Below are 72,089 nucleotides of genomic sequence, written 5' to 3'. Positions count from 1 at the left end.
TGAGAATCGGGGCCTCGAGCCTTATTATACGGGCCTCGAGGTTGAGCTCGACACTGAACTATGGGCATCCGACGAAGGGTTAACAATATTGAGAGCTTTAATGAAAGCTCTTTATGGTCAATAATGAGCAATAAATGATGAACAATAAATAGAACACAACAAATGTAAGCAATAAATAGTGAAATCAAGAGAATATGTTTAAGTTAGAGAGCAGAGAGAATATTTTTGCATTGAATATTGTAAGTGATATGTGTTACAAAATGACAAGTATCCCCTTTATATTTCAGGGGAAATCCCAACATAGTACAAGTGTATTTATTACAAAGATATATGGCTAGTACATCCATTTAATGCCACAGTACGGGCTTGGACTAGCCTAATAGACTTGGTCAGCCTTAATCATGTGCCTTGGGAATCTCCTACTTGTTAATCATAGTCATAGATTTACTCTGCCCCGAGGTCGAGCATAAAGGACCCTCGGGTTCGAACCTCGAACTGGACTCGAGCCTTTAAAAAATGGGATGCGGGATATCATAATAATCACAAAATCGGGTTTTTCGATTTTAGCCATATACAATTAATATTGTTTCCTCTGTTAGTTCACCTTCACACTTGTTCAGGTTGTTTAGTCCGGTAGGTGTCTTGACTGTCCCTTATCACTACTCCACGATTAGTCTTGATACTTACTGGGTACCGCTATGGTGTACTCATACTATGCTTCTGCACATTTTTGTGTTGAACCAGGTGCCATAGTTGTTGTTGATTATTAGCTGGCTGGTTGAGCTGTGAAGACTCAAGGTAAACCTGTCGTCGCGTTCATAGGCCTCGGTGTCACCTTTTGATTTCGTATTTGTGCTATTTGATTTCCATTTTGAACAGTTGTACTTATGGATTCTCTTAGCGAATTCAGTAGAGCTTATGACTTGTACTACCGGTTTTGGGAATTGTAATTCGCATAAAATCTTTATCTCATATTTTTCATTTAGTGGTTGAATTATTCTATTCATTTAGTAAGTATTAGGCTTACCTAGTCTTAGAGACTAGGTGCCGTCACGAAATCCTATGGAGAGAAATTGGGGTTGTGATAATTAGTTAGTAACCAATCCCACATTCGCTATTCATAATTTATTCTGCTATGTTTTTGCTAACTTTTCTTAAAGATTTTGAAGCCCAAAGCTTAGCAAAGGACGGTAGCTCCTCTTTCAAAAAGAAAACAAAGACTGTATCGCAAGTTTGATTTTCATAAGGGAAATCAAATCATTTCAAAAAAAATAAAGAGTGTTGTCGCCCAAAGATTTTCAAATGGTTTTTCTTCAAGTCTAAATCAAGGTATATCTTAGTCTTACTCTCATAGAACCTTCATCCCATTAGAACACTACGCATCTCCATGCTTTACGAACACATGTTTTAATTTAGTTTTCCTTTTTACATATTTTTTTTTAAATAAACAACCTATATACTCTTTTGACAACTCTTATCAAGCATACATACACTAACATTATTTTCCTCTATAAATGCATACCCTTTTAAACTACACCCTCCCTTTGTAAGAATTACGTCCTAATATATGGCAAGCTTTAAAACACTTAGGGCATAGTATAAGTAATTGATTCCTAATCTAGTCTAAGTCCTATGGAGCTACCTCAGGTAGATTTTAGGGGGTGCCTAATACCTTTTCCTTAGAAGAATAAGAATCCTTACACATAATCTCACCGGTTAGTAGACTAATAAGGAACATGACTTATTGATCAAATAGGTACCTTAGTATACCTTTAAATATTAGGTGGCGACTCTCTTTCATCAACAACAAAGAAACCAAGAGTTGAATCTTGTTTTAACTAGTGCAAAACAGGATGCAATAGACATGCGTGGTGGCCGATCTTTGATGTTGCATGACGTCCTATGTGTTCCAGAGATTCGACGAAACTTAGTCTCTATGCCCGTTCTTCTAGATTTAGATTTCAATTTGAACTTTAGTCACAATGGTCTTAGAATTACTCTAGACAATATTTTTTTATGGTTTTGGACATCGTTATGATGGCTTTATTGTGTTAGATTGTAATCCTTCTACGTATAACTATTATATTGATCGTTGTGTTCTGTCATGTTATTCTAATAATAATGGTATTGATGTTATTACATGGTATGAAAGATTAGGTCATATAGGGCATCATCGAATAAATAGATTGGCTAAGGAAGGACATTTATGTTCTTTCTCTGAAATTGAAATGTCAACTTGTGAAAATTATCTTGCTTGAAAGATTACGCATAAACCATTTGGAAAGGATAAGAGAGCTGATTTTTCATTACTATTAATCTATTCTAATATCTATGGTCCAATGAATGTGACTGGTGCTTTATATTTCATTACGTTCATTGACGATTTCACGTACTTTGGTTATGTTTATTTGATTTCTAATAAATCTGAAGCACTTGAATGCTTTAAAAAATATTTAAATGAAGTTGAGAATCAATTAGACAAAAGGATTAAGACCTTAAGAACCGATAGAGAACGTAAATATCTATAAAACTTTTTTGAAGAATTGTGTAACGAAAAGGGAATCACAAGACAATTAACTCTTCCTTACACACCTCAACAAAATGGTGTAGCAGAAAGGAGGAATAGAACGCTATTAGACATGATAAGATCCATGATGGCGCAAGCAAATTTATCTATCTCTTTTTGGGGAGATGCCTTATTGACTATGTTGATACCCAATTTTTTTCAACATTTTTATACCTTCAAAATAGCATATATATGCATATATGAGCATGCATAAGGTTTTTATAATTTTTCTATAATTTTAAAGATTTTTAATTGACTTATTTCTTCCCCTTTTATTCACAAAATCCCCAATAATTATCCCTCAAATTATGTTTGGGGTGATTTAGTTATTTAATTTCTATATTTATGCCAAAATATGGTTAAAATATTTTTATGCATTTTTATAATTACATTCTGTATTTTTAAAGCTAAATTGCATATAATTGCAATATTAGCCTTATTAATGTATAATTACGTTTATATGCATAAAATTGACCTTATATATTTTTAAAATATTAAATATATATTTTAAATCATTTTATTATACAAAATTATTTTCCAGAAATTATCTATTATTTATTATAAATTATATAGGGGAAAATTGGCAATTTAAAATATAGCCAGATTTGCATTTCAATTTTAGCCCAAATTAAACCCAGCCCCAGCCCAATTTCATATTAAACTACCCGAGCCAAACTCTAAACCTGCCTACCCGACCCAAGATCAATTGAATCATGGCCGTTGATCTAAGAGATCAACGACCCATATTAGCCCTTACTATTTTTAATTCCAAACGACCCCTAACCCTAGCTCATTATTCAGAGACCGGCGCCTCTGTATTTTCTCATCTCCTCTCCTCTCTCAACCACTCAACCTACCCCTAGCTCCTTTCGTCGCCGACCTTCTTCTCCGGTCTTCTCCGGTGATCTCCCTTCAACTCCTAAGCCTCCAATGACTCCTCTAATGCTATGCTTGCCTTCTCTAAGGTTTTCAAAGGCCCAGGGCCAATCCGACTTGCACCTAGAGTTTGTCATTGGTCTGTTCTTGGCTAATTCAGTATGATTTCGAGCAAAATCATGTTGTACTTGTTACGATCCTTGGGATTCTAGACATGTTCTTTCATCTCTATTTGGGTTTCTTCTGAAATCCTAATTTCTACCTACATCTCCTAGATTTGTACCATTTTAAAATGATTTGAGTTTGCTTCTTTGATGTTTTACACTATCCTTGTAACTCTTTACAAAACCATGTGATTTCAAGAGTTTTCATCTTCTTCTAAAATTAAGGTTTTCGAAACTTCTTTTAAAACTATATTTAAACTGATTTTTTATGTTTAAACTTCTATTTTCTCTCATACTTCGACTGATGCTGTGAGTTCACTATCTCTTCAACTTGCCTATGTTGAAAGCCCTAATTTTTTTAGGTTTCTTTGTTTGATTTTGTGACTAGCCTGTTCTTGTTTGAGTTTCTGTGACTATTTCACTTTGAATGTGTTTCTACTAAGTTTCTTATGCCTAACTTATATCACCTCTGTATGTTTATGTTCATCTTGATTGTTCAGGCTTGCCTCTTTCTATCGATACTGTTTAACCTGCATGTTTTCTATGCCTGGTTATTCTTATCTTATGTGTTTCTACTGAGTTTCTTATGCATAACTTATATCACCTTGTATGTTTGTGTTCATCTTGATTGTTCAGACTTGCATCTTCCTATCGATACTTTTTAACCTGCATGTTTGCGACGATTGGTTATTCTTATCTTACTTTATTTATATGTTGAATACTGAATCATGACTTCCTCTTTGATTGATTCTGGATTCCCTATTTTATGGTTTGATTGAAAGACCTTCCTTTAAACCCTCAATTTCTACCTCTTTTATTCAAATTAAATGATTCACCTACCTTGTCTGCTGTGGTACTTTATTCTTACTGACTATTTCCTTAATTAGAGTTCTCTGAACTTAGCCCTAATTGTTTACCTTATACTTATTGAATTGAATTCTTTTCTTATTTGTCATACACTGATTTCTTTCCTTATATGCTACTTGTTCTTACCGTTTGAATTGATTCCCTTAACTTAAGGGAGTACTTGTCATGATTTTGCTCTAATTGGTTTTGAGTTCCATAATTATTATGCTACTATGATTCTTGCCTTATTTTACTTAATTTTCGAACTACTATATATACACACTCTCTCATTAACACAAACACACGAACACTTTGGTTCAAAAGCTCTCTCTTTCACACTTAAACTTTCTGCTCTCCCTTTTGTGCTAATTGCTATTATTCTAAGTTAGCCGGTTGCAAGCCAAAGCTAACTACTGTGCTCTCCTGCTCCTTCACTTTTGTTTACTGTCTTCTTTACTGGTATGTTCTAATTTCAATTCAAGTTCCAAAAATAATATGGTTCTCTTATTATTTCAGTTCTTCCTATTTCTAGTTTGCTTTTACTTATAGTTTTGTTGTGAAACTTGCAGTTAATTTGATTGCATGATTAGCATGTCATGTGCTCCCCTTCCTTAGGATCAGTATAAACATGTTACCCCCCCTCTATGTAGTCTATCTCCATGTGATTTTGCTCTATCTAGTTTCTGGTATAAGTCTCTTTATGAAGTAGTCTGCACTCCTAAACTTTTACGGTTCTAGGATTGACCTGAAATCATGTGGATCCTATACTAAACCCTCTTAAGCATTGCTGGTTATGTGATTATGTCTGATCAGTTCTGTCCGAGCATGTCTTACCAATTCCTCAGACCTCTGCCTGTTATGTGTTCACAATCATGTGCTCTATGTATCCCCAATCCCTATCACCACTGTGTGTAGTTTGTTCCAACTATTTGGTTCTACGTTCTTTAAGTATTGCTGAGTTGGTTTTGGGATCCATGTTTGATTTGCTGATTAACTTTCTCTTTTTCAAAATTATTTTACTGCATGACTCCCTCTTTTACTCAACAAACTATTTCAAACAAACCTCCTTGTTATACTATTTTCCTACTGAAACCTTTCAAACTATGTCAAGCACTCTCACTCTACTCCTAAGTCAATAGGTTCTGCCCCCTCCAATATGTGTACTGCCTTGGGATCCTCATAAAAACCCTCTGAACTCTAGCATACTGAGACTGGCCCTTCCATACTGCACTTGTTCAATTTTGGTTACCAAGTCTAGGTGTAAGCATTGTCTGGGATACTTGAGATCCTTAGAGAACTTTGATGCACCTAGACTATGACTTTGTCAATGGAATTTGGGCATTTGAGGCTATTGGAGGCTTTGGAAATCTGGGCATATCTGTAGGCTCCCTATAGAATAACTTCTTATTTTCTTATCTACTTATGTAATTCATATGGTCTGTAATAACTTGTAAACGAATATTGGGGTAATTAGTGAAAAGAGTGGGTAGCTACATGTTTGTGGGGTAATACGGGTAGAAACCATGCCTATAGAACTTTACAGTTTGATATGACTACCTTACTAAGTAGAAAACATGCATATAAGACTTTTACATCTTGTCACGTTTGTCCCACCATTTTAGAAATCATGCCTATACGTTTCAAGTGATTCCATAATAGAAATCATGTTTATAAGTCTTAAAATCAGCTTCACAAGTAGGATATAATTCAATCCAAATTCTGTTATAACGAGTGTTCACATGTGTTTTTCATTTGTCATCATGCCTGCAAGTTTCTAAAATCAGTATTAAACAATTAGATATCATGCTTATAGGGAACAACACCAGAAATTCTGCCTATAGATCTCACCTAAGTTTAGTTTTAATAAATCAATTCGGTTAACAATTGGCTCACTTCGAAACTAGTTCAATTAATCATTTATTTTCCTGAAACGAGTTCTTTCAAAACTGCCTTAATCTATCATTAGATAGCATGCCTATAGGGATTAAAGAGTCCATTTTAAAAACCTGCCTTGTTTCACTATAAATGTAGTCATCAGTATTCCGTGTATAGGCAAACGTATAGGACGTTTTCAAATCTTGCAACTCTGAAACTGTTTCTGTGACTTAATGTTGTTCTAGTTTAGCAGGCTTTTAAAATCAGTAGGAAACTTATAGGGTCATCACTTCTGATTTTATAAAATAAACTATCTATCTTCTGTATATTCATTTAGACATCATGGCTTAGGATACAGTTTAACAAAAGGCCCTTATTTGTGCTTGAGTCGTGTTGTTTATGTGTATTGTTTGAGAAGGTAACTTTGAGCCTCTAATTACTCCCTTTTATCTTATGTGCTAAAGTCAAAATTGTTCTTTCCTGTCGCCTTAGTATTTTCACCTTTAAAACCTTAGGGGTCTGTCTAAAACCACCTATAGGTAGAGGTCCTAAATCCCTCCAAGACCATTAAGAAGGGACGGGTAACAACACGCAATAGAGATCGCTGACCAAACACTCGCTTTAAATGACCACTAAGGGGATGAGAAGGGTAGATATGGGATATGATGACTACGCGCTAATGTCACGTGTAGCCCCTTATTGAGGAGTGTTTACCGAACATTGTGTGGGATGATCCTATAGGCTAACCAACCTAGGACTCCCCCTTTTCCCGAAATTCCTTTTTGTTTAAGACTTTGATTTTACAACTTGTCCAAAAACTTCTGTCTTATTATTTTTTGAGTTATACAAACATGCCTTATTTGTAATTATTTGTTTCAAGTATTTATTTGGACTAATTCGTAACTATAAGTTTGGCCGGGACCCACAGTTAGACCAAGAGGGGTGACTAACACCTTCCCCTCGAGGTCATTTTGAGTCCTTACCCTAATCTCTGGTAATGCAAACCAATCCAAGAGTTAATCCTCTAGGTGCCCTAACGCACCATAATCCGTTAGGTGGCGACTCTTCAAATATCCAATTACCAAAAAGGAAAGGAGTTATCACACCCTATGAATGTCGAAACCCGGACCTCTCTCCGCGGAGGGTAAAAAGGGGGAGCGACAGACTGTTGCCTACATATTGAACAAAGTGCCTTCTAAATCAGTTTCTCTCACTCCTTATGAGCTTTGGGCTGGTCATAAACCAAACTTAAATGATTTACGACTTTGGGGTTGTGCTGCTTATGTAAAGGATTCTTATAGCAAGTTTGGTAAATTAGGTTCAAAAGGCAAAAAATATATCTTTATAAGATATTCAGAATACTCTAAAGGGTATGTGTTCAACAGTGAAATAGAGGATGGTAGTGTTACTAAGATTGAATCACGAGATGTCACATTTCTGGAAAATGATTTTCCAAAGAAGGACGAGGTAAAGAATATGGAGCCTCTTTATGAAATGTTGAATTCAGACATAGTTGATAATCAAATCGATCAAGATCTTGTTCTTGATCTAAGCGGAGAGTGAGAACTCTCAATCCCAAAATCCATATGACGAACTTGAATTTCAACTATGAAAGAGTAGCAATGTACCTATGAGTTTGAAGATTACGTTTTTTTGGTATCTCCCACATAAATGGATGAGCCAAAGTCTGTGACTGAGGATTTATCGAGCCTGGAAAAGATGAGCGGATGAAAGCAATGAAAGGTGAATTAGAATCCATGAAAACAAACAAAGTCTAGGATCTAGTTAACCTTTCGCCTGGGCGTAGAGCCATTGGGAAAAAATGGATTCTCAAAGTTAAACACAAAGCGTATGGGTCAACAGAAAGATACAAGACACGATTGGTGGCAAAAGACTTTATTCAAGAAGCTAGCATATATTATGAGGAAATATTTTCACCATTTGTAAAGTTTACCCTAATTCGCTTACTTTTTGCTATTGTTGCACGTTCGGACGTGGAATTACATCAAATGGACTAATTCGTAAATATGAGTTCGGCCGGGACCCACAGTTGTGGACCAAGAGGGGTGCCTAATACCTTCCCCTTGAGGTCATTTAGAGCCCTTACCCTAATCTCTGGTAATGCAAACCAATCCAAGAGTTAATCGCTCTAGGTGCCCTAACTCACCATAATCCGTTAGGTGGCGACTCTTCAAATACCCAATTCCCAAAAAGGAAAGGAGTTATCATACCCCATGAATGTCGAAACCCGGACCTCTCTCCGCAGAGGAAAAAAAGGGGGCGCGACAGCATGGCGACTCTGCTGGGGATATTCTTAGGCTCTTACCATAACGAACTTATATTTTTACTAATTAGTCCAAGCATGCTTTATCCCGTACCCTTCTCCCTTATTTGAATTTAATTGTCCATTTGTTAAGCATTTATGGTTCTTTATCTCTGAAACTGACTTGTCTCTTTGTTCTTTTTTCTGTAACTATCTTTCAATTATTTAAATGCTATATTTATTTTTTCTACGTGAAAATACTTGACTACATATTATTAATTGCTTCTTAAATCATGCTCCACATCATATTCCACTCGTGTGTATCAAATCCTATAGCAACACTTTAATGAGTGTTTGTGTTCTTCCTATTTACTACCCTTAAATTCGGAAAGGCTTATTTACGGTAAAACCAGTCGATCAGTGGTGCAGTCGATGGTTCCGTGCCTTCCCCCTCGAGTCGTCCGCTTGAGGGTACCAGTCTAAAACCCCATATAAGCCTTACTCTGGTTAAAATTTGCATGTATCATGGTCAAACCTAGTCGAATCGGGTTTTCCATAATCCCAACGGACACAACCACGTTTTGTGCATTAATTTGGAGAACTAAATGCCGATATATTGATCATAAATGTATAAATAGTCGAGTTAGGTGGGGGTAAGGTCTAACCCTTTTGTTTTGCAGAAAATGAGGCACGAGGTCCCCAGATTCGGTATGGTTAGCAACATCCCACCATTGCTGCTAGATTGGTGGGAGGACCTTTCCTCAAGTGACAAGAAACAAGTAAGAAAACACCTGGGTAACCTGCCTTCCTTGCTAGATATTGAGCCAAACAACAAACTGATCGAGGCTGTCACTTTATTCTGGGATAGTGAAAGAGCTGTGTTTCGTTTCGGTGGCATAGAAATGACACCGCTTCTAGAGGAAATTGGAGGTCTAGCAAGATTGACTTAGGACAGTCCGGGGTTATTGGTACCAGAAAACTATACGGGCAGGGGATTTTTGAAGATGATGGGGCTGAAGAAGAGTGTCAACCTAGTGTGCTTGAAGGAATCCTACATACCTTTCGAATACCTGTACGAGAGGTATGGCCATAACAAGTCTTTCCGCACTTACCATGATGATATCTCTCTCACTTCTCTGGGTCACATCTGTCGCAGAGTATTTGTATTCATTGTGTGCTTTCTAGACCTGATAGTGTTCCCAATGAAAAAGGGAAGAATCCACACTAGGTTGGCCTTGGCCGCTAAGACTCTAATGGAAGGGATTAATGGACAGATATATATCATAGTGCCCATGATCATAGACGACATCTATAGGGCTCTAGAGTGCTGTCAAAGAGGGGTCAAGCATTTCAAGGATTGTAATTTGTTACTGCAGTTATGGTTGCTGGAGCATTTCCAAAAGGGTCGCTATCGTCAAGAACTTCCGCGAAGGTCTTGGAACGACCATATTGCCTCCCATCACCTTAAGCAGATGACTCACATTCTAGACAGATTGCTCAGCCGGAAAGTGCCAAAGAATGGGTAGAATTCTTCGACAATCTGACCGAGGAACAGGTGCAGTGATGTTTGAATGGTTCCCAACAGACGAATTTATTATCAGATCCAGGGATGCTCCACACTTGGTGCTGATTGGGTTGAGAGGGATATATCCATATGTCCCTATGCGAGTTATAAGGCAAGCAGACAGAAAGAAGGTTATACCAAGGGTTGTCAAGATGAGTCATTTTAGAGCAAACTTTCAAGATGACGACGTCCCTTACAATTGCCAAGCTCCGCACATGTGGCACTACAAAATCATTATGGAGAAAAGCACCGTTGATCCAGACATGTATCATGCAGGGTGCGAGCCTCTCTATTTGGCATGGTTGGAAGATAATCTGAAAGAAATGGTGACGCCAGGGACCGGTCGAGGGAACAAAATCATAGATGAGGAAGCTAAAGCTCAAGTCAAATACAACAGGTTGTGCAAGAGGGTCCACAACTCTAAGAATGAGCATCGGGAAATACATGAGAGGAATGTGAGGTTGATCAAAGAGTGGAAAGAGATGGAAATCACTTCCAACAGGAAACTGAAATATCCGGAGTGAGGACTAGTAGAGGTGGAAGGTAAAGTCATAAAGAGAATTGAAAATTGCCAGAGTGCTGAAAGAGTTGAAGGAGGACATCTGGCCAGAGCGTACTTGCTGCTGGGACTGCGCGAGTTGGGGGATCTATATGATGGAGTTCGGAAGATCGAATCTGGGGAAGGTTCTTCTGGGACCTAATAGGCTAGATTTACTTGTTTTTCCTAAAATGTAATAAGGCCGAGTGCCAAGTAGTGACTTATTTTATTACTATCTTAGTGTCATTTTGGGATTCGTCTATTTTTATATTATGAAATGAAGCATTTATTGGCATTAAAAGTTCTCCAAGTTTATTTATCGCTAGTCCAACCTCGGGCACAACGAGGCTCCCAAATTAAGACACAAATTTACATTTCCGCAATATGTGTTTAGATACTGCAAATGTTTCAGAATCCTCACTAACTTGGTACCTTTTTGTTTTTCTTTATTTTTGATTATTCTCATCCCCTTAGGTTGGTTCACTCATATTAGCCTCATCAGCATATCATACCAGATCTAGAGGCCCTCCACCTCCTCCTCCTTCAAGCAACACAAAAGGCAAATGAAAGATAAAAATGGACGATTTAAGTGGAATCTGAAAGGAGAATAGCATACTAGCGTGGTCCGGATATGAACCCGATAAAGGGTTGGGAAAGAACCTCCAAGATATCACCAAACTAATACAACTGAAAAATCATGGTACCACTTTTGGGCTCGGATACCAATATACATAGCAAAAGTACAATGATTGGTCGCCTCCATGGCGTGGACCATATTACCTTTTTGAGCAACCAGTGCCACGTTTGGAACAAGCTTTTCACCAAGCTGATACGATATGGGGGGACTGCAGAGGAAGAAGCACTAGCTGGGTTAAAGATTTTGTTCTTAGAAGATGAGGACATGGACTGCGGTGCCATAATTGAGGAGGAGGAGGAAGAAGGCCTCACTATTCAGACTGTGGGGAAGGGGGTTGTTCTCGAAAAATGGACCACCACACCATCTCAAGCTCGCCGAATCCCTCGGTAGCTTGGCAGAATTTACTTCTATGTCCATTCTAGGCATTTAAAATTTCCTATAGTTTCATTTTAATCTTTACTTGTTTCAAAATAAATGCTCGATTCATCGAGCCGAGATTTATCTGAATTTTTTTTCAAGTTGTAATCAAATGCATTTGCTTTTTCACTAATACAAAAATTACTTTTAGTGGCCACTATTTAGCGGCGATAAATAATTGCCGATAATTTATCTCCTATGCCAAATTATTACCGACAAATGAGCATTAGCAATAAAAAACACATCTTTATCGGCAATTGAATATAAAGGCCTGTAATAGGTAATAGTAGTAGGTAGCCGATTTATTCTTCCCTCCAAAGCTTTTTATTTTGCCGCCTATAACCTTTGGTCTTTCCCTCCCATTTATTCCCTGAAAATAAGAAAACAGACCCAACTAGGAAAATTTGGAAAGAATAAAATAACCAAAATGACTCTCTTTCTCAAACTGATGATCCATTTGCAAAAAATTTCATCGCCGCCAACCAAGTACTAACTCATGTATTTCTCCATCACGAGCCCCAATTTATCGCGATTTTAACACTGTCGGCCACCATCTCCAGGTAACCCAGCACGTCTCTCTCCACTCTCTATCTCTATTCTGCGATTTTAATTTGTGAGATATGATTCTGATAGAGCATGTGAGGAAACATAGAGAAGGGAACTAAATTGGGTTTAGAGGAATTGAAGGGTGAAGAAATATGTAAAAACTTGTAGATTAATATTTTGTGACCTAATCTTAACATGGGGGGGGGGGATGAAGGTGGTGATGAGGTTGGGTTACTACTGCAGATTTAGTATTTATGCATGTTCTAGGGTTCACGAATTAGAAACCCTTGATAAATTGGAATGTAAACTAAAAAATTCAAAAAATCTTAGCATGGGGAGGGGAGGGGGGATGGAGGCGGTGATGAGGTTGGGTTACTACTGCAAATTTGGTATTTATGCATATTCTAGGGTTCACGAATTAGAAACCCTTGATAAATTGGAATGTAAACTAAAAAATTAAGAATAGATGTGTGGATTACATTTTCTTCCTTTGCAATAACTATACTAGTAAATTACTTACCACTCATCATTTTGGCTTAATTTTGTATCATATGCCCTATCAATAGAATTAGATTCTTAAATATTTTTTAGTAGTAATTACACTATTATTATGAAGAATATATGAAAATAAAATGGTAATTTACTTGTTCTCTCCAAACAATTCTAACTATCCTTTCAAGTAAATGTATTAATCTTTTGCTATTGTCAAGCAGTGGAAGACTAATAATTTACTTATTCAATATGGCACTTTACAAGATTTTGTATAGAGAAATATTGGACCTTAGCTTTTCAAGTGTTTAAAATGACTTGGAAGATATATTTAGTTTTGATAAGTTGGAAAAGGAAAACTAAAGTTTGGAAAGCAGATAAATTTATTTCTTGTTCCATCCAAAAGAAATCTACATGATATTTATATGCTAAAGATTTTCACTCTTTTTCATTATTAATAAAATGAGCATCCTGATTTTCATATAGCTGATATGAGTTGTGGTAATTCATGTCTATGTAATAACATGGTGACATAGTTTTAATACTTAGTCTTCAGATAAGTTAAAATAAAATATTATCTCTCAATTATTTTAGAAGCCTTTTCAATTAATGAGTAACATACTAGCTGATAGCTGGCATCAAGCTTATGTGGTAAGCATGAATCACATGTGACCTTAATATAGCAGGTTGGTACCCTGCCTCCATCTGATCTTCTCAATAACTATGAATTGCTTGAGAAATATCAGAATAATTATTTTCTTTCTAAAACCAATAATATTTTAAATAAATATTTAGCATGAAAGTACCATGGTTATGATAGGTAAGTAGACAATGTTGTGGTTTAGATTTCTCTTTGTTTTTGCTTGGCTTTGTGAGATACAATTATCTTTTTCTTGATGGAGTCAAGAGCAAATCACTCTACTTACATTCTACCATATTCAAGCTGATTATTGGATTGATGGTTGTACTTTAATGGCAAAAATCAATTTTATTTTTTTTACACGATGATACACTTTATGTGCATATATTCTGAAAATTGGATTGGATTGATTGTTGGACCTTAATGAACATGCAAATGATATGAAAATCTTATTATAATGTACCTGCGGCTTTCTGTCTTTGTGGTTTATACCATTTCGAATCTATTTAAAGAATGAGGTTTATAAATATGATGGAAAAATATTTCTTATGGCATAAACTTACAGTTTTAAACTAGTTTTGGGTATTTTATTTTGCTACAGTATGTATACATCATGGACTGTGATCTTACTAAGAAGTACAATATCTTTAGACACATAAGCATATACCATATAAGTATGAAATGTAACTCTACTCAGTTCCATAAAGATCTTATATGGTCTTTTATTTAGCATGTTCTATATATATTAAGTCTCTTATGCCAATAACATCCATAAACAAGCACCACAAGTACCATGGATTACATTTCAGTTACAAAGTATTGTTGAAAATACCCCAACCTCATGATGTTGCACTTGCGTTAAATATGTTAACATAATGCTCTTTTCCTTTTTAACTTATGCTTAATTTGTTATGGAATGGAAAACAGATAACTATAAAACTCAATCTTTTATTTGTGAAATAGTTTCATATAATTCATTCTTCTAAACCATCATGGGGAAGTGTTCCTTCTAACAATAGTTGTTTGCTCTAATATTTTTCACCTATAGACATGATGGACACTTTCTCTTGATTTTAAATGCATGAACAATAGTCTAGCATCCTTTATTGTACATCAAAGTTAGAAGGGATTGGTAGTTTATTAAGTGAAGGAATTATTGGTTTACAAGTTAATAGTTTAAAACATGTGAAGGAATATATGGTTTATGCTTTCATCATAACCTTGTGCTAGCTATTACAACATCTGGGGAGCTTGTAAGCAAATTTTTAAAAGTCCAGGATGCTTATGACTATGAACGACTGAAAGTTCGAAAAGAACAAGAAAATATGTGCCTAGTCGGGTTATTATTTTAGGTAATTACACTATATTGATACAAATTTCCAATATAAAGTATCTTTCAGTTAATTAAGATGCTTCTTTTAATGTCTAAACTTCTAGCTTCCTCTTTTTCTTTAATTTGTGATAATTTTATGTCCTTCCTCATATAATTTTCTTTTTTCCAGGTGGTTAGGCTCTGTGCCAAGTAAAGGGAAGCTATTAATTCTCTTGTCAAGCATTTAACCCTTCAATACCAGGTTAGTTTTTTAATTTCTTATCCTCAAATTTTTTATATCTCGTTCTATTTTTAATGATATCTTGTAAACTTTTCTTTATACAGGTTCACTATATTGACACATGTGAGAAGAGTGAACTGCACAAGTTGAAGGATGAACAAGGTTTGTGTTGCTTTCCTAGATTTTCTTTGGCCTCATATGTATTGGGGGGATCTAGCATTTACATGGTTATACTTTTAGCATAGTGCTCAGGTTTTTTTCTCATTCTCATTATATATCCTTTATTAGAGCATTTTAAATGTGTGCACATGATTCAGAGTCATTTGATTTATGAACTTTCGGGAGAGCTCTCTAGGAGTTATAAGAAGAAATATAAAGCTTTGAAGTGGGAAATAAAGAGGGAAATAGCTCAGAGTGTTGATGTAATTTGCTACACATGTGTTGGTACTAGAGATCCTAGATTGGCTAATTTCAAATTCCGCTAGGTTGGTTTACCTTATTACTAAAGATTTGAGAATTTCCTAACTATTTTAGATCTTCAGTTTCTTATTTTTGTTCTCATGTACTCATTCTGGATTCTTGCTTGTTTTAATATTTCTGTCGTGTTAAACGTCTTGGTAGGTGCTTATGATGAATCCACTCAGGTTACTGAGCCTGAATGTCTTATTCCTTTGGTTCTTGGCACAAAACAGGTCACTATTGCATTTAATGTCATGTTGACATTCATTTATGCAAAAATGTCATACTGAAGTATATTACGATATTGGATCTTACTGTGAGTTTTGTGCTAGGTTATTTTTGTCGGTGATCACTGCCCAGCTTGGACCAGTCATTATGTGCAAGAAAGCGACACAAGCTAGACTTGCTCAATCTCTATTTGTGCGCCTTGTGTTGTTAAGAGTGAAGCCAATTAGGTTACAGGTGATTGCCTATCTGTTGATGTATTCACTTGTCTATCAGAGTTAGTAGTGCCTGAAGTTAAATTTGAGATTCTCTTTTTTCAGTTATTCTCTTGTTTCCCATATAGTTGGCATAGTGATTAGAAGTGTTCTTTAGTCATATGAAGACTTGAGAAGTCTGCTTTGCTGATTTATTTAGGGGGGGAGAGGGGGATTGTGGAGTAAGATGTTCCTGGTATTTTAACTCTTCTTCACTAATCCGCCACTTCCCCATACCTTTTTTTTGTGTGGCGGAGCTGCAAGAAATCATGCTAGTTTTAATGTTTTCTGATTTTTATGTGCTTCATGTAGTATCTATGCTTCTCATTCTAGCTGCTTTTATTTGCTTGCCAAGCAATAATTGTTAATCTCCTCTAGCTCATCTCATTTTTTTTTTGTTTTGTTTCCTTGAACTTAGAGTTGCCTGGTCACTTCCTCTTTTAAAGTATTGTTTATCTTTATTTAGCTATTTTTTAAATCTGTAAAGCATCAAAATTATTGTATTCCATTACTAATGTTGATTATGTTGTCTATTTGTTTGCAATTCCAGGTACAAACCGTATGCATCTTGCATTATCTGAGTTTCCATCAAATAGCTTTTATGAAGTTACATTCCAAACCATCAATGAAAGGCAATCAACATGTATTGATTTCTCGTAGCTTGTGCCCAACCGTCTCATGTTCTTCTATGCTCAGGTATTATCAGATTGTTTTGGCTTACTCTTCTTTGTTATTTGTTTTTGAGTTGTAAAAAATGTATTATTGTTATGGATATACTAAAGATTGTTTCTCCTATATAGTTTGTAGGGATTTTTTCCCGATTTACTTGATATAGTCAAATTTGAATACTTGATAATTCATCTATATATGGGACAAGAGGAGATCAGTGCTAGTGGAAGCTGGAAGTTTATAAAGATATTTTGTTGAAATAGAGGAAGCTAGAAGCTTGAATCACACATGCACTATGTTGATACAAATTTGCTTCTATTAAGAGTCCAAATGAATAGCGAGTGATTTATAAATCAAGCTCCAACTAGCATGGGATTGAGGAATAATAGTTGTTGTATACTTGTACTACAATCATATACTTGTAAAAGCCAATCAGATAGTCCAACTAGTCTGAGTTCTATTTAACTTATAAAATCTATTATTAAGGCACTTATTTTCCTCTAAATCAAACATGTATGCCATGATATATGAACTAAATACTTTTGCTCGATAAACATCCCCGTTAAAGACTATTATATTTCACCTATTGACATAGTTATTATATAATTTCAGGTCATACAGTCTGATGATCGATAATTTAGCGGGCGAAAGATCTCCATATGATGAACCATTCCATAAATTATTTGAAGACTATTATTTGTTAAGATTAGTTATATAATGACACTAGCTATTATCTTCTAACAATATAAGTTTTTTTTAAGTTACTGTGATTTAATCTTTTGGATTAGTACTTCCTTTTTATTTTTTAAGATTTAATGAAATACATTATGTATTTATGAATCGATATTATTATGTTTTATTATTTGGATCATTTTTTGAATGAATGTAGTAGCTATTATTAATGGTGGCTAAACTATTGTTGCTATAGCTTGCGACTTTTAGTTACAATTTAACAAGATATATTGGTTATAAAAATAGAAGATAAAAGGGCTAATTGTAGTGTTTCTACAGGGGATATTGTAGCCATTATAATTGTTGTTTAAGATGACTTTTAGCGGCAATTTAATTGAATTTACTAGCCATTAAAATGGATGCTAAAAGGGCATACCAATACGTTTTAAGAAAGAATATTATAGCCATTCTAATTGCCACAAAACAATTACTGCTAAAGGTGTGGACCTTTAGCGATAATATTTTTTAATTTAGCGACTATAAAAATGGACATAAAAAGAGCATTAGTGTCCATTTTAGACTGGATTTAGCAGCCATCATAATTGCGGCAAACAATTGCCGTTAAAGCAAATGATATTTAGCGGCAATAATCAGACCTTTTGACAGCTTTTGTGAGAAATGCCGCTAAAGGCTTTACCGACCCTGATTTCAGCGACTAAACATCAATGGCCGGTAAATGATATAGCGGCTATTGTTATTGCCGCCAATGCCTTTTTTATTGCCGCTAAAGGCCCTTTTTGTTGTAGTGTTTATTATTTACTACTACCTTTACACTTTTTCTTTCCACAACATTATTATTACTTTTCCTGATAAACCAGTGACTGTGACATGTAATGAGGTAATGCAACATGAGAATAGTGATTCGGAGGAGAAAGATGAGATACCCGAGAAAATTGTCAGGGAGGTTGAAAATATTGAGAATAAACCTAAGTCCAATCTGGTCGAGACCAAGCAGTAAATTTGGGAGACGCCGAGACCGTCGAGGAGACCCATATCAGCATTTACTTGTCATCAACAGAGAAGGAAAAGTACATTCGATTCCTAAAGAATATGAGGACATTTTTGCATGATCATATGATGACATGACCGGTTTGAGCACTTCCATAGTGGCTCACAAGTTGCCTACTAATCCCATATGTCCGCCGGTAAAACAAAAGCTCAGAAAGTTCAAACCTGACATGAGCCTGAAAATCAAGGAGGAAGTTACCAAGCAAATCAAAGCCAAAGTTCTTAGGGTGGTTGAGTACCCAACCTGGTTAGCTAACATTTATGCCAGTTCTAAAGAAGGACGGGAAGGTCCGAGTAAGTGTTAACTATCAGGATTTAAATAGAGCAAGTCCCTAAAATGACTTCCCACTGCCAAATATACACATCCTGATCGATAATTGCGCCAAGCATGAACTCCAATCCTTTGTAGATTGCTTCGCGGGTTATCACCAGATTTGGATGGATGACGAAGATGCAGAGAGACAACTTTCATAACACCATGGGGTGCATATTGTTACAAGATGACACCATTCGATTTGAAGAATGCTGGGGCTATCTACATGAGAGCCATGAAAACAATCTTCCATGATATGATACACAAGGAAATAGAGGTGTATGTGGACGACGTTATTATCAAATCTAAGAGGGTCGCAGATCAAACAACAGACTTGAGGAAGTTCTTCGATAGGATAAGGAAGTACAATTTGAAATTGGCAAAGTGTGCATTCGGGGTTCCTGCAGGAAAATTACTGGGATTCATCGTCAATCATCGAGGGATTGAACTGGATTCGTCCAAAGTCAAAGCTATTCAGGAGTTACCACCACCTAAGAGCAAAAAGGATGTGATGAGCTTCTTAAGACGTCTCAACTATATTAGTCGCTTCATAGCACAGTCCACAGTCATATGTGAACCCATCTTCAAGATGCTAAGAAAGGATGCTGAAACAAGCTGGACCGAGGATTGTCAGAAAGCTTTTGACAAGATCAAGGAATACCTGTCCACACCGCCAGTTCTAGTCCTGCCAGAACCAGGACAACCTTTGCTACTCTATCTATCTATGTTAGATGGAGCCTTTAGATGTGTTTTGGGACAACATGACGATACAGAAATAAAGGAGCAGTCCATATATTACTTGAGCAAGAAGTTCACACATTATGAAGCCGGTATTTGCTGCTTGAACTCACTTGCTGTGCTTTGACCTGGACAACCCAAAAATTAAGGCATTACTTCTGTGCCTACACTACCTACCTCATATCTAGGATGGATCCCCTAAAGTATATATTCCAGAAACCCATGCCGACCGGGAAGTTGGCTAAGTGGCAGATACTACTAAGTGAGTTCGATATCGTCTATGTAACTCAAAAGGCGGTCAAGGGACAAGCATTGGCAGATCACCTTGCTGAAAATCCGATAGGAGGGGAATACGAACCCTTGAAAATATATTTTCCCGATGAAGAAGTATCATTTGTAGGAGAAGATATTACCGAAACATATGATGGTTGGAGTATGTTCTTTGACGGAGCCGCAAATTTCAAAGGAGTGGGCATTGGAGCAGTTTTGGTATCAGAAATGGGCCAACACTATCCGATATCTGCTAAACTCAGATTTCCTTGCACCAACAACATGACGAAATATGAATCCTGCATACTAAGGCTCAACATGGTAGTTGACATGAACGTTCAAGAATTGCTAGTGATCGGTGATTCAGATTTTCTTGTGCACCAGGTACAAGGAGAGGGGGCCACCAAGAATTCCAAGATATTGTCATATCTACACTATGTGTAGGAATTGAGAAAGAGGTTTACAAAGATAGAATTCCGGCATGTACCCAAAATTCAAAATGTGTTTGCTTATGCATTGGCCACTTTGTCATCCATGATACAACATCTAGATAAGAACTACATTGATCCCATTCCGGTGAGGATCCATAATCAGCCGGTATATTGTGCTCATGTCAAGGAAGAAGCAGATGGAAAGCCTTGATTCCATGATATCAAGGAGTATTTGTCAAAAGGAGAATATCCGGAGCATGCAAATCACACTCAGAAACGCACGCTTCGGAGATTGTCAAATCACTTCTTCCACAGCGGAGGAAACTTGTATAGAAGAACTCCTGATCTGGGTTTACTAAGATGTGTCGATGCAAAGGAAGCTTCTATGCTACTTGAGGATGTGCATGCTAGGACCTGTGGTCCGCACATGAATGGTTTCATCTTGGCTAAGAATATACTCAAGGCAAGTTACTTTTGGATGACCATGGAGACAGATTGCATTTAGTATGTCCGCAAATGCTTTCAATGTCAAGTGCATGCCGACATGATAAAAGTGCCGCCAAATAAGCTCAATGCAACAAGCTCACCATGGCTATTAGCCGCCTAGGGAATGGATATTATTGGTCCAATTAAGCCCACTGCTTCAAATGGACACAGGTTTATTCTGGTAGCCATTGATTACTTCACAAAATGGGTAGAAGCTACATCTTACAAAGCTGTAACCAAGAAAGTCATCGTAGATTTTGTCAAGGATCGTATTATCTGCCAATTCGGAGTTCTCGAGTCCAATATTAGGGATAACGCTGCCAATCTCAACAGTGATCTGATCAAAGCTATATGTGAAGCTTTCAAAATCAAGCATAAGAATTCCACAGCCTACAGACCTCAGATGAATGGAGCCATAGAAGCCACCAACAAAAACATTAAGAAGATACTAAGGAAAATGGTAGAGAACCACAAACAATGGAATGGGAAGTTACCCTTTGCTCTGTTAGGGTACCACACCAAGGTTCACACATCGACCGGGGCAACTCCTTACACGTTGGTTTATGTTACCAAGGCTGTCATCCCAGCCGAGGTGGAGATTCCTTCTTTAAGAGTCATACATGAAGCTGAACTCAGCGATGCAGAGTGGATAAGGAGTCGCTATGAACAATTGGCCCTTATCGATGGAAAGAGGATGAACACGGTGTGTCATGGCCAACTTTATCAGAATAGAATGTCTAGAGCTTTCAACAAAAGAGTCAAACCAAGACAGTTCGCACCAGGGCAGCTGATATTGAAGAAAATCTTCCCGCATCAAGATGAAGCCAAAAGGAAATTCTCTCCCAACTGGCAAGGTCCGTACATGGTTCACAAAGTAATAATGGGAGGAGCACTCATACTTGCTATGAGCACGTGATTTTTGATTCATGGAAACTACTCCAAAAGAAATCGAAAATAAAGCAAGTTACCTTCTGGTACAATTTTGAGAATTTGGGTGACATTTTGATAATTGTTCTGTCCATAGATGATCACCTTACTATAGTTGAAAACACAAAAATACACGGGGGCATGCATTTAGGAATTAATGGCACATTTAGGAAATAATTAACCATAATTTGGTTAAAAGAAAATCACAAAAATATGCATGTGTGTTTCTTGTCATTGTGTGATTTTATTTAATGTTAAATTGTGTGTTAATTATTATGGGTGTCAAATAATATGTATGTAATTTTATTGTTGATTCTACAATTTATTTAGGATTTTTGTTTAATTTTGGTAATTAAAAAAAAAGAAGGAAAATGGGTAAAATATCAAGGAAACCTGGTTTGGGCCAGGTGGAACCAAAACTTTCAGGCCCAAACCAACCACATCGATCCAGTCGAAACCCAGGCTGCCCAGGCATGGTCTCAAACGACGCCGTATCAGCGTCCCCGTCTTGAGCCGTTGATTTGATTCAAATGAACGGTCCCGATCAGGCCACTCATTAACCTCAACGACGCCGTTTTAGGCATGTTAATCTGAGCCGTCCAACTCCATTGATCCAACGGATCTAGCCCTCCCCTAGACCCATTAACCTGACCCGATCCATTCCCACACCCGGTCTCACCCACCACTACGTCCAAACGACGTTGTCCCCCTCCTATGAATAGATCATGGCCATCAATCTCACCCGATCCAACGACCAGGATCTAAACCCCTAAGTCGTATATAAGCCTAACCCTTTTACCCCGCCCCCTATCCAAGCACCCCACCTTGTTTCTTCGTCTCTCTCAGAAAAGATCCCAAACACCCCCCGAAACCCTAGCAACCGCCCTGGCTCCCTTTCAACGTAAACCCGACGGAAAGGACGCCGGTGATCACCATAGCTACACCACTGGACCTACAAGCCACCCTGAACACAAATCCCTGGTCACTTAACTTCGAATCACCTCCAGGGTGCTCGAATCTTCGATCAAAGATTCGAGCCAAAACCCTAAGTCACTTGATGAGTCCCAAATTCACCCCAGTCACTCCCCTGACATCCCTCATACCCTAATCAACTTTGGTTTCGTTCGAATCTAGGTAGAACTCTTTGAACCACGAATCTAAGCTCAAGAACCCTAAAAATCGAATCCATGGGGGTCCGTCCAAATCAATAGCAGGTTGGGGTCTAATAGACCATAATCGAGGTGTTCTCAGTCAAGAACACTTCGATTAAAGTCCGTTCGACCTCAAAAAGGGTCGAGTCCAGTTCGAGCATGGGTCATTTTGTTTTTAAGTTTCAGAGGTAAATTTCCCTTTCTTTCCTTCTGTTTGTGTGCTATTTGTGTTTGTTTACATGCTAGTTTAATTTGTTTGATTTTTTTGTCATTTTTCCTTTAATTCTGTTCCGTCCTCATAAGACCTTTTATTTGGTCGATTGTTATTTTGTTTGTGTTTGAATACGTTTTGTAATATACATGCTCGAGTTAATTAATGTCGTCAGTCATATAGATTCCCTATGTCGTGCAAAATGGTTGAAGGCAGTTAATGCCCCGTTCATGTCATTTGTTTGATCGACTGATTATTCTACGTCATGATTAGTATAGTCGATTAGATAAACGTCGTCGATTAGCTTTATAGGATTGAATGTTCAAATATTCTGAGTCGTATAGCCTTATAGGATGGATCGAATCATTGTCGTTCATTGGATGTTTGACATTGTTTGAAAATGGTTTGTAACTGCAATGCAAATAATTAGAACTCAGTCTAGGGCAGCTTTGAATTTGAACTTTCAGAAGTTCAAAATATCCTACTGTTACAGTAGGATAATACAGTAATAATCAGGGTTTAACAGGGGTAATTTGGGGGTTTGAAAAGAGCAGAAATGACTAGTTTAAGTGAGCTGACGATAGTGTACTGAAACATGATTTAAACTAATGTAATAGTGGGGAACCAAACTTGGTAGCATGGGGGTAATTAAATATTATAGGCTGCCCATACCTTTGGGCAGAAAACACATGCTAAGGGGCTGTCAGGGGAATGGGCATTGGGCATTTTTTTAAAGGGGTATGGGCAGAGTCAAGTGCTAGGAAACAAGGCAGCCTGGGGCTTGCCTATATTTTGCCTATAAATAGGCTCATTTAAGGTAGAGTAAGGGGTTGGAGATCAGAAATTAAGGCTGGGCAGTTGAGTTTGAGGGCTAGAGAGTTAAGTTTAGAGGTGGGACATCAGAAATTGAGAGAGAAATAGAGTGTTAAAACTGAAACTCCACACTAAGGAGTTCGAGGCTGTTTTCCTGGGTTGTTTGACAAAAATCAGAAATTACTGCTTTTTAGTGCACCAGTCTGCTGTGTTGGGACACTGTTGGATTTCAGTCTAGCTTTCCTGGTTTCTTTACTCGTTGAACACTGCTTCAGCTGAGTGTCTTAGTTTTCTGTTTGGTCTGAAGATTCACTGGTCTCCTGTTTGGTTTAAATCTGTCGCTGGTTCCTTTTACTGGCCATTATTGGGTTTGCTTGATGGGATTTGTTTTGGTTTAACAAAGTCTGCCTGCTGGTTTGTTACTGCTGATTGCTGTCTTTGGGTTGTTGCTTTTTCTGCTGTGTTGTTGTGTGTGTGTGCTACTACTGCACTGATCATTCCTCTTCTTCTTTTGCTTTCCCAAATACCAGGTACACCACTGATTCACTGTTGCCACACCTCCTTTTTCCGCACCCGCGGGGCACTTAGGGAGTTTTCTCCAATTAAAGGATAGTCGAAACAGGATTTGTTTATTTGTTTCAGAGTCGCCACCTGGGAATTTTAAGGCGTCCCAAGTCACCAGTTTTAATCCCTGAATCGAGGAGAATATGACTCTGTTTGTTATTCTGCGAACCAGAAATCCTGAGTAAGGAATTCTGTTAATCCGGAAGAAGGTGTTAGGCATTTCCGAATTCCGTGGTTCTAGCACGATCGCTTAACTGTTTTTATTCTTGGCTGATCTTGATTTTACATTTTTTATTGCAGGATTTTGTCACCGCTTCTGTTTATTGTTTCCAATTATATAAACGAATTACGCGTACGTATATTCGTATTATATACCTTTTATAATTACAGAGGATCGTGCCACGCATACGTGTACACAATAAAATTGACCATATTATAGTTTTTATTAAAAATCATATGTTCAAAATTTAAAATAAAATTAAGAACATCAACACCCTTGTATTTAGACAACGAACCGCACATCTCGGGTTATATGAAATTATTTTGACATCCTCGGAGAAATCCTTTTTATTAAAATGTTCACTCGAAGTTGCGCGAACGCATAATTCGAATTGCTTTTAGAAATATAATCAGGTTACGCGAACGCATCCCTAATTACGCCAAATATTTTTAATGATAGTATAGATTTTTCCCAAATTATTTATTATATCTATACATTTTATGTAAAAATCATGAGAAATCTCCATTTAAGGTACCCTTAAATTCTTGAAAAGAATTCACAATTTATTAAATGTTTATTGCGAATTATATTTTTTCGCGTATGAATTATATTCCTCCAAGCTATTCAAATCCAAAGAAAGGCATAAACATATGATTAACACTATTTTTTTTGTAAATACAACATATGTATACTCAAAAGGTGAATAGCTCATGAATCTTAAAAAGTTCAATTCTTGAAAGGAAATGATATTTTGAAGAATTCTCATTATTTTATTTGCAACAAATGTTATTTTTTTTACAATCTTAAACTTGTTACACATTATAAATCTAATATTTTTCCACATTGCTTGTTCCTAATCTAATAGGCCTAATTATTTTGATTGATTGCTATTGATTGAATTCAAGATACACTTAATCAAACCAATTTTTTGTTCTCAATCTATGTGAATTATTGCTAAACACCAACTTTCGCATTGTATAAATTCCTAAGCCATTTGTTATTAAGAAAGAGAACAAGTCTACCTGTTGATTTAATAAAATGATATTGCATACAACATTATTCGCCATATCTTTGACATTGTGAACATAGCAGATTTTACTAATACATCATTCAACTATTGATTATAAACATGACCATTGTTATGCCAAAATATAGAGTAAATTGCAACCAATATCATCTATCTTTAAACAACAACTAACTTAACTAATAAAATAAACTGATAACGTATTTTTCCTTGATATTTCCATATTATGCTATACCTAACTAACAATACCATAAAGTTTAAATAATGGCTAACTTTCTGCCATGTTCCCTATTTTGACAATTCAATCATAACTATACTTTTAATGAAATTCTGGAATAGATAATACTATTACAACACTTATATGAGTTTCAGAAGAGAATGATCAACTGCTAATTATCATGTCAAGCATACTACTATATTAACCAACATGAAATAAGATTTAAATTTAAAATAATGAACTTAGACAAATAAAAATAGAATTGCAATTCAAACTTAATTGATTTGTCATGCTGAATCTCTTCTCAACATAGAATTTAAAAGATATGTACCTGGAAATGAAAGTAGAAGGAGTAAATTTCAGCAGTTGTAGCAGTAACAAAATCAGCAGAATAGCAGTATTTCCACAGATTTGAGCAATAATAAGACCCGAGGAACCCAGATGCACAGTAACAGTATTTTTTAAGAAACTTCAGATTTTAACTGAACAATGGGATCAAATAAATCTGGACAGATTCAGTGAAAGAATAATATTTCTGATTTGAGACTTAGAACAAGGCAGACTGAAAAAGCTTTCGATTTCAAAACACAGAATCAACTTCAATACTAGTTTCCGATGTAGAATTCTGTTTTACTGTTTCTGTTTTCTTTCTTTCTATCTTCCCGTTCAGATTTCTGTTTCTGCTTGTGATTTTCCTCTCTCAAATTTATCTTTTCCCTCTGTGTATCTCCCTTAAAATCTCTCTCAAAATCTGATCAAAATCTGATTGGAGTCAGTCCCAATCCCCCCTCTCTTATACAGGTCTGCCCCTCTTTTTTAGCCTAAGGTTTGGACCCCTTTCTCCTTTTAAAAATCAGAAAGTCCCATTAAAATCTGCTTTTAAATACTTTAAATCACATTAAGTGATCTTATCCTGATTTTCAGCAGCCCCATTACCCTTTGTTTCCCATTATCACATTAAATAATAGCCATTAACTTTCCATTTTCAGCCCACTATTATTGTCATATTACCCTCACTGTTTTATCCCAGAAATATCCCAGAAATCCTACTGTAATTACTGTTATTACTGCCCTTAAACTAAAATCAGAATCTGATACAAAACAGATTTTAAAGTTTGTTTAAGCAACTATAACCAATCCTATGATTAACCTCCTAATACAATTGTATTTACCCAACCTTTGTAAACTTGAATTCAGAACTAACATCACAACAACATTACACTGAATTTATTATAACAATTCAAACTGAACTTCAACATTGAACTAGAATCAGGCAAACACAGGAGCATTGTCAATATACTGACAATGCCCTGAAACTCAATGCTCAGAAATTAACACTCATACAACATCCATTTGATGGATTTTATTGAACTATAAACAAAGATGATTTAATTGACGAGTATTAATTAAACTGATTATCAAATAAGAAACAACTGATTACAACAAAATAATCCATCCAAAACAGGTTGTTTCAGTCAACATTTTCAGAAACAAGATTTATAATACAACTAATCGACGAACTTAATCGAGTCGATTACACACATTGTAATTAATCACAACCAACAGAAACAATTCACATTCGGATCAAGTAGATGGGTAGGAGGCAGAATCACAGAATTAAACAAAAATATGCAACATTACACAGGTTACTGGAACAAACATATAGAATACAAGAAGGAAATAGAAAAACATACCTCTGAATCTTTAAATTTAACCGGACTCAAACTCAACTTGGATTCGGACTTTTTGAAATCAAACAGACCTTAGTCGAAGTATTTTCAACTGAAAATACTTCGACTAAGGTCGATTAAACCTCAATCCCTCGTTTGAATTGAAAAAATTCCAAGATTGGAAAATTTTTAGGCTTTCAGATTTTGGATCTTAAATCCGAACACTTCTGGGCAGATTCGAAGGGAACCAAAGAGGACACAAGGGTGAGGGAAGCCTAGGGGTCATTTGGTGTTAATTTGAAAGGAATCGGAGTGAGTTCATTTTTGATTCGAACCTTCAAAAGAAGATTCGAAGAGTTCTGAGGGGATTCGAACCAAACCAACACTAGATCCATAGCTAGGGTATATAGGGGAAGCTGTGGTGTTATTTTGGAAGACATTGGAAAGGGTTGAGTTTTCAGACCAACATTCGATTTAATATTCGAAGAGTTGGGGTCTGATTCGAAAGAAACTAAGGTCAGATCCGTGAAGAGGGGGTTGTGAGGAGTCTGGGGTGTTAAGGTGGTGACCGGCGGCGTTGTTGCCGCTGGGTTTCAGGCAAAGGGATGCTAGGGTGGCTAGGGTTAGGGGTGGGTTTTGGAGAAGATGATGAATAGTGAAAGGGGGTGTTTAGTTAGGGGGTCGGGGTAGGGGTTTGGACTTATATAGGGACGGGGTGGATTGATGCTGACCGTTAGATCAAGCAGAATGAAAGGCCATGATCTATTCACTTATCCAAACGATGTCGTTTGGTTTAAGTTGGGGGGACGGGTTGAACCGGGTATTGGATCGGGTAAGGATTACGGGTTAGGTTCGTTGGATCTCAGCCGTTGGATGGATTTAATCCAACGGCCCTTGATGAGGGACGACCAAACGTTGTCGTTTTGGTTCGTTTGAATTGGACCGGACCTGGGTTGTTTGGATTGGGCTGTGGGGCTTACTTTGTTTGGGCCTGGATTTAGGTCCAGATCCGATTTTTCTTTTTTACAACTTATTTTTTTTTTATTTTCTAATTTTATTCTTAATCATTAAAATCTTAATTAAAATTATAAAAACAAAAATTACCCTTACAAAGATATTAATTACCTTTTAACAGCTATTTAACACATAGACAAAGCGTTAATCACATAGTGAAATCTTAAAACTAGAGCAAATGCATATCTTTGTGATTATTTAAATTAACTTTTAAATGCATAATTAAATCCTAATTATGCATGCAACACGTGTTTTTTTTTTGTTTTTTTTTTGTTTAATTATAACAAAGCAAACATTTACGTACAAAACACAAATAATTAACAGATACCACATAAATTCTAAAAATTGCACATTAAAGAAACTTATTTTATTTTTGATTTATTTTGGAGTAGTTTTCGTGAGGCAAAAATCACGTGCTCACAACTGTCAATGTAAGCTGAAAGTTGAAGTATGAATACAAAAATGAAGCGTTGAAGCTGTTTTTTTACTGGGTTTTTCGAATCTGTTTTAGTCTGTATATTGAACATTAAAGTTGTATATATAATAGTTCATATCTTCTATTTAGGATAACGAAGGAAGTCATCATGTATAATTAAACCTCGCGTATGGTTACTTCGTATCACCTTATGTGTGTCTGTTGGTAGATAGAAAAGAAGTAAGAATGTAGTGAACAATATCTGGAATGTTAGCTGTGTTTGTGATTAGCATATCTTCTAACGCATGTTAAGTGTTAAATCGTCCATCGCTAGTTAATCTTATTCTATTTTAGAAAACGAAAAATAGAAAATGTAGTTACGCTAAGATTATCCTTTTAAAAATAATGAGACGAGCCTCACCAAAATAAAAAAAATGTAAATTGTGGGGCCCTCAATAATTAGTCATAATAAATACTTAGAATTTGGGATGGACTGTTTAGTGAATTTCACTGCCTTCCCCAAAGATAATAACGCGTTAGTCTCTTTAGACGCGATTTAATTAAATTACTTTCTTAAACTCCGGTGCACATTTATGTGACCTAAATCGAAATCTCAGCGGAGTCAAAATGCGTCTCGAATCACGGGTACATTGATTGTGACGTGGTTCGAGATGCGTGGCCATGACGTTGCCAATTCCATTTTATTTTAAAAAAATAAGAAAGAGATGAGCCTCGCCGAATAAAAATACTTAATTGCGGGGCCCTCAGTAAATACTTGCTTTAAAATTGCTTAGACTTCGGGATGGACCGTTTAGCAAAATTTCACGGCCCTACCCAAAGAAAATGATACGCTAGTCGCTTTAGGCGCGCCTTTAATAATTTAATTTTCTTAAATTCGGGTGCACATTTATGTGACCCAAATCCAAATCTCAACGGAGTCAAAGTGTGTCAACGACCACGGGTACATTGATTGTGACGCGGTTTGAGATACATTTTCACAACGTTGCAATTCCTTGTAAAAATAATAATAATAATTATGAAAGCGGTAAAAAGATAAAATTTGCACATAAGTTCATATTTGTATAAAATCAGATAATCAAGCCAAATATAACAGTTGAGCGACCGTGCTAGAACCACGGAACTCGGGAATGCCTAACACCTTCTCCCGGGTTAACAGAATTCCTTATCCGGATTTCTGGTGCGCAGACTGTAATATGGAGTCATTCTTTTCCTCGATTCGGGATTAAATTGGTGACTTGGGACACCCTAAATCTCCCAAGTGGCGACTCTGAAATAAACAAACAAATCCCGTTTTGATTGTCCTTTAATTGGAAAAAAACTCCTACGCCCCTCGCGGGGGCGGAAAAAGGAGGTGTGATAGCTCTAGCGACTCTGCTGGGGATAAGACCCAGAATCTCTGGTTCAGGGTTAGAAATTTGAGCTTAGATAAATTGTTATATTTGGTTTTATCTGATTCTATTACATGATATATGCCTAATGTGCTAAATGATGCTTTTACCGCTTTGATATTATCTGAACTGTATATAAATTGTGCCGAAACCCTTCTCTTTTTACCTTCGGGGAGAAGCTCGCTGGTCGAGACTCCCTATTCTGTTAGTGTCATACCCAAGTAGAAAGAGGCTCAGATAAGTTACAAAGCCGGACGACCCCGCGGGTCCCCGGTACGTAGCCCCCTCCTCGACTCGAGTTGTCCGCTCGGGTACGCCAGGTCTAGAACAAAGCCCAGTTTGAAACTTAGTAAAACATAACTTCATGCCGGATCCCTAGTAGGAAAGCGCTTATTTGCATCACGTTGCATCTGACTTAGGGTGCTCAACACAGGGGTTGGGCCCGTCTAGGAATAGCAACCTGGAACAAAAGACCATCTTGTGGCATCTTGTCTGTTAGCGCATTTAATTTGCTTCGAATTTGCATGTTGACCGGTGGGTGATAACGGGAAAATGAAAAAAAATGATATAATTTTGATAATTTTGAGAAAGACCAATGTCTGAATAATTTTGATTTTTGAGAAAGAGAATGGGATCCGTGATTTAGATAATTTTCTTACCCGAACTACGTCGGTTTGATTCTCACCGGATGTGGGATACGTAGGCAACCCTTATCGGGTCCAACTCCCCGTTTTTGCCAATGATGATATATAATATATATATATATATATATATATATATATATATATATATATATACACATGTATATATATACATATATTGCTTCTTTCACAAAAAAGGGGGCGGGTGAGGCCATTTTGCGGGAATAGCCGAATGTTCCCGAAAGGGGCGACAGAAGGCTGTCTTCGCACAAACGGCCGCCTTTGGCCATTTTTCTTGTCTTTTGGCCGGTTAAAGTCCCACGACCTTAAAATCTTCACCCCTGAAGAGCTGAAAGGCCGTATCGGGAAAGTCGGTTTTGCTTTCTCCAAATTAAGGAAAAAACGAAAAAATGTTTTGGAGTCAAAATAAAGATTTTTGCTTTCGTCTAAAATCACCTTAATAAATGTGCAGAATGAGCACGAGTAAGAGTTCATCTGAGGCCATTATAAACAAAGTTCCTTTGGGCTTACGCATGTGGTGGAACAACTTAGAAGAATCAGGGCGAGATACAGTCAAAATATACTTGGGAAATTTGGTTTAATTGCTGGACCTCAATCCGCGAGGGGACATTATCAGGGCTTTAATTTCATTTTGGGACTCGGCACACAATGTATTTCACTTCTCGGACTTTGAGCTCACCCCGACGCTGGAGGAGTTGGTAGGTACATTGGATGTCCTAAAATCCCTATGAAAGAATAATATCTCATTGCACCAAGGACCGTGACCATACACAAGTTCCTAGACACCGTAAAGATCCGCAGAACGGTACACAACCCAGAGTTATCAAAAGGGTTTTGCAGTTTGGCATTTCTGTACGACAGGTACGGTCATCTTGGAGGGTTCAACAATCCCGAGAGTAAGATTTGCAGTGGGGAAAGCCGGTTGAAATGGGAGAGGCATAAATGTATTGCTTTTATGATAGCCTTTCTGGGTTTTCTGGTGTTCCCTAGGGAGGATGGGAAAATTACCATACAAATCGCTGGGGTCGTCAGCACTTTGCTTAAGCAAGACAACAGCGCTCTGGCACCAATGATAATAGCAGACATTTTTCGCGCACTCACTGTCTGCAAAACCGGAGGAGGTTTTTTTGAGGGGTGTAATATCCTACTGCAAATGTGGATGATAGAACATCTATGTCATCGCCCTCAGTTGCTGAGATATGGGTCATCACAAAAGACTTGTATAGAAGAGTTTCCCACTAGGGTCGACTGTTTCAACCTGCCAGAAGGGGTCACCGAATGGGTCACGCTGCTGCGCTCGGTTTCGGCAAACCAGATAGAATGGGCATTTGAGTGGCTACCCATAGATGAGGTCATACACATGTCGACCGCTGAGTCTCATTTATTGTTGATGGGTCTCCAAAGTATCCAGCCTTATGCGCCCAGCAGAGTATTGAGGCAGTTGGGGCGATGTCAAATAATCCCGAAGGAAGAGGATCTCAGTAACCAGGTGATCGAAATCGGGCCTGGTGGGCAGTTCCCTGAAGCAGTCGTTCGGAGAATCTGGAATGAATGTCAAACCCTGAAAGAAGATACTTGTGTACAAGATTGGGCCAAGGGAGAAGTGTCGCCAAAATACCTCACGTGGTACAGAAGAGAGATTGAGCACTAGAGACCAACTAAGAGAGCTCACGTCCAAGACTTTGTGGAATCATCGCATGCACAGTGGGGCTGGTTAAAAAAGGAGGAAGGCTACCGGGCTGAAATCGAGAAGCTAAAGCAACAAGTTGAAAGGCTTATATTTGAGAACAACGTGCAAGTCGCCTCCGAGCGGGGTGAAAAGAACAAATTAGCCAAATAAAACCAGACACTAAAAGCCCGCATTCACCAAGTCAGCAAGAGTAACAGCGACCGGCAGAAACATCGCTCCAACGAAAGGTTGATAGCAGAGTTGAGGGATCAAGTCAGCAAAAGCCAAGAAGAATTAGAGAGATCGGAAGATTGCATAGCAAGAATAAAAGTCAGATGGGCAAAAGGTACAATGGCCCGGAGGCAGCGTCTGCAACAAGTCATAAGGGATTATGAAATGAGCATCGGGATATTAAGGAAAACGAACTCCACTCTTCAGGAGCGGATCTTCAAACAAGCACGAGATGCCCAAGCCGACAGAAGATGCTGTTATCATGCAATGACCAGAATGGAAAGACAAATGGAGATGTTCCAGTATCGACTTGCCGACAATGCTCAAGCATTGGGATTAAAGAACCGGCGAATAGAGCAATTGTTCATTGAAAGGGACAACATTCGAGGAAGGATTGATGAGATTGGGCACTACATCTACATGAGATGCCTAGCATATGAGCAAATACCTCGGAAAACCCTCCTTGTTTCCATCATGGGCTGCGTCCACCGGATCATGAATGAGCTGAAGAGTTTGCAGAGAGACCTTACACCAAGGGCCACGGAAAGGCCGAATGATGCCTCGCAAGCCCTTAAGTTGGAATTGTAGCCCCTAGTTCGAGTCTTGTTTAATTGGCGTTGTTGTCTTCCTATGTGTTATTTTCTTTTCTGTCGTCAAGTCAGGTTAAGAACTTTGGAATCTGCACTATTGCTGTTCTTGGTTTGGGATAAGTAATTTGTAATAGCAAATTTTGATGATGAATTAATTGATTCCAAAAGAATTTGTGTGTGTCTTTACCTTGTGGCAGAACTACGCCCGGTCTGATTCACGCGGGTACGTGATACGTAGGCAATCCACATAGGATTCGGCCGCCATTGAAAAGAAAAAAAAAGGAAAGAAAAATAATAATAATAAAATACAGGGGTTCCCAAAGTACTTTAAAGGGGCAAAATAAGCAAGCCGGGATGACGCATGTGTTTGAAGCAAAGCATGTTAGAAATGGTTTACTGCCTAGGAGCATTGCATCCACAATGTGCTATCATCAAATCTGTTAAACTCTAACGCTAACAAGTTTGTTGTTTTCCACAAATACCAGACAGTTAGTTGTTAAAGCATTCTGGCAACACACCCGTACCGAACCAGATCCAAAGGACCGGTAACAACGAGCATGACTACTCCAGAAAATAGTACCGAGGAAGAAAGGCCGTTGAGCCAGTTGTTAAAAGAAGCGATGGAGAAGATAGACAGGATGGGGCTAGAGATGAATGCAATGTAGTTAGCTCTGGCCAAAGCACAAAAGAGCCCTGAACTACTGGGGCATATGCCGGAATACCCTCACTCTGGCCCCTCGACAAGCCTCCTGAATCACCGTTATCTTCAGGAGAGAAGCCCTCATGATTCCCAAGCTCCACCACCCCATCAACCTCTTCTAACACCAAATGCTCCCATTTTTATGGGACCCACATCAGCCACCCTGCAAAGATCAACCAGCGAGCCATTGTTTCAGGCTCACGATACGCAATACTATCCCCCTGAGCCCACATTCCATGCACCAGAACCCCATACTTACAATCCACACTTGGAGGTACCGGCGGAAATTGAAAAACCGGTTAAGGTCCCAAAACAAGATGAGGTAATGAGGAAGTTCAAAAGCCTGGAGCAGTCCTTCAGGAACCTGCACGGATTGGGCAACCAGGTCAGCGTGGCCTATAAGGAACTATGCCCTTTCCCGGATGTCCAACTCTCGGCTGGGTTCAAGATGCCTAAGTTTGATTTATATGAAGGGCACGGTGATCCCATGGCACATTTGCGGGGCTTTTGTATCAAAATGAGAGGGGCAGGTGGCAAAGATGAGCTATTGATAGCTTATTTCGGCCAAAGCTTGAGTGGATCGGCACTGGAATGGTATACCAGGCAGGATTCCAGTAGATGGTACACTTGGGATGATCTGGCGCAGGCTTTCGCGGGTCACTTTCAATACAATCTCGAGATAGTCCCTGACCATCTCACGTTGCTGAGGACCGGAAAGAAGCCTGGGGAAAGTTTTCGTGAGTTTGGTTTTCGCTAGAGAGAACAAGCGGCCAGAGTTGATCCTCCCATGAGAGAGGGAGAAATGGTGGACTACTTCTTGCAAATACTGGATCCAACTTACTTTGGTCACTTGGTGACGACGGTTGGAAAATCCTTCAATGAAGTAGTGAAGATAGGGGTCATGATAGAAGAGGGTCTGAGGTCTGACAAAATCCTAAATTATTCAGCGCTCAAAGCAATGACCCAGGCTATTCAGAGCGGCACGGGAGGTGCGCTGGGAAGGAGGAAGAAAGAGGAAATTGCCACGATTGAGGCAAGCAGTTTGCCCAGGTCCGGCAAACCACACTACAACCAGCCCAGACCCCACAGGCCAAACCACCCACCACAACACTACTATCCACCTCAAGAACCACACTTCTCCGTGCACCAAGCCCAAACATACACTCAGCCTCCGGTTCGCCCGTAATGGCGCGCGCCGGCTCCCCAGAACACATATGCACCACCACAAAACACCTATCCTCTACCAAGGGCATATAGAAACCCTCCAGGGGTAGGCTTTCAGAGAAATCAAGCTGCTAAAAATGACAGGCTACAGAGACGTAGAGTTTTTACCGAGTTGGGAGAAACCTACACTGCCTTGTTCCACAAATTGAGGCAATTGGGTTTGGTTAGTCCTGTCGAGACTCGAGGACCAAATCCTCCCCCCAAAATTTGGACCGATCAATAAGCTGTGAGTACTGCTCAGGAATGCTGGGGCATGATATCGAAAGGTGTTGGAAGTTAAGGCATGCAATACAAGATTTTATTGATGCCAATAAGATCGAAGTCTAGACGCCGGAGGAGCCTAACATCAACCAAAACCCATTGCCAGTACACCACGAAGCTCACATGATCGAGCTGGTATACGAGGGAGGAGAGCCAAAGAAGCCATCACAGACAGTGATGACAATTCAAGCCGCTCCGAAAGAAGGGTTGACTAGTGGAAGACCAGGGGTACAGTTGCAGGGGGAAGGTGTCAAACCAGTGGTGATATTAGGGAAGAGTTCGTCCACCGCAACAAAGAAACCGGAGCCAGCCAAATGGGTAATATCAGGGACACCACCCACACCTGTGGTTGTCGTAAAAGGGGTCTACAGAGGGCTGGTCACCATAAAGCTGGTATTCCAGTTGCCGATGACTGATAGCAAGGCCGTGCCTTGGAAGTATGAAAAGGCAGTGGTAATGCACAAGGGAAAGCAAGTGGAAGAAGATAGTTGTGAGGCGCAGGGACTGACTCGATCGGGATGGTGTTTCGCTCCAGTGGAGTTGAGAAGACCCAACCCAGCCGCAACAAAGAAACCTGTGTTAGAAGAAGAAGCTGCGGAATTCTTGAGGAAGATGAAAGTCCAGGACTACTCCGTGGTCGAACAGTTGAAGAAAACCCTGGCCCAGATCTCGCTGCTATCATTACTAATCCATTCGGATGAACATCGTCGGGCCCTGATGAAGATACTGAATAAAGCTCATGTGCCCAACGAGATTTCTGTAAATCACCTGGAAACGATTGCCAACAAAATTTTCGAGGTGAACAGGGTAACATTCTCAGATGATGATCTTCCAGTGGAGGGCACGGAGCATAATAAAGCTCTCTACCTAACCGTCAAATGTGAAGATTTGGCAGTTACTCGGGCATTGGTGGATAACGGCTCAAGTGCCAATATTTGTCCATTATCCACCCTGAACCAGTTAAAGATCGACCACGGAAGAATCCACAAGAATAGCATTTGCGTCCGAGGATTTGACGGAAATATAACAGCCACCGTGGGGGATATTGTACTCGAAGTGACCATCGGTCCAGTCCAGTTTACCATGGAGTTCCAGGTATTAGATGCCTCAGTATCTTATAACCTTCTGTTGGGACGACCATGGATCTACGCATCTAAAGCAGTGCCTTCCACCTTGCATCAAATGGTCAAGTTCGAGTGGGATAGACAAGAGGTCGTACTGCACGGCGAGGACACTGCGTGCACCATGGGTGGAGCCATTGTGCCCTTCATAGAGACCAATGATGACAAGGGTCCCTGGGTTTACCAGGTTTTCGATGCAATGTCGGCAAACAAGATTTCTGAGGGTGCGATCATTCAGCACCCTAGGGTAGCTTCCGCAACGATCATGATGGTTTCAGAAATGCTGGGTAATGGGTTTGTGCCAGGAAAAGGCCTAGGGGTTGAGCTTCAGGGGATTGTCCAACCTGTCTCCCTGCTCAAGAATTTGGAAACCTTCGGGTTGGGGTTCGAACCAACTGCGGCAGATGTAAAGCGAGCGCGGAAAATGAAGAAGAAAGTTTGGTTTCTTCCCAAACCTATGCCACGTCTCTCAAGATCTTTTGTTAGAGCAAGTGCCAAGGGGTCACCAGTCCCAAAAATTCTCGGACCATTGATTGGGATGGACGGGGACCTGAATCAGAGTTTCGAGAGGCTATTCGCTGATGTCAATATGGTAGAAGTGGGAGAGAGTTCCAGCAGAGCGGACATACAGTTTGTGGGGCCTGAGGCCAAAACCAACAATTGGACGGTTACTCTTCTTCCTATCCGGGGGGGAGTCCTGGTAGTGGGCTTTGATTTTTGCTTTTTGTTTTGGATTATTCCAGGATGTAATCCAATTCTTATTTTGTTTTGTAAAAGTGTGAACCCTGTTATCCCGCAACTTCAATAAAATTCTTTTCTTTTGTCTCTTTTTAATTTTGTTTTGTTCTTTTTCTTTCTGAACAGTTCTCTTTTTACTGGTTCTAATGACATGGCATGCACAGCGGATCTTCGACCTAGTCTAATAAATCAATCCGACTCCGACTTAATGATACAAGAGGTCGATTGTGACGATGAGTCTGAATATGACGGGGATGAAGCCTTCGAAGAAATAAACCGAGAACTGTGCCAATTTGAAGAGAAACCCAAGCCTAATCTGAATGACACGGAGGCTGTGAATCTAGGAGACGCGGATAATGTCAGAGAAACCAAAATCAGCATCCACATTGAGACAAACATCAGGGAAGAATTGATCAAGACCCTCGTGGAATTCAAAGATGTTTTTGCATGGTCATATGATGATATGCCGGGATTAAGCACCAATCTAGTGGTTCACAAACTGCCCACTGACCCGGCATACCCTCCGGTCAAGCAAAAGCTAAGGAAATTTAAAACAGAGATGAGTGTAAAGATCAAAGAAGAGGTGATTAAGCAGCTGCAGGCGAAGGTCATTCGGGTCACTCGATATCCCGAGTGGTTGGCCAATGTGGTACCAGTGCCGAAGAAGGACGGGAAAATCAAGGTGTACGTCGACTACCGCAATCTCAACAAAGCAAGCCCTAAGGATAACTTTTCGTTGCCCAACATCCATATCCTGATCGATAATTGCGCTGGGCGCCAGATCGGATCCTTTGTGGACTGCTATGCAGGATATCATCAGATCTTAATAGACGAAGAAGATGCGGAAAAGACAACTTTCATTACACCATAAGGAACTTACTACTACCGGGTCATGCCATTCGGACTGAAGAATGCTGGGGCAACGTACATGCGAGCAATGACTACTGTGTTTCACGACATGATACATAAAGAAATTGAGGTGTACGTAGATGACGTGATCATAAAGTCTTGGCGTCAGGGAGACCATGTAGCAGACCTAAGGAGATTTTTTCAAAGACTTCGAAGGTATGATATCAAGCTCAACCCAGCCAAATGCGCCTTTGGGGTTCCATCAAGAAGGCTGTTAGGATTCATCGTCAGTCGACGGGGTATTGAATTAGATCCATCCAAGATCAAATATATCCAAGACTTACCAACACCAAAGAACAAAACAGAGGTGATGAGTCTGTTGGGGAGACTCAATTACATCAGCAGTTTCATCGCTCAACTCACGACGACTTGCGAACCCATATTTCGGCTGCTGAAGAAAGACGCTGCGGTAGACTAGACGGCGGAGTGTCAAGAGGCTTTCGACCAGATTAAAAAGTACCTGTCCAATCCACCTGTGTTGGTTCCACCTGAGCCAGGGAGGCCATTAATTCTTTATCTGACGGTCCTGGAGAATTCGTTTGGTTGCGTACTGGGGCAACACGATGTCACAGGAAGGAAGGAGCAGGCCATTTATTATCTTAGCAAGAAGTTCACAGTGTATGAGGTCAAGTACACTCAACTCGAGAGGACATGTTGCGCCCTAACTTGGGTGGCTCAGAAGTTGAAGCACTACTTGTCCTCGTATACTACTTATCTTATCTCCCGTTTGGACCCATTAAAGTACATTTTCCAGAAACCCATGCCTACAGGGAGGTTAGCAAAATGGCAAATCTTGCTCACAGAGTTTGATATCGTCTACGTAACAAGGACGGCCATGAAAGCCCAAGCGCTGGCCGATCACTTGGCTGAGAATCCCGTTGATGAAGAATACGAGCCGTTAAGGACATATTTCCCAAACGAGGAAGTAATGTACACAAGTGAGCTGGAATTACCCGAGGAACCAAGCTGGAAGCTTTTCTTTGATGGAGCCACAAACGCGAAAGGGGTTGGAATAGGAGCAGTACTCATTTCTGAAACAGGACGTCACTACCCTGTTACAGCTCAGCTACGCTTCTATTATACCAACAACATGGCAGAGTATGAAGCATGCATTTTGGGTCTGTGATTAGCTGTAGATATGGATGTCTAGGATGTTTTGGCCCTGGGAGACTCGGACCTCCTGGTGCATCAGATCCAGGGTGAATGGGAAACATGGGATTTGAAACTCATACCCTATCGACAATGTTTGCACGATCTGAGCAAGCGATTTCGATCAGTGGAATTCAAACATATCCCAAGAGTCCATAACGAGGTTACCGATGCATTGGCCACCTTAGCATCAATGTTACACCACCCCGACAAAATGTATGTTGACCCTTTGCACATCCAGGTTCGTGATCAGCATGCTTATTGCAGCATGGTGGAAGAGGAAGTGGATGGCGAGCCATGGTTTTATGACATAAAGGAGTACCTCAAGATGGGGATATATCCAGAGCGGGTCACTGGGGACCAAAAAAGAGCCTTTCAGCGTTTGCCAAATGGTTTCTTCCTCAATGGAGGAACGTTGTATAGGAGGACCCCGGACTTGGGATTGCTAAGATGTATAGACACCGGTCAAGCCACGATAGTTATGGCAGAAGTGCATGCTGGAGTTTGTGGGCCACATATGAGCGGATATGTATTGGCAAAGAAGATTCTTCGAGCAGGGTACTATTGGCTCACTATGGAGCATGACTGTATCACTTTCGTGAGGAAATGCCATCAGTGTTAGATACATGGAAATCTGATTCATTCTCCACCGACAGAGTTGCATACGATGTCAGCGCCCTGGCCATTTGTCGCATGGGGTATGGATATCATTGGGCCTATCGAGCCGGCAGCGGCCAACGGCCACAGGTTCATCCTGGTGACCATCGACTACTTCACCAAATGGGTTGAGGCTAAAACCTTCAAGTCGGTAACTAAAAAGGCAGTGGTGGATTTTGTTCACTCCCATATCATCTGCAGATTTGGGGTCCCGAAAGTGATCATCACGGATAATGGTGCAAATCTTAACAGCAACCTGATGAGAGAGGTATGCCAACAATTCAAGATTACACACCGCAATTCCACCCCATATCGTCCCAAGGCGAATGGAGCGGTCGAAACAGCCAATAAGAACATCAAGAAGATACTGCGGAAGATGGTGGAAGGATCTAGACAATGGCACGAGAAATTACCCTTTGCTTTGTTGGGTTATCGCACTACAGTCTGGACTTCCATAGGTGCAACTCTTTATTTGTTGGTATACGAAACTGAGGCAGTAATACTAGCGGAGGTCGAAATTCTGTCCCTCCGGATTGTCGCTGAAGCCGAGATTGATGATGATGAATGGGTCAAAGCTCGACTGGAACAGTTGAGCTTGATAGACGAAAAATGATTGGCAGCAGTGTGTCATGGTCAACTGTATCAGAAAAGAATGGCAAGAGCATACAATAAGAAGGTGCGCCCCAGAAAATTTGAAGTAGGGCAACAAGTATTGAAACGGATCCTCCCACATCAGGTCGAAGCAAAAGGCAAGTTCGCCCCAAATTGGCAAGGGCCTTACATCGTGACCAGAGTGTTGTCCAACGGTGCTTTGTGTCTAACAGATATCGAGGGAAGGTGTGTCGACATGGCTATCAATTCTGATGCAGTCAAAAGATATTATGCGTGATTTCTTTGATTATGGTAGCTATTAGTTCGGTCGTTTGTATTGGATACTTATTGGATAATGAAATGACGGAGGCAATTCTTTCTTCTATCCAAACACTTTTAACCTTTGCTTCCCCCTTTTGAGCCTTAAGTTATTCTTTCATACCCCTCTTTTGGAATCACTAATGGGAAAAAGATATGGAAAAAAAAGAAGAAGAAAGCAAAAATTTAAAGAAAAATGAAAAAAAGGAGAGAGATAAAAATCACAAGAAAAACAAAAGCGGTAGGAACTACGTTTGACCTGATTCCTCAAAGAGGATACGTAGGCGCCTCACGACTCGGTCATAGTGTGCATAATTCGCATAGCTCAACATAGTGTAAATAATAAAATTCTCCAAGCAAGAGAACTGGGGCAGGAGTTCTGTTTTTGAATCTTCGAAAAGGGTTTGATTCCAAGAGTTGTAACATTTCACCCATCAAAGTTACATTATTTTACACACAAAACCAACATCGATATCCCAAAAGACCTCCCGATCAATATCCGAGAAGTGCCGAGATAGGTCAATGGGAGCTGAGAATAATACGCTGATCCCCAGCAAAGAAGGGGATCATAAATGAGAAATGAATTGATAGCCAGAAAGAATCTCCGAAAGAAAGAGTCATGTCGGCAGCACCCCAATTCCCCGTTGAAGGGCAAAATAAGAGAGTCTTATCGGTGAAAACCTTCGCAGGCACCATAAGGCAACGAAAGATGAGAGAGATAAAACGAGAGAGTCTTATCAGTGAAAACCTTCACAGGCACCGTAAGGCGCCGGGAGCTGAGAGAAAAAGAGAGAGTCTTATTAGTGAAAACCCTTCGAAGGGCACTGTAAGGCGACAAGACAGATTGGCAAAAGGATCCGCATTTACGAAGAGGTGGACACCTATTTATCCCCAGCAAGTAAGGCCATCAGGCAGGTTGATTGATACAAATAGACTGGGTCGGGAATCTATAGTGCACGACATGATCACAAGGACTAGTCATACCATCCAGATAAGTTCTTTCCTTTTCTTCTTTCCCCCCAGCGTTTGTTCAGAAAGAGTTTTCTCCTTTTTCTATCTTTTTCATTTCTTTCCAGAAATTTGTTTTGAAAAGGATTTTTTAGAGTTTACTACCAGGGGCCAAAGTGGTACAAAGCAAAATGTGAATGGGACAGGCCAAAGCTGAGTCAATAAGACAAAAGGCGTTTGTTGCAAAACCAAAGGACAAATTGTTTAGGAAGTTAAGGGTGACGTGAAGAAAAACGAAAAACGACGGTTGAGGGACTTATGGACCAAGTTCCAAGAAGATCCCACCGCAGAACGTCGATAAATCATGGACCAAGGTCCGATGTGGTCTGACACCACAGGCAGGGAGAATTAATCCGCTGCAAGATAACCCTAACAGTCCTATCCCCGATAAGGTTATCCCCAGGTGATAACATTCTATGCCTTGCAGTTCTGGGAGGAAATAAACTTTTAGGAGAGTGGTTTTGGGATTGAAGAGGACTCCCACATCTTGTTCTGAAACGAGAAAGCAGGGAAGGGATAAATGGAAAACCATCCCCAGCAGGCATGTCACCCCCAGCAAGCAACTTTATCCCCCAACCAGTTTTTGGGAGCGCAGAGCAAGGAAAAGGGAAAGGAACAATCATACCCCAGCAGGAGCGACACGATCACCCACCATGTTAAAACTAACAAGATTCTCTTTGATTTTCTACAGGAAAATAAAGGCCGATGATGGCGGAAAAACACGCCATAAGAAATGTCACCAAAACCGGGGCGGAAAATTTCTGCCATTGTTCAAATATTTTCTCGGAGGAATGAGGAAACAAATTCATATACAATACATTTCATGCTCTAGGTCGCCCACCAGTATAATGCGGGAATACATTTCTGTCTGTTCATTTCTGTTCTAGGTCGCCCACCAGTATAATGCGGGAATACATTTCTGTCTTTACATTTCTGTTCTAGGTCGCCCACCAGTATAATGCGGGAATACATTTCTGTTCTAGGTCGCCCACCAGTATAATGCGGGAATACATTTCTGTTCTAGGTCGCCCACCAGTATAATGCGGGAATACATTTCTGTCTTTTCATTTCTGTTCTAGGTCGCCCACCAGTATAATGCGGGAATACATTTCATGTTCTAGGTCGCCCACCAGTATAATGCGGGAAAACATTTCTGTCTTTTCATTTCTGTTCTAGGTCGCCCACCAGTATAATGCGGGAGTACATTCATGTTCTAGGTCGCCCACCAGTATAATGCGGGAATACATTTATGTTCTAGGTCGCCCACCAGTATAATGCGGGAATACATTCATGTTCTAGGTCGCCCACCAGTATAATGCGGGAATACATTCATGTTCTAGGTCGCCCACCAGTATAATGCGGGAATACATTTCTGTTCTAGGTCGCCCACCAGTATAATGCGGGAATACATTCATGTTCTAGGTCGCCCACCAGTATAATGCGGGAATACATTCATATTCTAGGTCGCCCACCAGTATAATGCGGGAATACATTCATGTTCTAGGTCGCCCACCAGTATAATGCGGGAATACATTCATGTCCTAGGTTGCCCACCAGTATAATGCGAGAATACATTTATGTCTTTTCATTCATGTTCTAGGTCGCCCACCAGTATAATGCGGGAATACATTCATGTTCTAGGTCGCCCAACAGTATAATGCGGGGATACATTTTTGTCTTTACATTCATGTTCTAGGTCGCCCACCAGTATAATGCGGGAATACATTTCATGCTCTAGGTCTCCCACCAGTATAATGCGGGAATACATTTCTGTCTGTTCATTTCTGTTCTATGTCGCCCACCAGTATAATGCGGGAATACATTCATGTTCTAGGTCGCCCACCAGTATAATGCGGGAATACATTTCTGTCTTTCAATTTATGTTCTAGAAGGTTACAACAAGAATCCCCAGCAAGAAACAATAAAAATCTCCAACACCAGAAAGCGGAAGGTTACAACAAGAGGTCCCAGCACAAAGTCAAGCGCATGAGTCAAAAGGAAGAAAAGACGTGGCTTGTGAACATCAAATTATGCCCGGCATAACAAATCTGATGAAGAAAGCCGTATCCCCAGAGGAACCGCCGAAAAGCTTAATGAAGGAAGCCATATCACCAGCAGACCGAACAAAATGATGAAAACTGGTATTCAGAAAGGCAAAAGGCCAGTATCATCCCCAAATTCACGGAAGAAAAGCACCGGAGGAGGCACAAGCCGACAAGAAAGCAAGGCAACAAGAACAAGTTAAAGATATATGTGATCTTATGATCCGTAGTGTAGCCTAGCTTCTTGTTTTCTTTTAATCATGGTGTAACAAGGAGATCAGTAAGCAGTGGTAATAGCATGTAACAGCAGCAACATTGCAGTCCCACGGTAGTCCCAGCTACCAAAATTTCCCGAACTACATTAACCTGATTCCCTTTTAGCCAGGGATATGTAGGAAACCTTTGAAGCAAGGGTTCGGTTAAATATTTTTCCAAAAATGCTTCACACGGAGTACTCCAACGGGCAAAAATCGCTCGTACCCGCTCACTTTATCTTTGCACGAAAACTCTCTGTGTTTTCGGACAAAGAGGGACAGCTGTGAGAACGTGATTTTTGATTCATGGAAACTACTCCAACAGAAATAAAAAATAAAGCAAGTTACCTTCGGGTACAATTTTGAGAATTTGGGTGACATTTTGATAATTATTCAGTCCGTAGATGATCACCTTACTATAGTTGAAAACACAAATATACATGGGGGCATGCATTTAGGAATTAATGGCACATTTAGGAAATAATTAACCATAATTTGGTTAAAAGAAAATCACAAAAATATGCATGTGTGTTTCTTGTCATTGTGTGATTTTATTTAATGTTAAATTGTGTGTTAATTATTATGGGTGTCAAATAATATGTATGTAATTTTATTGTTGATTCTACAATTTATTTAGGATTTTTGTTTAATTTTGGTAATTAAAAAAAAAGAAGGAAAATGGGTAAAATATCAAGGAAACCTGGTTTGGGCCAGGTGGAACCAAAACTTTCAGGCCCAAACCAACCACATTGATCCAGTCCAAACCCAGGCTGCCCAGGCACGGCCCCAAACGACGTCGTATCAGCGTCCCCGTTTTGAGCCGTTGATTTGATTCAAATGAACGGTCCCGATAAGGCCACTCATTAACCTCAACGACGCCGTTTCAGGCTTGTTGATCTGAGCCGTCCAACTCCATTGATCCAACGGATCCAGGCCCTCCCCTAGACCCGTTAACCTGACCCGATCCATTCCTACACCCGGTCTCACCCACCACTACTCCCAAACAACGTCGTCCCCCTCCTGTGAATAGATCCTGGCCATCAATCTCACCCGATCCAACAGCCAGGATCTAAACCCCTAAGTCGTATATAAGCCTAACCCTTTTACCCCGCCCCCTATCCAAGAACCCCACCTTGTTTCTTCGTCTCTCTCGGAAAAGATCCCAAACACCCCCCGAAACCCTAGCAGCCGTCCTGGCTCCCTTTCAACGTAAACCCGGCGGCAAGGACGCCGGTGATCACCATAGCTACACTACTGGACCTACAAGCCACCCTGAACACAAATCCCTGGTCACTTAACTTCGAATCACCTCCAGGGTGCTCGAATCTTCGATCAAAGATTCGAGCCAAAACCCTAAGTCACCTGATGAGTCCCAAATTCACCCCAGTCACTCCCCTGACATCCCTCATACCCTAATCAACTTTGGTTTCATTCGAATCTAGGTAGAACTCTTCGAACCACGAATCTAAGATCAAGAACCCTAAAAATCGAATCCATGGGGGTCCGTCCAAATCAATAGAAGGTTGGGGTCTAATAGACCTTAATCGAGGTGTTCTCAGTCGAGAACACTTCGATTAAAGTCCGTTCGACCTCAGAAAAGGGTCGAGTCCAGTTCGAGCATGGGTCATTTTGTTTTTAAGTTTCAGAGGTAAATTTCCCTTTCTTTCCTTCTGTTTGTGTGCTATTTGTGTTTGTTTACATGCTAGTTTAATTTGTTTGATTTTTCCGTCATTTTTCCTTTAATTCTGTTTCGTCCTCATAAGACCTTTTATTTGGTCGATTGTTATTTTGTTTGTGTTTGAATATGTTTTGTGATATACATGCTCGAGTTAATTAATGTCGTCAGTCATATAGATTCCCTATGTCGTGCAAAATGGTTGAAGGCAGTTAATGCCCCGTTCATGTCATTTGTTTGATCGACTGATTATTCTACGTCATGATTAGTATAGTCGATTAGATAAACGTCGTCGATTAGCTTTATAGGATTGAATGTTCAAATATTCTGAGTCGTATAGCCTCATAGGATGGATCGAATCATTGTCGTTCATTGGATGTTTGACATTGTTTGAAAATGGTTTGTAACTGTAATGCAAATAATTAGAACTCAGTCTAGGGCAGCTTTGAATTTGAACTTTCAGAAGTTCAAAATGTCCTACTGTTGTAGTAGGATAATACAGTAATAATCAGGGTTTAATAGGGGTAATTTGGGGGTTTGAAAAGAGTAGAAATGACTAGTTTAAGTGAGCTGACGATAGGGTACTAAAACAGGATTTAAACTAATGTAATAGTGGGGAACCAAACTTGGTAGCTTGGGGGTGATTAAATATTATAGGCTGCCCATACCTTTGGGCAGAAAACACATGCTAAGGGGCTGTTAGGGGAATGGGCATTGGGCATTTTTTTAAAGGGGTATGGGCAGAGTCAAGTGCTAGGAAACGAGGCAGCCTGGGGCTTGCCTATATTTTGCCTATAAATAGGCTCATTTAGGGTAGAGTAAGGGGTTGGAGATCAGAAATTAAGGCTGGGCAGTTGAGTTTGAGGGCTAGAGAGTTAAGTTTAGAGGTGGGACATCAGAAATTGAGAGAGAAATAGAGTGTTAAAACTGAAACTCCACACCAAGGAGTTCGAGGCTGTTTTCCTGGGCTGTTTGACAAAAATCAGAAATTACTGCTTTTTAGTGCACCAGTCTGCTGTGTTGGGACACTGTTGGATTTCAGTCTAGCTTTCCTGGTTTCTTTACTCATTGAACACTGCTTCAGCTGAGTGTCTTGGTTTTCTGTGTGGTCTGAAGATTCACTGGTCTCCTGTTTGGTTTAAATCTATCGCTGGTTCCTTTTACTGGCCATTATTGGGTTTGCTTGCTGGGATTTGTTTTGGTTTAACAAAGTCTGCCTGCCGGTTTGTTACTGCTGATTATTGTATTTGAGTTGCTGCGTTTTCTGCTGTGTTGTTGTGTGTGTGTGCTACTGCTGCACTGATCATTCCTCTTCTTCTTTCGCTTTCCCAAATACCAGGTACACCACTGATTCACTATCAATGTAAGCTGAAAGTTGAAGTATGAATACAAAAATGAAGCGTTGAAGCTGTTTTTTTACTGGGTTTTTCGAATCTGTTTTAGTCTGTATATTGAACATTAAAGTTGTATATATAATAGTTCATATCTTCTATTTAGGATAACAAAGGTAGTCATCATGTATAATTAAACCTCGCATATGGTTACTTCGTATCACCTTATGTGTGTCTATTCGTAGATAGAAAAGAAGTAAGAATGTAGTGAACAATATCTGGAATGTTAGCTGTGTTTGTGATTAGCATATCTTCTAACGCATGTTAAGTGTTAAATTGTCCATCGCTAGTTAATCTTATTCCATTTAGCAGGCCGTCTCGCTATAACTTGCAGCAATACCATTAGAATAAAACAATAACAGTTTCCATTTCAACCTTGTAAATATTGGGCCTGAGTCGAATGAACTAACAGGCCCTTATAGGAAAGGGAATGGCCCAGGTCCAGCCCATACAGTGTGCGCTGGGCCTGGGCCCATGATATCTAAGCAACGGCCATATACGCGTTCATGTTTCGGATTTTGCAAATCATATTCGGAACCCGACTATAATAATTCGAAAGTATTTAAATCAAGTAGGACCTTTTCTTCATTTATTTTAGAAAACGAAAAATAGAAAATGTAGTCACGCTAAGATTATCCTTTTAAAAATAATGAGACGAGCCTCGCCAAAATAAAAAAAAAATGTAAATTGTGGGGCCCTCAATAATTAGTCATAATAAATACTTAGAATTTGGGATGTACTATTTAGTGAACTTCACTGCCTTCCTCAAAGATAATAACGCGTTAGCCTCTTTAGACGCGATTTAATTAAATTACTTTCTTAGACTCGGGTGCACATTTATGTGACCTAAATCCAAATCTCAGCGGAGTCGAAATGCGTCTCTAATCACGGGTACATTGATTGTGATGTGGTTCGAGATGCGTGGCCATGACGTTGCCAATTCCCTTTTTTTTTTAAAATAAGAAAGAGATGAGCCTCGCCGAATAAAAATACAAAATTGTGGGACCCTCAGTAAATACTTGCTTTAAAATTGCTTAGACTTCGGGATGGACCATTTAGAAAAATTTCACGGCCCTACCCAAAGAAAATGATACGCTAGTCGCTTTAGGCGCGCCTTTAATAATTTAATTTTCTTAAATTCGGGTGCACATTTATGTGACCCAAATTCAAATCTCAACGGAGTCAAAGTGTGTCAACGACCACGGGTACATTGATTGTGACGCGGTTTGAGATACATTTTCACAACGTTGCAATTCCTTGTAAAAAAATAATTATTATTATTATGAAAGCGGTAAAAAGATAAAAGTTGCACATAAGTTCATAGTTGTATAAAATCAGATAATCAAGCCAAATATAACTGTTGAGCAACCGTGCTAGAACCACGGAACTCGGGAATGCCTAACACCTTCTCCCGGGTTAACAGAATTCCTTATCCTGATTTTTGGTGCGCAGACTGTAATATGGAGTCATTCTTTTCCTCGATTCGGGATTAAATTGGTGACTTGGGACACCCTAAATCTCCCAAGTGGCGACTCTGAAATAAACAAACAAATCCCGTTTTGATTGTCCTTTAATTGGAAAAAAACTCCTACGCCCCTCGCGGGGGCGGAAAAAGGAGGTGTGACACTTGCAGAAATGGACGAAGAAGTCTGGCCAAAATCGATCAATTCAGACGTAGTCAAAAGATACTATGCCTAGATTATTTCACATTTCTTTTCTGATGTAATTGAACTACGCTTGACCTGATTCCCATTTAAGAGGGGATACGTAGGCAGCCTTATGGGTTCGGTCATATCATAATAAAATTTCCATTTCCCCCCAAGATTAGAAACTGGGGCAGAATTTTGAGGAGGACCCTCAAAATTCCGGAGCAAGTCTAGCCAACTCCATCGCATGCCAGAAAGTCAGTAATCAGTTAAGAAACTAGGGCAGAATTTTGAGAAGGATTCTCAAAATTTTGAAAGATCCAATGAGATCCGTCATCCGCAAATAGTCAAAAATCACCTACCAAACTGGGGCAGAATTTTGAAGAGGACCCTCAAAATTTCATAAGAGAGCTGCAATGCCTTTGAGACGTGTTACAGTCACTAGTTCATCAAAAATTACTTGATATATCAATACATTTCCAGAACAACTCTATTTTTATCAATAATTGCATATTTTTCGAAAATTCTATTTCCATAACAATCAGGTGTCACCCAGGGGAACTCGAAAGGCTTTTAGAACGGAGCAAAAGCAAAGCCATCCAACAGGAGCACGAACCTTCCCCCCACAAATCTTACAATTTTTCTTTGAATGCAGGAACATTTGACGTAACGATAGCACTCGCAAAACAAGTATACACAAAGATAATTCACTATCAATCATGCCATCAGACATTGAATAAATCTCCAGCTAAGACATATACTACTCTTATTTGCCGCTCACTCTTTGCATGGGACTAATCCCTGTCCCCCATATTTGTATGAGGCTAATCCTTGCCTCCCTATTTGCATCAGTCTAATCCTTGACTCAATCCCTATTTGCATGAGGCTAATCCTTGCCTCCATACCTGCACGAGTCTAATCCTTGACTCCCCACTTGCATGAGTCTAATCCTTGACTCTATCCTGCATGAGGCTAATCCTTTCCTCCCCATTTGCATGAGTCTAATCCCTGACTCCCTATTTGCATGAGTCTAATCCCTGACTCTATGTTTGCATGAGTCTAGTCCTTGACTCCATATTTGCATGAGGCTAATCTTTGCCTCCATACTTGCATGAGTCTAATCCCTGACTCCATGCTTGCATGAGGCTAATCCTTGCCTCCATATCTGCATGAGTCTAATCCTTGACTCCCTATCTGCATGAGTCTAATCCCTGCCTCCCTACTTGCACGAGGCTAATCCCTACCTCCTACATGCACGAGGCTAATCCAAACCTTCTCATACTTACATTAGGCTAATCCTTGCCTCTATACTCGCATGAGGCCAATCCTTGCCTCCATACTAGCATGGGGCTAATCCCAACTCCATATTTGCATAAGACTAATCCTTGCCTCCATAATTGCATGAGCCTAATCCTTGACTCCATATCTGCACGAGTCTAATCCTTGACTGCCTATCTGCATGAGGCTAATACTTGACTCCCTATTTGCATGAGGCTAATCCTTGCCTCCTGTTACACCCCAAGTTTTCACACGTGAGAGTACGTCGTAAGTCATTGATGTAAGCTCGGAAATGAGATTATATTTGGAAGCAAATAAAGTAAGTTAATCATGTTACCTTGGAGGTTACAAATATTTAAGATCATCAATAACGAGTACCAAGAGGGTTGGAAATCTTAGAAGCTAAACCAATTGAAGAAAATAAGTTTCGTCAAAAGTCGACAAGTTTGGAATGTTATAACATGTACTTTGGGGTGATACTAGGGTTCTTAATATGATAAGGAGGTTATTCTATGAGTTATTTTAGTCGTATGATAATCATTTTCTACATTTTGAAGGCAAACAAGTTGTGGAACAAGAGTTGGCAAAGGTCATCACAAGTTACATTTATAAATTTGCTGAATTTTAGGTCAAATGTATCTGAGAGTTTATCCAAATATACTTGGAATCATGGGGTGTTCTACCTAAAAAATTGAAGATCTACGAGTCTAGTTTCTAATGCATTAAACCGTTTATCAATACGACATTGGAGTAGAGAGATATTCGTGTTTTCGCGAGACCGCGCAACCAGCTCCCAATGGGACCCACTAAGGCGGTGGTTGACCTACTTCAGTTTATAAACGATTTGAACGCCTATTTTGCTCATTTTTCAACTAAAGTTCGTCTCCAAACTTCTCCTAACCCTCCTAAATATATACCACAAGGGTTTGAAGTGATTTCAAAGTGATTATACCATATTTCAACATCAAAATTTAGTTCTAGTGAAGAACAACACCTCTTTGAGGTTGTGTTGTCATTGAGGATTGTTGTGGGCTGTATTTGGATGAAATTCCAAGTTTTTGCTTCTGTCTAAGGTGATTATAAAAGCCTACTAATTGTGCTTAAGCTTTCTTGTATGTTGGTTAAGTTGTTAGGATGATAAACTACAAGATAATACTTGGATTAGCTTAAGTCACTTCTATGGTGTTGTATTGCTATTAAGGGTTGTTGTAAACTGAATATAACTTGGATTTTGACTTGAAGTTACTGTATAAGGTATGTATATTGTGATCTTGCTTGTGCCTAAGGTTATCTTGATGTTGATTAAGTTAAATGGATGGGCTAGACATGAACTAGTGAATAAAGTTGCTAATTGAGGATAGTTGAAGTTGTGGATTATTTTCGTTGTTATAAATATATGGTATAAGGCTGGAATCATTGATTAATGACTTCATTATCATGTTAATGATACTTTTATGTTGAAGTAAGAAGTCTATAAGGATTGATAAGGGGTATACGGATTCCAATCGGAGCTTGCCGCTCGTCGTAATGTAGTTGTGACTTGTTGTTGTTATATGGTGTCTTGATATTGATAATTATGTATTGATGGATTGCTCTGGTCATTGTTGTTTGTATATGGTATTGGAGGAGGCCCTTGTTACAAGGGAGATGCTGCCAAAATTTACGTAAACGGGCTACTAGCTTAAGTTATAGACTTAGCCTTTGCTCAGCACTGATTTTGAATCTCCTTATACTATGATAGATTGCGTTGACTTGTTTGAAGAGTTGCTTGGAAGTGATTAAGGACTTAAAGGGTTTAAGGTATGTTAAGGCACTTTCTTCTTTCTTTTGGCATGATCTAAAGTGAAATGAATATGCTACTTCATAACGGATCTACTCCTAGCAACTAAGGTTGTCCATTTTGTTCTTTCCTTATAAAATTATTCTAAGCAAGTGTGTATGATCCTTGGATCCTACTAAGGTTCATATTGATGGTAGGGATGTCCATAATGTTCTTAAGTCACTCCAAAAGGTTTAGAATGTGATTCCATGAGTCGAGCATGCATTATGTAAATGTATTTATTTTACTCTACCGAGCCGCGCTATAGTCGGCCGGGTACCGCACATATTGTGAAACCACTGATCAGTTGGGTTTTACTGAGCTCCATGTGGCTGGGTACGATTCTACCGAACCTTATGATGGTCGGGTACGCTTTTACCGAGTCCTCTTTGAGGCCGGGTACGATATGATGATGATGATACCCACAGAGGCGAATGTTTTAAAAAGTTTATGTATATATATGTATTATGCATTTCATATCAGTAACCCCAGAGGCACTCAGATGTTATACGTTGTATCTCCTCTATTTCTCTCTTTACATTACTGTTCTTGTTTAAGCTTTCCTGCCTAACATACTCGGTAATTTATTCGTACTGATGTCCCTTTTGCCTGAGGACACTGCATTTCATGCCCGCAGGTCTCGATTGATATGTTGACAGTCCTCTTAGTAGGCTATCAGCTCAGCGAAGGTGTTGGTGCACTCCACTTGCTCCGAAGTTGCCTATTTGGTTTGTATGCTTTGGATATGTATCGATTGGTATGGTGGGGCCCTGTCCCGACCTTTACGATTTTATATACTCTTAGAGGCTTGTAGACAGATGTCAGGTGTATGGATAATTGTATGGCCTTGTCGGCCTATGTTTCGAGTTTACTAATGGTCATGTCGGCCTTATAGGCCCGTATGTCACATATATTAGTTTGTATATCATGTTGGGTCTTCATATGTTGAGTATTCCCTTATGTTTTATTCTTGTTATCTCATGATGAGTTTTCTATATCATTTACTCATGATAACATGATAAGAAAGATATGTTACGTTGGTACTCGGTTGAGTAAGGCACCGAGTGCCCGTCGCGGCTCTTCGGTTTAAGTCGTGACAGAAGTGGTATCAGAGCAGTTCTGTCCTAGGGAGTGTACAAGCTGTGTCTAGTAGAGTCTTGTTTATGGGTGTGTTGTGCACCACACTTATAAGCAGGAGGCTACAGGGCATTTAGGTTTGTCACTCTTTCTTCTTACTCTAGATCGTGCAGTAGAGCTCAGTTGTAAGAATTCAAACTCCTAAATTCGACTTTAGTCGTAATACAATGATACCTACATCCACAAAGACAGTTATGAAGAGATTGCATGTTGATGTTGAAGAGTTGAGTCAGAGGAACTCGATTTCACATCATGCTTATGATGAGTAAATATAAGGTCTTCAACAGATCATGTGTGTACTAAGATGTGTATGCTTCTTAATAAGGAGCCTTAAGGCATGGATATCTATTCACAAATATGGTGAAAATCTATGAGGAATTCAGAAGCTAGATACAAGTTTTAACAAGTAAAAGAAGTAAGGTAAAGAGGGGTACGAGGTACCCAGATAATGAAGATTATCAATATTTTCAAATCAGGGAGAGAAATATAAACATTTTGGTACCTTCATCAATGACAGAGGTAAGTACAATTGGCCACACCCATCTTAGTTATGTTCTATGGGAGCTAACATATATTATTTAAGAGAAAGATGGGATATCATGATCCAGTTGGAGTTAAAGTAACCCAAAAATTGTGGATAGGTTGTTATCATTAACTAACGTTTCCGAAAGATGGTGCAAATGTGGTAATAAATTTCCTTCTAAGACACCCAGATGGTGAACTCTAGAGTAGTACAATCAGATACGAATACGGGAATATTCTGAAATTTCAGAAGATAGGCAGTGAGATCCTAGAAGGGACAAATATTTACCTTAGTATGACTCTAGCCCCGAGTAAAAAAAGAATGTTAGGCATTCCCAAGAGCCAGTGAGATGAAGCTAGGGGAGCTTATAGGGAAAGAACTTTTTGTTGAAGTTTTCAGAATAAAGTGATAGACAAAAAGAATATTATCCGGAGAATAAGAAGAAAATAAATAAAGCATCATGAGTAAGATGTGATATAGGGGTGATAACAGTAAATCAAAATATGACACGATGACAGAGTCTATAGTCAAAGTGAAGGAAAATACAAGAGGTGACAAGCCTTAAGGCAATAAAGAGTATAAGCCATAAAGTCATATTCTTATTTCGAGAAATGAGATGGTGACTTCAACGTGATTACCAGGAGGAAAGGTTAGACCCCAGAGTAATAAAAATCAGTATGGGCTGGTGAACAAGATAAAATCGAACATGAATTAGGGACCGGAGGATTTGATAATGGTCGACATCGTGAGAATTTCAAAGATCGTGCTCCAACAATAATAGAATAGACAACAGACGAATAACCTTTAAAGGCCATTTAGGAAGTCTCTTACCTAAAGCAAGCACTCTGAGCAGAGTTAATCTTAAGGGACTAAGTGTGCCAGTTACAGTAGGTGTCACCTTTGTGCATAAGAAATTTAGTTATCCCTGGTACCGAAGGTTACCATAAGGTGATTAGGGTTCATTGATAATGTGAAAAGACGCCAAATATGAAAAGGTAAAACAACTATAGGTAGATCGTCGTAGTACTAAATCTTAGTACTCCCCTAAAAGGGGGAATATGGTGTGATATGATATTAAGTCGGAGTTAAGCGGTTCAGTTAACTATGGAATGGTAAAGAAAGAATGTGGTAAAAAGGAGAAAGGGATGATGTTGCATTTATTCAGTTCCTGCAGATATGTTGCGACTCCAGAATATTATACAAGCACGACACCGGAGAGAGGCAGTAAAAGTTTTCGGCCAGGATGTTATTGATAAATAAGTGTGCATGAACACTTGATACCTCAGGAGCTAGTGGCGAGAGATAAGTTAAGACAAAGGATATATCCCAAGAGGGATTATGCAGAATATATATATGAGAATGGACCAACGAGTAATTAGTAGTTGATTCAGGAAGAGCCCAGTTATGGCTAGACAAGAGGTCACAGATAAATCAATATATCATGCAAGATAAATGTAGAGAATCGCAACATAGTGAATTCAGTCTCGCAGATACGAGATTGAAATCATTTGAAAAAAAATTCAGATAGGAGTTGAGGCAATTAAAGGTACCATTTTTAAGGTTTATAAAAATAAGAGAGAGTGCCACTAAGGAGACAATAAAAATTTGAGTTTAGAAGTAACCCTACGAGCACAAAGGCATAAATTTATGCAACTAAGGATTATTATAGGCGAGTAAGAATAACAAAAATTACCTTCGGGTGTATGATATATCAAGCTCGCAACTTTACAAGAGCCAGAAGGTCTCCGTAAGTACTATAATAAAAGACTAGCTGAGGAAATAAGGAAGAAGGTTTCCACCTAAGCATAGTGATCTAAAGAGTAAATGATCCTGTAACAACAGTCTCACTACAATATTGTATACACTCCATAAGAAAGTGGCACCTATCATGGCTAATAAATGGTAAAAAAAAAGCTATCAAAGGTGATGTTTGAGATCATATGAGGTACAAAAAATTATAGTATTCGTGGGCAAAAAGACAAGCCAAGTATTCATGCAACAAGTGATAGAACGACCAGCAAAAGTAATTGCATACATTTAAGGACAACTGAGAAGGCACGAAAGGAAATTTATGGTGCTAGCAAGTTAAAGGAAGGTTGGGAGTAGTATAAATAGATCGGTGTAGGTCCTAAGGTAAAGTATTGTAGAGCAACAAGGTTTTAGGTAGATAGGAGTAAGGATATGAAAAGGTGGGTGAGAAGGTGACGAGAATATGTATGTCCTCGGGATTAAACCCATCAAAACAAGGGAGCTGATGATTTCCATATGTAATAAAAATCTCGGTACAGCCTGAATGAACACAGAGGCGTCTGAGACTAGGTGTATTTAGAAGAGATGGAATGCTGCCCTGGCGGTAGAATAAGGGTGTAATTGTGATAGATAAGAGGATGATTCTTAGGCCTTTGATTGAGTAATGATTTAACGAGAAAGGGATTTCATTAATTGCACGCGATTAGAATACCCCCATAAGATGAATCGTGTTGGGATGCAATGAAATACGATTATTGAAGTATAGTATTATCCCTAGGTGGATCAGGAAAATCACTTCATATGTTCCCCGATAAGATGTGAGCCCTAGTGACAGTGTATTACGTAAGAGGTTGCAAGTTATCAGTGATAGATTATAGATCAACATTAAGGTGAATAAACAATAGATGGGTACAAGTTCCAAAGTTCGAGATGAGATTTGTTTGTTATTCTTAGATGAATAATAATGAGGAAGCACTAAAGGACTTAGATTTATACATATAGGATAAGCAGCGAGAGAGTAACCTGGAGTTAGGTAGCAAACCTAGGTAATAATAAACCGAAGTAAGTTTTATGGTATAGTATAACCTACCTAGATGTAGTAAATCCATAAAGATAGATATACAAGGCTATGAAACAAGAGATAGAAATAGTCTTAAGTTCGATAAAGTACCAAGCGAAAGACATCAGTACACCTATAGATGCCTAGAGCGACGGCTTGTCATAATTCTGTATCTGTTCATAAAGTGAGGCTTAGAGATTGGCAAAAAGATGGAGGAAAAAGAGAATACGAGTCGCTAGGCGCTCATACAAGGACACAGTCGTACATACTGCATGACATAAGGTATCAAATGTTACGAAGTTGGAAGAATTCAAACCACATGTCATGGTGTGACAAAGAGGCCTAAAAGGGGGGAATGCCCAAGCGTTTGGATTTATTCATAAAACAGTGGCTTAGATGGAAAGATGAGCATTAAAGTATTCGTAAGAGCTATAGTTTATGAAACTGATAAGCGCATCAATCAACATTCAAGGACGAATGTTTCAAAGGGGGGAAAGATGTTAAACCCCAAGTTTTCATATGTGAGAGTACGTCGTAAGTCATTGATGTAAGCGTCGGAAATAATATTATATTTGGAAGAAAATAAAGTAAGTTAATCATGTTACCTTGGAGGTTACAAATATTTAAGATCATGAATAACGAGTACCAAGAAGGTTGGAAATCTTAGAAGCTAAACCAATTGAAGAAAATAAGTTTCGTCAAAAGTCGACAAGTTTAGAATGTTATGACATGTACTTTGGGGTGAGACTAGGGTTCTTAACATGATAAGGAGGTTATTCTATGAGTTATTTTAGTCGTATGATAATCATTTTCTACATTTTGAAGGCAAACAAGTTGTGGAACAAGAGTTGGCAAAGGACATCACAAGTTACATTCATAAATTTGCTGAAATTTAGGTCAAATGTATCTGAGAATTTCTCCAAATATACTTGGAATCATGGGGTGTTCTACCTACCAAATTGAAGATCTACGAGTATAGTTTCTAACTCATTAAACTTTTCATCAATACTACATCGGAGTAGAGAGACATTCTTGTTTTCGCGAGACCGCGCAAGCAGCTCCCAATGGGACCCACTTAGGCGGTGGTTGACCTACTTTAATTTATAAACGATTTGAACGCCTATTTTTGCTCATTTTTCAACTAACTTTCGTCTCCAAACTTCTCCTAACCCTCCTAAACATATACCACAAGGGTTTGAAGTGATTCCAAAGTGATTACACCATATTTCAACATCAAAACTTAGTTCTAGTGAAGAACAACACCTCTTTGAGGTTGTGTTGTCATTGAGGATTGTTGTGGGCTGTATTTGGATGAAATTCCAAGTTGTTGCTGCTGTATAAGGTGAGTATAACAACCTACTAATTGTGCTTAAGCTTGCTTGTATGTTGGTTAAGTTGTTAGGATGATAAACTATAAGATAATACTTGGACTAGCTTAAGTCACTTCTATGGTGTTGTATTGCTATTAAGGGTTGTTGTAAACTGAATATAACTTGGATTTTGACTTGAAGTTACTGTATAAGGTATGTATATTGTGATCTTGCTTGTGCCTAAGGTTATCTTGATGTTGATTAAGTTAAATGGATGGGCTAGACATGAACTAGTGAATAAAGTTGCTAATTGAGGATAGTTGAAGTTGTGGATTATTTTCGTTGTTATAAATATATGGTATAAGGCTGGAATCATTGATTAATGACTTCATTATCATGTTAATGATACTTTTATGTTGAAGTAAGAAGTCTATAAGGATTGATAAGGGGTATACGGATTCCAATCGGAGCTTGCCGCTCGTCGTAATGTAGTTGTGACTTGTTGTTGTTATATGGTGTCTTGATATTGATAATTATGTATTGATGGATTGCTCTGGTCATTGTTGTTTGTATATGGTATTGGAGGAGGCCCTTGTTACAAGGGAGATGCTGCCAAAATTTACGTAAACGAGCTACTAGCTTAAGTTATAGACTTAGCCTTTGCTCAGCACTGATTTTGAATCTCCTTATACTATGATAGATTGAGTTGACTTGTTTGAAGAGTTGCTTGGAAGTGATTAAGGACTCAACGGGTTTAAGGTATGTTAAGGCACTTTCTTCTTTCTTTTGGCATGATCTAAAGTGAAATGAATACGCTACTTCATAACGGATCTACTCCTAGCAACTAAGGTTGTCCATGTTGTTCTTTCCTTATAAAATTATTCTAAGCAAGTGTGTATGATCCTTGAATCCTACTAAGGTTCATATTGATGGTAGGGATGTCCATAATGTTCTTAAGTCACTCCAAAAGGTTTAGAATGTGATTCCATGAGTCGAGCATGCATTATGTATATGTATTTATTTTACTCTACCGAGCCGCGCTATAGTCGGCCGGGTACGGCACATATTGTGCAACCACTGATCAGTTGGGTTTTACTGAGCTCCACGTGACCGGGTACGATTCTACCGAACCTTATGATGGTCGGGTATGCTTTTACCGAGTCCTATTTGAGGCCGGGTACAATATGATGATGATGATTCCCACAGAGGCGAATATTTTAAAAAGTTTATGTATATATATATGTATTATGCATTTCATATCAGTAACCCCCAAAGGCACTCAGATGTTACAGGTTGTATCTCCTTTATCTCTCTCTTTACATTACTGTTCTTGTTTAAGCTTTCCTGCCTAACATACTCAGTACTTTATTCGTACTGACGTCCCTTTTGCCTGGGGACGCTGCATTTCATGCCCGCAGGTCTCGATTGATAGGTTGACAGTCCTCCTAGTAGGCTATCAGCTCAGCGAAGGTGTTGGTGCACTCCACTTGCTCCGGAGTTGCCTATTTGGTCAGTATGCTTTGGATATGTATTGATTGATATGGCGGGGCCCTGTCCCGACCTTTATGATTTTATGTACTCTTAGAGGCTTGTAGACATATGTCAGGTGTATGGATAATTGTATGGCCTTGTCGGCCTATGTTTCGAGTTTACTAATGGTCATGTCGGCCTTATAGGCCCGTATGTCACATATATTAGTTTGTATATCATGTTGGGTCTTCATATGTTGAGTATTCCCTTATGTTTTATTCTTGTTATCTCATGACGAGTTTTCTAGCTCATTTACTCATGATAACATGATAAGAAAGATATGTTACGTTGGTACTCGGTTGAGTAAGGCACCGGGTGCCCGTCGCGGCCCTTCGGTTTGGGTCGTGACACCTCCATATTTGCATGAGTCTAATCCCTGACTCCATGTTTGCATGAGTCTAATCCTTGACTCCATACTTGCATGAGGCTAATCCCTGCCTCCCTACTTGTATGAGGCAAATCCCTGCCTCCCTACTCGCATGAGTCTAATCCTTGACTCCATACTTGCATGCGGCTAATCCCTGTCTCCCTACTTGCATGAGGCTAATCCTTGCCTTCATACCTGCATGAGGCTAATTCTTGCCTCCACATTCGCATGGGACTAAGCACTGTTCCTTTTTGCACAGATATTTCTCTATTTTACTATCTATTTGCTTTCCAATCGGGCTAAGTATTGATACCCAATTTTCCCTATATATTTTCAATATGCAAAATACTTTCAAAATAGCATATATATATATATATATATATATATATATATATATATATATATATGCATATGTAAGCATATGTAAGCATGTCCAAGTGTTTTATTATTTTTCCCATAATTTTTAAGGTTTTTAAATTTATTTATTTCCCCTTTTCATCCATAAATTCCCCAATAATTATTTCCAAAATTATTATTTTGGTAATTCATCTATAGAATTTTTATATTTATACCAAAATATGGCTAATATAATTTTTTACATATTTTTACAATTTCATTTAGTATTTTTAAAGCTAAATTGCACATAATTGCAATATTAGCCATTTAAGGTTTAATTGTATCTTATATTCATAAAATTGAGTCTTGTATTTTTAAATTGTTATTTATGAGTTATAAATCATTTTAGTATTTTCAATTTATTTTCAGAATCTATTTACTATTTCTATAAATTAAAAAGGTTAAGAAGTGGCTATTTAAATTTTAACCCAAATTGGCTTTCAAATCTAATCCCAAATCAAACACAATTCCCCAGCCCAATTTTAATTTTAACCTGACCCTAACCCTTTTAAAACCAACCCAAACCCGGATCCCCACCTACCCCTTTTAATCTAGGCCATTGATCATTCAGATCAACGACTACCGTTTCACCTACCTAAAATAAACACAAACGACCCCCTTACCCTAAATAATTTCCACCAACCCACCACCCTTGAATCCCCTTCCTCTCCAATTCTCTCTGCAACCTAACCTAAACCCTAGCCGCCGCCGCCCAAATCCACCCAAATCCCTTTTAATCCCTACCCAATCCATCGACTCACATGGCTGTTTGAGATGTGTACTCGTCTCCTGTGTCCCCTTATGGCCTGTTTTCGTGATTCCATGGAATGATCTCAAAGATATCTAATCCATATCCTTCTCGACTTCTATCTGTGGTCTTTTTCCGGCTATCCATGGCCGATCAAGTCAGATCCATGACTTTTCCGGCTAGATCGATAACTTTTCGAAGTTTTTCTCACTTTTCTGGGTTCTCTGAAGCCCTAACTTTAAGATCTTTCAATTTTCTTTCAGATCTGTCTTAGATATGTGCATGTTATGAACTTCTTGGTGTTTTCTCAAAGGTTCTTCGATTTTCTTTCAAAGTCTCTTCGTTTCAAAATAGGGTTTCTCAAACTCTTTTAAAAAAGATCTCTCCTTCAATTTTCAATGTTGTTTTATGATTTCACTATATTTAAACGGTTTGTTCATGATGTTCTTCTACTTGGTTCATCGTGTTAAAACCCCACATATTTTTGGTTTTGAAGCTGTCTTTGTTTGTTTGTATGAATACTTGTTTCGATTAAGTTCTTTATGTTTGGATCCTCTTCTTTGTTGATTGATTCAGAGTTCTTACCATTTTTTAACTCGACTATTGTTAAAACCCTAATTTCTTAAAAGGTTTTCCTCACTTATTATTGTGAGTTCTTTACTTGTTTCTGATTTTTTTCTTTACCTGTTAGACTGGTTTCTTCACTTTGGTTCTATGTGTGAGCCATGACTGCTTGACCTTGCTGGTTACCATACTTTGAATAGTCCTTAGCCTATTCATGTCACTCCTGTGTTTATGTTCATCTAGTTTGCTCCTTTTTGTCAATATGATTGACCCTGCATGTCTAATACGCCTGTTCATTCCTTTCTATTTATATGATGAAGTGTAGAATCATGACAACTTCTTGATTAATCTTAATTTCCTTAAGTGACGGTTTAATTGCAAGGTTTTCTCATAAACCCTAATTTTACTCGTTTGTTTAAATGATTTATTCCTTCATTTATTTTCTGTGACATTTCACCCTGCTGAATCCTTTCCCCAATTAAGTATATTCTGTACCTAGACTTAATTATATACTCTATATTTTACTATCCCCTGTATGGTCAAAAATCAATCTTCCTCAAATTGATTTTCTTTCCTTAAGTATTCCTGTTAGTATCCGTTAATCAGTAATTCCTTAATTAAAGGAAAATACTTGTATTAATTGATTCTAATTGTGATTATTTCCATGTTTGTGTTAAAACTTTATTTGTTACCTTTTTTTTACTCGTTTTCAAAGTTATAAATACCCTACCCTCTCTTCTCTTAAAGACATGAACAACTGAGTTCAGAAACACACACTCACACACTCAAAACTCTCTCTCTCTCTCTCTCTTTACTACTACTTGTGCTACTACTTTATTTAGCCTGCTGAAAGCCAAGGCTAGACTGTGGAATCCTACTTGCTTTACCTTTCTGCACTTTGCTTCTTTGACTGGTATGTCCTAGTTTAATTTTAAAGCTCTAACAACAACATGCTGCTTTATTTGTTTCAGCTTCTTTTATTTTGGTCTACTTCTGCTTGTAGTTCTGTTAAGATGCATTACTAGCATGCTGTAATATGTCCCCACCCCCTTTAGATTAATACACTCCCCTATGTGTGTTTCAAGGCATACTTTGTTAGTCACTTATTGTGTACTTGTTATCTTATGAATCCCAAACCCCTATTCCCTCTATGTGTTTGTGTTCTTTTGGCGGTTAGTGATCATGCCAGTATCAGCTATTATTGTGCATGTCTAAACTAGACCCTTGTTGGGGTCATGTGCTTACAGACAAATATCTACTCAAAATCCCTTGACCCTCTTTTTATGACTACTGATTATGTGTGTAATCCCATCTTGGGAGTTTGAGTTTTGTTTACTACTGCAACTGCTTTCATTCACCTCTGTTACTGATTACTTTCAAAATGGACTTGCCAGTCCAGTTTTTAAACAAACTCCTTTTCAAACTATGTCAAGCACTCTCACCTAATCCTAGAATCTAGGTTTTGCTCCTTTTGTGTAAGCCTTGCCTTGGGACCCTTGAGCTCCCTCTGAACTTGGACACATAAGAGTTGTCCCTTCCACACTGCACTCATTCTGTTTGGTTATGCAAATCTGGGTGTGAGCACTGCCCGGGATCCCTTGAGGTCCTTAGGGAGCTCTGACATACCCAGATATGAGAAAGGCTTTGGAATAATATTGGTATTAAGGTGGTTCATTACATAACTCAGAGAGGAAGTCAAGATCAGGATTCATATGGTTGTAGTTTCTTATTTTGCACTTCTTTTGTAATTCAATCATTTGGTCTGTAATAATTTGTAAACAAGTATGGGGTTGGGTAGTGAAAGGGGAATGGGTAAATATGCATGTTTTAGCTATCAAAAGGGGTAAAAAGCATGTTACTAGGTTTACATTCCTACTTGCGTAACAGGAATCCATGCTTAGGACTCATTTCATGCATTAGAAATCATGCTTCTTAGGACTTACACTTACTGTTTTCAGCATGTCCATTTCACTGTCATGTCACTTAGAAATTCATGCGCTAAATGTGTTAATAACCAGTGTTTCTGCGATCATGACCCTACTGCCATGCACACTTAGAGATCCCGTTTTAGGCTAAACAACACTAATAAACATATCATCTCTGCATATTCTGGTAATCATGTTTTAAGCATTGAAATATTTGTGCATATAGAAATCTTGCTTAGGATTCTGCATATACATCATTCGGCATCTTTGTACATTAGATATCATGTCTTTAGGATTTCATTTATATTCGCTTAAGCACACTTAGGCTAACTATGAACGTACAAAGAGAGTAAAACAATTTTACTTAGTCTTTACAACTAATTGGCAATGATTCTATGTGCTGAACACCTAGAACAACATGTTTTAGGTAATAATAATCAATTCTGAATAACTACTGAGTACTGCTTACACCTAGGCAAGCCTTAGGTAATAACCTAAATAAAAAAACTGGAATTGCCTTCGTTAATTATCAACTGCTACAACCAATAGGTAGGCCTGATTCGGACTTCTTTTCTGAGTTATATAATGAATTTGGTTTTGACTCAAACACCCTGCTTTAGGATTTTAAAATTCAGACCTTAACTGTGTTTAAGTCATGCTATTTATATGCATTATTTGCGGAGGTGTACATGAGCCTTCTAATTGCTTATATGTTTCCCCTCTAAATGCAGTCCTACTTGTTTTTGTTTTTCGCCGTAGCATTATACCTTTACACCTAAGAGTCATCCTTGAACCTCCTTCTTATAGGAATAGAAGTCCTAAATTCCTCCGGGACTGATAAGAAAGGGACGGGTAACAACATGCAATAAAGGTCGAGACCAATCCTCGCTTTAATACCTTCACAGGGTGGGAAGGGTAGATATGGATATGATGACCGGTGCGCTAATACCACATGTATCCCCTCTTCCGAGGAGTGTCATACCGAGTATTGCATTGATGTGATCCATATTGCAAACAAACGTAGGACCTTTTTTTTTACATTCATAAGCATGTTTAGATTATAATCTTTTCAAAGCCTTTCAATAATTGTTTTCAAACACTTGTGTGTTTAACTTAAATCCCCTCTTATTTGAGCCCTACTTTTCTACTTGTTAATTGTACAAAATCACATGAAACCATCTGGCCGGGACGACACTAGTGGATCCTGAGGGGTGCCTAACACCTTCCCCTTAGGATAATTTCAAGCCCTTACCCTATCTCTGGTTATCAAACATAGTTGTAGTTGAACCATATATGTGCCCTAATGCACCTTAAAATCGTTAGGTGATGACTCTTCAAATACCCAATTCTCAAAAGGAAATGAGTCATTACACCCCATGAATGTCAAAACCCGGACTCCTCTCCGATGAAAGGGAAGAAAAGGGGGTGCGACACTAAGCGCTGCCCTCCATTTCACAAGACTAATCATTGTCTTGATAACATCATGACTATTGCATATCAAGGGCTGAAATATCGCCAATATATCCAAAGGCATCATAGTCTAAAGGCATCATCCTCATAGCCGGAAGACATCATGACATGGCCTGAGGATCTCTCAAATTTGCATATCATTATTCAAAGGCGTCATGGTTCGGAGGCACCATCTTCATGGCCCGAGAATATCATTTCATGGCCTGTGAATCCCTCACCGAATAGTTCATGGCCTAGGATGTCATGGTCTGAGGACATCATCTTTAACCATCTGAAGACAACCTTCATGGTCCAAAGGGAATTTGTATCATGTTTAACTTTTCGCAAACACACGTTTGTAGCATCCTTTATCTGAAGGTAACCGACAAGCAACAACTATCCTAGCAGGAGAGATCTCACTCCAGTTCCCTTCAACCGTCCCGAGCTTTAACCGCTCACCGTAGCCGCTTCCGCATCGCGTGTCCATTCTTGTAGTAATTTCATCGGCATATTCCGCAGATGAATCCACAACTACACATGACCTGATTCCTGTAAAACCAGGGATCAGTAGGTAGCTCGAAGACCAGAGCCCAGCCTTTGTCTTTCAAAACATCCCATCCTGTCAAATTTGGCCATCATTTCTTTATCCGAAAACTCTTTCATCCTTCCCGGGTAAATAGAGGCATCTGTTGATACCCAATTTCTTCCTATATTCTTTATATGCATAAATACCTTCAAAATAACATATATATGCATATATGAGCATGCATAAGGTTTTTATAATTTTTCTATAATATTAAAGATTTTTAATTGACTTATTTCTTTCCTTTTTATTCATAAAATTCCCAATAATTATCCCTCAAATTATGTTTGGGGTGATTTAGTCATTTAATTTCTATATTTGTGCCAAAATATGATTAAATTTTTTTTTATGCATTTTAATAATTACATTATGTATTTTTAAAGCTAAATTGCATATTTAATTACGTTTATATGCATAAAATCGACCTTCTATATTTTTAAAATGTTAAATATATATTTTAAATCATTTTAGTATACATAATTATTTTCCAGAAATTATATATTATTTATTATAAATTATATAGGGGAAAATTGTCTATTTAAATTATAACTAGATTTGCATTTCAATTTTAGCCCAAATTAAACCTAGCCCAGCCCAATTTCATATTAAACTACCCGACCCAAACCCTAAACTCGCCTACCCGACCTCGGATCAATTGAATCATGGCCGTTGATCTAAGAGATCAACGACCCATATTAGCCCTTGCCATTTTTAATTCCAAATGACCCCTAACCCTAACTCATTATTCAGAGACCGCCGCCTCTGTATTCTCTCATCTCCTCTCCTCTCTCAATCACTCAACCTAACCCTAGCTCCTTCCGCCGCCGACCTTCTTCTCTGGTCTTCTCTGGTGATCTCCCTTCAACTCCTAAGCCTTCAATGGCTCCTCTAATGCTATGCTTGCCTTCTCTAAGGTCTTCAAGGGCCACGCCGACTTGCACCTAGGGTTCGTCACTAGTCTGTTCTTGGCTACTTCAGTATCATTTCGAGCAAAATCATGTTGTACTTGTTACGATCCTTGGGATTCTAGACATGTCCTTTCATCTCTATTTGAGTTTCTTTTGAAACCCTAATTTCTCTCTACATCTCCTAGTTTTGTACGATTTTAAAATGATTTGAGTTTGCTTCTTTCATGTTTTACACTATCCTTGTAACTCTTTACAAAAACCATATGATTTCAAGAGTTTTCATCTTCTTCTAAAATTAGGGTTTTCTAAACTTCTTCTCAAACTTTATTTAAACTAATTTTTATGTTTAAACTTCTATTTTCTTGCATACTTCGACTGATTTTGTGAGTTTACTACCTCTTCGACTTGCCTATGTTGAAAGCCCTAATTTTTCTAGGTTTCTTCGTTTGATTTTGTGGCTAGCCTGTTCTTGTTTGAGTTTCTGTGACTATTTCACTTCGAATGTGTTTCTACTGAGTTTCTTATGCCTAACTTATATCACCTCTGTATGTTTATGTTTATCTTGATTGTTCAGACTTGCCTCTTTCTATCTATACGGTTTAACCTGCATGTTTGCTATGACTGGTTATTCTTATCTTACTTTATTTATATGCTGAATACTGAATCTTGACTTCCTCTTGATTGATTCCGGATTCCCTATTTTATGGTTTTATTGAAAGACCTTCCTTTAAACCCTCAATTTCTACCTCTTCTGTTCAAATTAAATGATTCACCTACCTTGTCTGTTGTGGTACTTTATTCTTACTGACTATTTCCTTAATTAGAGTTCTCTGAACATAGCCCTAATTGTTTACCCTATACTTACTGAATTGGATTCTTTTCTTATTAGTCATACACTGATTTCTTTCCTTATATGCTACTTGTTCTTACCGTTTGAATTGATTCCCTTAACTTAAGGGAGTACTTGTCATGATTTTGCTCTAATTGGTTTTGAGTTCCATAATTATTATGCTACTATGATTCTTGCTTTATTTTACCTAATTTTCGAACTACTATATATACACACTCTCTCATTAACACAAACACATGAACACTTTGGTTCAAAAGCTCTCTCTTTCACACTTAAACTTTCTGCTCTCCCTTTTGTGCTAATTGCTATTATTCTAAGTTAGCCGACTGCAAGCCAAGGCTAACTACTGTGCTCTCCTACTCCTTCACTTTTGTTTACTATCTTCTTTACTGGTATGTTCTAATTTCAATTCAAGTTCCAAAAATAATATGGTTCTCTTATTATTTCAGTTCTTCCTGTTTCTAGTTTGCTTTTACTTATAGTTTTGCTGTGAAACTTGAAGTTAATTTGATTGTATGATTAGCATGTCATGTTCTCCTCGTCCTTAGTATCAGTATAATCATGTTACCCCCCTCTATGTAGTCTGTCTCCATGTGATTTTGCTCTATCTGGTTTCTGGTATGAGTCTCTTTATGAAGTAGTCTGCACTCCTAAACTTGTATGGTTCTAGGATTCACCTGAAATCATGTGGATCCTATACTAAACCCCCTTAAGCATTGCTGGTTATGTGATTATGTCTGATCATTTGTGTCTGAGCATGTCTGTACCAATTCCTAAGACCTCTGCTTGTATGTGTTCACAGTCATGTGCTTTATGTATCCCCAATCCCTAGCACCCCTGTGTGTAGTTTGTTCCTTCTATTTGGTTCTGTGTTCTTTAAGTATTGCTTAGTTGGTTTTGGGATCCATGTTTGATTTGCTGATTAACTCTTTTTCAAAAAAATTTTACTGCATGACTCCCTCTTTTAATCCACAAACTCTTTCAAACAAACCTCTTTTTTATACTGTTTTCCTACTGAAACCTTTCAAACTATGTCAAGCACTCTCACTCTACTCCTAAGTCATTAGGTTCTGCCCCCTCCAGTATGTCTATTGCCTTAGGATCCTCCTAAGAACCCTCTGAACTCTGGCATACTGAGGCTGGCCATTCCACACTGCACTTGTTCAATTTTGGTTACTAAGTCTAGGTGTATGCACTGCCCGGGATCCTTGAGATCCTTAGGGAACTTTGATGCACCTAGACTATGACATTGTCTATGAAATTTGGGCATTTGAGGCTATTGGAGGCTTTGGAAATCTGGGCCTATCTGTAGGCTCCCTATAGAATAACTTCTTATTTTCTTATCTACTTATGTAATTCATATGGTCTGTAATAACTTGTAAACGAATATTGGGGTAATTAGTGAAAAGGGTGGGTAGCTACATGTTTGTGGGGTAATACGGGTAGAAACCATGCGTATAGTACTTTACAGTTTGATATGATTACCTTACTAAGTAGAAAACATGCCTATAAGACTTTTACATCTTGTCACGTTTGTCCCACCATTTTAGAAATCATGCCTATACGTTTCAAGTGATTCCATAATAGAAATCATGTTTATAAGTCTTAAAATCTGCTTCACAAGTATATGTCATGCCTATAGGATATAATTCAATCCAAATTCTGTTATAATGAGTGTTCACATGTGTTTTTCATTTGTCATCATGTCTGCAAGTTTCTAAAATCAGTATTAAACAATTAGATATCATGCCTATAGTGAACAACACCAGAAATTCTGCCTATAGATCTCACCTTAGTTTAGTTTAAATAAATCAATTCGGTTAACGATTGGCTCACTTTGAAACCAGTTCAATTAATGATTTATTTTCCTGAAACGAGTTCTTTCAAAACTGCCTTAATCTATCATTAGACAGCATGCCTATAGGGATTAAAGAGTCTGTTTTAAAAACCTGCCTTATTTCACTATATAAAATGTAGTCATCAGTATTCCGTGTATAGGCAAGCCTATCGGACGTTTTCAAATCTTGCAACTCTGAAACTGTTTCTGTGACTTAATGTTGTTCTGGTTTAGCAGGCTTTTAAAATCAGTAGGCAACTTATAGGGTCATCACTTCTGATTTTATAAAATAAACTGCTTGTCTTCGGTATATTCACTTAGACATCATGCCTTAGGATACTGTTTAACAAAAGTCCCTTATTTGTGCTTGAGTCGTGCTGTTTATGTGTATTGTTTGAAGAGGTAACTTTGAGCCTCTAATTGCTCCCTTTTATCTTATGTGCTAAAGTACTAATTGTTCTTGCCGGCCGCCTTAGTATTTTCACCTTTAAAACCTTAGGGTTCTGTCTAGAACCACCTATAGGTAGAGGTCCTAAATCCCTCCAGGACCGTTAAGAAGGGATGGATAACAGCATGCAATAGAGATCGTTGACCGAACACTATCTTTAAATGACCACTAAGGGGATGGGAAGGGTAGATATGGGATATGATGACTACGCATTAGTGTCACGTGTAGCCCCTTATTGAGGAGTGTTTACCGGACATTGTGTGGGGTGATCCTATAGGCTAACCAACCTAGGACTCCCCCTTTTCCCGAAATTCTTTTTTGTTTAAGACTTTGTTTTTAAAACTTATCCAAAAACTTCTATCTTATTATTATTTGAGTTATACAAACATGCCTTATTTGTAATTATTTGTTTCAAGTATTTATTTGGACTAATTCATGACTATAAGTTCGGTCGGGACCCACAATTGTGGACCAAGAGGGGTGACTAACACCTTCCCCTCGAGGTCATTTCGAGCCCTTACCCTAATCTCTGGTAATGCAAACCAATCCAAGAGTTAATCGCTCTAAGTGCCCTAATGAACCATAATCCATTAGGTGGCGACTCTTCAAATACCCAATTACCAAAAAGGAAAGGAGTTATCACACCCCATGAATGTCGAAACCTGGACCTCTCTCCGCGGAGGGTAAAAGGGGGAGTGACAGACGACAGCCTACATATTGAACAAAGTGCCTTCTAAATCAGTTTCTCTCACTCCTTATGAGCTTTGGACTGGTCATAAACCAAACTTAAATGATTTATGACTTTGGGGTTGTGCTACTTATGTAAAGGATTCTTATAGCAAGTTTGGTAAATTAGGTTCAAAAGGCAAAAACTATATCTTTATAAGATATTCAGAATACTCTAAAGGGTATGTGTTCAACAGTGAAATAGAGGATGGTAGTGTTACTGAGATTGAATCACGAGATGTCACATTTCTGGAAAATGATTTTCCAAAGAAGGACGAGGTAAAGAATATGGAGCCTCTTTATGAAATGTTGAATTCAGACATAGTTGATAATCAAATCGATCAAGATCTTGTTCTTGATCTAAGCGGAGAGTGAGAAATCTCAATCCCAAAATCCATATGACGAACTTGAATTTCAACTATGAAAGAGTAGCAATGTACCTATGAGTTTGAAGATTACGTTTTTTTGGTATCTCCCACATAAATGGATGAGCCAAAGTCTGTGACTTAGGATTTATCGAGCCTGGAAAAGATGAGCGGATGAAAGTAATGAAAGGTGAATTAGAATCCATGAAAACAAACAAAGTCTGGGATCTAGTTAACCTTTCTCCAAGGTGTAGAGCCATTGGGAACAAATGGATTCTCAAAGTTAAACATAAAGCGGATGGGTCAACAGAAAGATACAAGACATGATTGGTGGCAAAAGACTTTACTCAAAAAGCTGGCATAGATTATGAGGAAATATTTTCACCATTTGTGAAGTTTACCCTAATTCGCTTACTTTTTGCTATTGTTGCACATTCGAATTTGGAATTACATCAAATGGACGTGAAGATAACTTTTCTCAATGAAGAACTATACGAAAAAATCTACATGGAACAACTTGTAGGCTTCATCGTTAAAGGTCAAGAAAAGAAGGTCTGTAAATTGAAAAGATCTATTTATAACCTGAAACAATCTTCAAGGCAATGGTACTTGAGGTTTCATAAGGAGGTGATGTCGTATGATTTCACCATGATCAATGAAGACCATTGCATTTGTGTAAAGAAGTCCATTGAGATGTTTGTAATTCTCTCTCTACGTGGATGATATTTTATTGACAGAAAAAAATTTGAAATATTTGAAAATTATCAATTCATGACATTTTAAGTCATTTGACATGAAAGATATAGTTGAGGAAGACTATATCCTTGGATTTAAGATCCAAAGAGACCGTTCCAAAATGTTATTGAATCTATCTCAAGAAACTTATATAAAGAAAATTTTGGAGCATTTCACATGAATAATTGCAAATCAAAGGACACTCTTATAGCTAGAGGTGAAACTCTAAGCCCTGAAATGTGTTCTAAGACTGAAAATAATAAGGAAGACATGTCTCGAGTTTCATATTCAAGTGCTATCAGGAGCTTGATATACGCTATAATGTGTACTCGTCCGGAAATTTGTTATGTTGTAGGTCTGGTTAGCAGGTATCAATCCAATTTTGGAAGAGGACATTGGAAAATTGTGGAGAGAATTTTCAGATACCTGAAGAGAACTATTGATTATTTACTATGTTATAGTGGAAATGATTTATACTTGAGAGGGTATATAGATGATGATTGGGCTGGTGACCGGAATGATAGAAAATCAACATCTAGTTATGCTTTCTTACTTAATGGTAGTACTATTTCATGGAAAAGTATGAAACAAACTTGTACAACCCTCTCGACAATGGAAGCTGAGTTTGTGGCTTGTGCGACAGCAGTACAAGAAGTTGTTTGGTTGAAGAGATTCTTTGAGCATTTGGATATTACAAAGAACTTGCAGGGTCCCATGACTCTATATTGTGATAGTCAAACGGCTATTGCATA

General features: G+C 38.7%; 1 protein-coding gene across 2 annotated transcripts; it reads left to right on the top strand.

The window, feature by feature from the left end:
• Window positions 1–12,053: 12,053 nt before the first annotated feature.
• On the top strand, window positions 12,054–17,358 carry LOC104233744 (uncharacterized). 2 transcript variants are annotated; one of them, XM_070162985.1, is made up of 8 exons: window positions 12,054–12,306; window positions 14,924–14,995; window positions 15,079–15,136; window positions 15,292–15,459; window positions 15,596–15,666; window positions 15,766–15,895; window positions 16,463–16,608; window positions 17,194–17,358. In XM_070162985.1, the coding sequence occupies exons 5-8, from the start codon at window positions 15,602–15,604 to the stop codon at window positions 17,297–17,299; spliced, it is 447 nt and encodes a 148-aa protein (XP_070019086.1). In that variant the 5' UTR covers window positions 12,054–12,306; window positions 14,924–14,995; window positions 15,079–15,136; window positions 15,292–15,459; window positions 15,596–15,601; the 3' UTR covers window positions 17,300–17,358. The 2 variants fall into 2 exon arrangements, with proteins under 2 accessions (XP_070019086.1, XP_009785482.1); XM_009787180.2 differs by lacking the exon at window positions 15,292–15,459.
• Window positions 17,359–72,089: the final 54,731 nt, after the last annotated feature.

This window comes from Nicotiana sylvestris, chromosome 11 (assembly GCF_000393655.2).
Source record: "Nicotiana sylvestris chromosome 11, ASM39365v2, whole genome shotgun sequence".
Lineage (NCBI taxonomy): Eukaryota > Viridiplantae > Streptophyta > Magnoliopsida > Solanales > Solanaceae > Nicotiana > Nicotiana sylvestris.
This window is presented reverse-complemented; position numbering and strand designations above follow the sequence as displayed.

Coding starts and splice junctions, on each gene's coding strand:
- LOC104233744 (XM_009787180.2), top strand. Junction 15,896..16,462: donor TGAAGCCAATTAGGTTACAG/GTGATTGCCTAT, acceptor TTGCAATTCCAG/GTACAAACCGTATGCATCTT. Junction 16,609..17,193: donor TCATGTTCTTCTATGCTCAG/GTATTATCAGAT, acceptor ATATAATTTCAG/GTCATACAGTCTGATGATCG.